Genomic DNA, 72,089 nt, shown 5'->3' on the forward strand with positions numbered 1-72,089 from the left:
ACTGAAAGGCATTAGCACCTGTAATGATAAAAAAAATTAAAAATAATATTTTGGTTTCATCTTAGCTCAGAAACACAATAATTAATACGAGCCGGCCCGCGGCATAACATACGCCGCTATTTAGTTGTTTCTAATTTTCAATAATTCATAATTTGTGAATTCGACAGTACCAACGCTGACACTGAAAATATTTCTTTAAAACACTATAAGTAGCTCGTTAAGGACCATATCCCCCCCCCCCCTCCTCCCCCCCCCCCCCCCCCAACGTTTAAAATCGTTGGCTCTGCTTGTAAACATTTAGAGTGAACACAGCTCACTAAAACCATGTAGGGGTGGGGAGGTAGGGAGAGCGTTTGCAGCTTGTTTTCTAACGGCTCGAAGAAGAGAATTATATATATAGATATTTTGTTATAAGTATATTTCTAAAATATAGATTTTAATTGAAAAAAAGATGCGCATAAACAATACTCTAAATTTTCAACACAATATAGAAAGCGCATATAAATTAAATTATTTGTCAATATATATTTTTACTAAAATATGTAGCAATTCCTAAAAAGTTAAATTTTAATTAGTAATGGAATGTAAAATATTACCAATAAAAATGTATTATTATTTAAATGTATTATTTTCACAAATACAAATTTCATATTTGAAATATTGTCTTGCCATAATTGTAATTGATACATAAAAAATTACTACTATTATACTTTTAAAAGTTAATACATTCACTAACTCTATTCTTAGATAAGTGTCATTTAAATAAAAGTTTGTTCATCACACTATATTATCATTATTTAAGTGCATACTAGACTTAATACATTGATAAATAAAAATATGTTCTAATATTTGCTAATACTTAGTCTTACTAAAAAGTACCAGAACAATAAAATGTATTTGCATACTTGAGCTAGTTACTAACGGCTCAGTAAAGTTGATAACAGAGTCTACTAAATGAATTTTACATTACAATAAACACTCGTTTTGACAACATATTATTATTTAGAGCAGCACATAGACCCATTGGGTAAATTTTAGAAGTGAATCAGTTTGTATTCTACTGAAAATTGTTTTGATCTCGACATGATCTACTAAGGTGCGTAATGTAATACAATGAACATCAAGTTGTCTTAACCTTTAGTTTAGACATATAATTATATAATAAGAAACAGTATAAATAAAACAATATTCAGTACTATAATAAAAAACACTGTATATAAAATGTTTTTGTTTTATAACATTGAATAAACATAATTTAAATTATGTAATAAAAAGCAAATATGTTTATTATCCGACATAAATGTAATCTAATGTGACACTTTTTGTGACCTGACGGACAATAGGTTGTAGGTAACAGATTTTACCTTCAATCCTTGCCTTATATTGAACATTATAGAGTCCAGCTACAAGACCAGGCCACCTTTGAGAGTATTGTATCTAAAAATGAAGAAAAAAAAGATGGAAAAAGCGTAACAATTCCTTTTAGTTTAAGGTATATAATGAGATTGTTAAATTAAGGCAAGGCAAGCATGGTAAGGTAAGGTAAGGTAAGGTAAGGTAAGGTAAGGTAAGGTAAGGTAAGGTAAGGTAAGGTAAGGCAAGGTAAGGTAAGGTAAGGTAAGGTAAGGTAAGGTAAGGTAAGGTAAGGTAAGGTAAGGTAAGGTAAGGTAAGGTAAGGTAAGGTAAGCTAAGGTAAGGTAAGGTAAGGTAAGGTAAGGTAAGGTAAGGTAAGGTAAGGTAAGGTAAGGTAAGGTAAGGTAAGGTAAGGTAAGGTAAGGTAAGGTAAGGTAAGGTAAGGTAAGGTAAGGTAAGGTAAGGTAAGGTAAGGTAAGGTAAGGTAAGGTAAGGTAAGGTAAGGTAAGGTAAGGTAAGGTAAGGTAAGGTAAGGTAAGGTAAGGTAAGGTAAGGTAAGGTAAGGTAAGGTAAGGTAAGGTAAGGTAAGGTAAGGTAAGCAAGGCCGGGTCAGGTCAGGTAGCTACAGGTCACGTAAGGCCAAGATAGTTCAGGTCAGGTTATGTTTAGTTAGGTAGGTGAGGTCATATCACATCAGGTAACTTCAGATAGAGTTATGTTCAGTAGGGTCAGGTCAGGACATATGCAGAGAGTTGTGGCTGGTCTCAATTCACTACATTTAATGCAGACGACAGTAGTGAGGGCCTTTGAACTGTTTTTTCAGACACAGCTAAGGACGTGTATAGAAATATTTTTTCCCTTGCCAGTTGCAAAAAAAAAAAAAAAGATCTACCCCCCCCCCCCCCTCCGGCTCACCATTTGAAAAGAAAAAGAGGATTAGAAAAAAATGCAGAATACTAAACATATCACATTAGCATATCAATAATAAGTAGCGGAGCTAGAAAATTAAACGCAAAAAACCCACAGAAAATAAAACTAATTTGCTTTCTTTCATAAAAGCTTTTTCCGCTAAAATTTGTTAAATAGCTTTTATTAAAGAAAGCAAATTCGTTTTATTTACTTATTTTCATTTTCATAGCATTTAAAAGCGTGTTACCATAAAGGTTTTTTATATTTATTTTATTTTCTACCTTTTAGTGATTTCTAATGTACCAATTCGACACGACTAAAAAATACTTGCTTTAAAACACCATCACTAGCTCGCGATATTTAAAGGATGATTACTGCGCCGTGAAAAGCAGCCATCAGTGACAACAATTTAGATAAGCTGAAGGATAGTTCTGAATCTTGCAACCTCCCCTCAGTTTTAAATCGTTTAAAAACTATACTATCTTCCCCTAATAGCCTTGTATTAGGCGTGAACCACAGCTCAATAGTCGGATGAAAGCGTCTGGCCAGTTATGTCCCCTTCTGTTATTAAATATAGTAATCTATCCTGTGATTTAATTTTGTTATCTCCCCTTAGTTTCTAAACCGTTTAATTAATTGTTATTGACTAATTGAACATCTAATTAAATTAAAACAAACAAACAAACAAACACACAAAACAAACAAACAACCAACGAACCAAACAAATAAATAAACAAAAAAACATTGCGAACTAAAAAAGATTGTTAAAAAAGCTCCCCCCCCCCCCCCGCATAAAAACTTTTCGGGTCCCCCCCCCCCCCACCCCATGAATATTATATGTTTGATTAGATCTTATTTTTGCTGGAAATTGAAAAGCTCTTCACTAGCCAGTAGGTCAAAAGTTACGCGTGACCATCTTTTCTAAAAGTGAGTTATTTAAATGTAAACAATGCCTGCGCTTGGATCATAAATATCAGGACACGGGTTTACCTACACTACCGCATGGAAACATTGAGTGTACATTAATCACTCACCGAAATAATATGGTAGAACACACTTCGGTGACAGCCCATGTGTCAGATTACACTACCGCATGGCGCGGCGTACGACCCCTGGCTCATTAAAACTAACAGGCGCCATCGAGCCAAATAGCATCCTGTTAATAATGATGCAGATTTCGTCATTTGCTAAAGTGACACAAATGAACAGGATTTTTTCTTTAACACGTAAAAAAATTATTTGACGTGTTTTAAATATCAGTGTGACTGATGCAATATGCTAGCGTTACTAATGGTCTATTATTAGATGCTCGATCTCAATTTCTGACTGGATTGTCTAATAATACATGCTTATTGCATCATTCGCAAAGTGACGAAACTCTACAGTAGGCTCCTCATATTCAAAAAGTTATTTTTTTCATCTTTCGCAAGGTGACGAAACTGTACAGAAGGATTTCCTCGCGTAACAAAGTTATTTTTAGAAGCCTGTTGTAGTTTTACCGCTGAATATAGTAGTACCCCTTACTCGCTATGCAGGACGCTCGATTAACGACTGCCAAGTGCTAACATAGTCGCTCTAAAACTCTGGGCGCGAAACCGTGTATTGACGAAAGTTGTACCCTATATGGCGCACCCATAAGAAACTCTAGTTTTCTTTTTCGCAGAATTATTCTCGGGAGTATTCTCATCTACTCCCTAAAGTTTCATGGCACTCGGATGAACCGCATCCGAGTTTTATTTTTTATATACCGTGTATAGAGAAAAAAATTGCTCCCCCGGGGGCGCCGCCCTTGCAATATTAAACAAATTTTTTTTCAGAACCCTGCCATTGAATGATCTAATCACCTCCCCAAAGTTTCATGGCATACGGATGAACGGTGTGAAACCGAAATTTTATAAATCGTATATAGAGAAAAATCGCAGCCTCCCGTGGCGCCGCCCTTGCGAAATTAAAAAAGGATTTTTTTTTTACAGAACCCTTCCCTGAGTTGTTCTAATCAACTCCCCCAAAGTCTCATGGCTATCGGATAACGGTGCCACACCAAAATCGACTTTTATTTTTATATGCCATATAAAGAGAAAAATCGCACCCTCCCGTGGCGCCGCCCTTGCGAAATAATTAAAAATGATTTTTTACAGAACCCTTCCATAGAGTTTTATAATGAACTCCCCAAAGTTGCATGCCTATCGGATGAACGGTGTCACTATAATTCACTTTTATTATTTTTATCTACCATATATAGAGAAAAATCACACCCTCCCGTGGCGCCGCCCTTGCTAAATTAATTTTTGTTTTGCAGAACCCTTCCTTAGAGTGTTATAATGAACTCCACAAAGTCTCATGACTATCGGATGAACGATGTCAAACCAAAATAGACTTTTATTTTTATATACCGTATATAGAGAAAAAAAAATTGCGCCCTGCCGGGGCGCCACCCTAGCGAATTTGAAATTTTCTTTTCGCAGAAACCTCCCCAGGAATATTATCAACAACTTCCCAAAGTTTCATGCCTATCGGATGAACGGTGTCACTGCAATTCACTTTTATTATTTGTATATACCATATATAGAGGTGAGAGGTGTAGTAATGCATAAAGGACAGACAAACACACACACATACATTGCTTTTTATATATATATAGATATATATATGTATATATATATAGGTATATATATATATATATATATGTATATATATATTTATATATTTATATACATATATATATATATATACATATATATATATATATATATATATATATATATATATATATATATATATATATATATATATATATATATATATATATATATATCGTTAGGGAGGGAGAAAGAGTAAGAAAGAGAGACAGATAATTTACTGTAAATTTTCAGTACCGCAAATAGAAGCTTCGTAATCTTTCTTTCTATAATCCTTTTTTATAGTAGATTCATGTTTTGCTAATTCCGGATTTTGCATGTTGGTTGGTGTTTCTTCTAAAACAGTGAGGGCTAATTTGATAAAAGACTATTATTTTGATATAATCATTATTTACAATTTGAAACATATTAAAAATAACTGAGAACTGATGTATTGAGCATAATTCGCATATTGAATGTTTTAAACTCCGAAACTCCTTTATTAAATATAAAATTAATAAATGGATTTTATTTTTAAAAAATCTTCATAAACATAAACGTTGAACAATTTTTCTAAATATATGCAAAAAATTTTTGTCAAAATTAAAACAGCCATTTAGCTATAATCCAACGTGGCTAAAGATATATTTTGTGGTGCTATAATACTAGATAATAAGTTGTATCGTTAAATAATAACTTACATAAGATCAAGTAGATATAAGTTGCAAGAGGTTTTCGTTCTTCATTTGCTAAAATCTTTCGTCTTCAGTGGTTTCAGCAACCGAAAGTATAACTTCACACTTGGTTTTCCCCTTTCTTATTATAGAAAACGGTAAACCGGCTCCATAAAATACTACCTGAGTGCATTGAATATTTTCAAATACCTTTCAGAGAAATACAAAAATTACGTATTATGACCTTCCTCAAAGGACAAGCTAATACATTTGTATGTATCACACATTTTTCTGATTGTTTCTGTCTCTATCTCTCTCTCTCTCTCTCTCTCTCTCTCTCTCTCTCTCTCTCTCTCTCTCTATATATATATATATATATATATATATATATATATATATATATATATATATATATATATATATATATATATATATATATATATATATATCTGTTTGTTTCTGTCTCTCTCTCTGTCTATATATACAGAGAGAGAGAGAGAGAGATAGAAAGATGGAGAACCAAAAAACTTTCAGATACAAAAGGACATTATATTTACGCATCGTATGAATATCCATAAAATTCCCACTTTTGAATTTATATTTGACCCCACGACACTGATTTTTTGATTGATCTATAAATAAGTGTGCCACGTAAATGGGACAAAGTACTACCTGGGAAAAACCTCAGTGTTAAAAATCCCGCCCAGCAACTGGCATTCTACTTTTTACTAGCTGTTGTTTGGTGTATGGTGATAAACTTTAGAATTGGTAAATTTGTGTTTTAATGTACACTTTATTGACTGCCTATACGCACACGTACACACATTTTCATACACACATATATACATACACATACATTCAAACATGTATGCATAGTCATATACAGAAAATACTATTGAACGTACTATTCAATTGTCAATAAACTACTTCATTAAACTGCTAAGTATTTAAATCACTGTCAAAAACTGCTAAGGACATGACACACAGTCAAAACCTTCTCAGTAAAAACTTTGTCCTTCATTATCAAAGTCTGAAATTTTCTTTAATTCTATTTTGTTTTTTTCCAAATGACATATTAAAATGTATTCTTTTAGCGTAGCTAAATCTCGACTATGTAGCTAAACATTTAGTAAAGTAAAAAAGTTTCCCTTTCAAACCTGACGGTCTATGGGGCAAGTGAAGTAGAGTTCACTTGTTTCTAAACATTTAGTGATCATTTTAAAAATGTGTATTTTCTCAGTATCAGTCTTCAGCTACTTAGCAGGTTTAGCAAGTGGACTCCTCAATACATTTACAAAAATTCCATTGCACTTTTCAAAGTCAACTTATGAAACTCTTTACAATGTCACCAGTAGCGTACGCAGGGGGGGAGCAGGGGGAGCGGCCGCTCCCCCTCTGGCCATTTTCAGCAAAGTGGCGCCTTTTTGGAAACTTTTTAAACTCAAAGTTTTAAACAATAATATCTGTTAAAAAATATTTTCGGTCGGCACATCTATGTAAATTGCAAGATTTCTTTTTGAGGTAGATTATGAATACAACGGAGACAGAAGCCATGAGTATGTAAACAGCTTTAATTGTTAACCGGCAAGGACGGAAGTACAATGCACAAGGGACATCACTCAAGATAACAATATTATAAATATAACTAATACAGAAGAGTGAGTTCCCTTGACCTCACAATTATTTCAATCTATTACATCCCTTTACCCTTAGAACACAATAACACATCTCTCAATAGAACAATTGATAGTATCCTAAAATCACCAATTATATTGTAACATGAACACTATGGTAGATTACATCCTTACAAACAATGCACAATATGCTACAACATAATCAAAATACAAACAATAATGTCAAAGTCCTTTTGACCTTTAGAATCATAGGTCTAACTTATTTGGGACTTTGATTGTCCTGTTTGACCTTCTCAGTGGCTTCTGATTTGGTGACTCAAGATTCTGACCATCTGGATTCTCTATCTCAGGAGGTCTAGTATTTAAATCATTAACTCCAGAATTTACATTTTCTGACTCCAGACAACTTGGTTCACTCATATCAACAGAACTTGGTTGTAGAACAAACTGAGTTGGTGTCAACTGATCAGACTTGGTGGGATTGACAGATTCACACTTATTATCTGCACAAGTTATTTTTAACTTTATAAGACACAGGTCCTGTACATTGAACAATTTGACCTGGTATCCATTTTTCCTTTCTCCCATAATTTCTTAGATACACATTCTCATTAATACCAAATTCTCTTTCAATGGGTGTTCTGTCATGATTTACTTTTTTAATTGGCATCTGAAAGTATTATGCTGTTATTCAGATCCTTGACTGACATAGATTTCTTTGATTGATCAATTTCCTCAGGTAATCTGATAGTGCTTTCCTGGTAACCAAAAATACTGTTTAAAAGTAATATCCTGGACAATATCACTTTGCAACTGTGATCCAGTATTTGAAGTGGGTGTATTAAATGGCAAAAATCTTTTTTTTTTTTTCTTTTGATGTTACCCTTTTAGTTTCTGTAAGTGCTAATGATGTTAGCAAAGTTGTTTGATGATCACATTCCTTCTTACTAATGTATTTTCTTTAAAACATTTGAAATTGCCATATCACCATAATCATTTATCAAGTTACAAGTACCTTGTTTAGGCAACTCTAACTGATAATGGACTGCATCTTCTCCATCTTTTATATTATCTTCACAAAGGGTTTTTATTTCTTATTTAATATGGCCTTAAGTCATCATTCACAGACTCTTCAGGCCAACCATTCTTACAGTGCTCATATACTTTTATTAAGCACTCATCTTTTTGTGTTTCTCTTTTAATATCATTCACATTTATATTGGAGTTATCCATGATAGTGAAGAGAACAAATACATCTTCTGGTACATAGCTCAGGCTTTGGTTTTTTAAAGGTAATCTACTAAGACTATCTGCACTATTCTCAGATCCAGGTTTGTATTTCAATTCATAATTGTATGCAGTTAGTGTGATAGCCCATCTTTGAATTCTTGGTGAGGCATGCTCAGGTAGGGTTTTGTTTTCTCCAAATAAACCTAGCAATGGTTTATGATCTGTAAAGATGGTGAACTTCCTACCAAACAGAAACTTATGAAATTTCTTAACACCAAAAATGATGCCTAAGCCTTCCCTATCTAACTGAGAATAATTTTTCTCAGCCTGGTTCAAAGATCTACTGGCAAAAGCAATGGGTCTGTCACCCTTCTCATCCATGTGGGACAAGACTGCTCCTACACCATCTGGTGAAGCATCACATGTTAATATAAGTCTTTTCCCTGGGTCATAGTGAGTTAGTAAGGTGTCAGCAGACAAAGCCTCTTTTGCTGTATTAAAAGCAGCTTCTTGTTGTTTACCCCAGTGCCAAGTTGCATTTTTCTGTAGCAGCTTGTACAGTGGTGATAATTTACCAGACAGATTCCCTATGAATTTTGCATAGTAATTTATCAAGCCCAAAAAAAGCTCTTAGTTGTTGGGTATTTTCAGGTTTGGGTGCTTCTTTAATGGCTTTTGTTTTCTCAGGTTGAGGTCTGATGCCTTGCTTGCTTAATATATAACCAAGAAAACTAATTTCTGTCAGCATGAATTGACATTTATCTTTGTTTATCTTTAAACCTTTTTCACCAACAATTTTTAATACTTTATCAAGTGTTTTAAGATGTTCAGTGTCATTCTTACCAGTTATGTACACATTGTCAAAGTAAACACAAACATTTGGAATGTCCTTAAAAATACTGTCCATGACAGCTTGGAAAATTCCAGGGCTGGATGATATGCCAAAACATAGTCTTTCATATTGGTAGAGTCCTTTATGTGTGTTTATTGTCGTATAGACTTTTGAATCTGGATGCAGTTCTAGTTGAGTGTAAGCATGACTAAAGTCTAATTCAGTGAATTTGTCTCCTCCTGCCAAATTCAAAGAAATTTCCTCAATGTTAGGTATAGGGTACCTATTTAGCTCTATTTGCTTATTCAGTGTAGTTTTATAATCTCCACAAATTCTTATAGAACCATCCTTCTTTAACACTGGCACAATGGGTGTCGCCCAATCGGAATAGTCTACCTTCTTTATAATGCCATTAGATTCCAATCTACTTAGCTCATTTTCAATTTTGTTCCTTATTGCATAAGGTGGAACTCTAGCTTTGCAGTATCTTGGATTTGTGTCTTTAATGCTTAACTTCACTGTTCTATCATTTAGTAAACCTGAGTTACCAAAAACACATTTATTTTCAGATATAACTTTATCTAGTGAAGTAAGACTAGATTCTTTTACATTCTTCAATGAACAAATACTCTCCCAATTTAACTTAAGATCACTTAACCAGTTCCTACCTAGTAATGGCGGTCCATTTCCTTCAACCACAAGAAGAGGAAGTTTAACACTTTGACCATTATAACTTACATGAACCATACACTCTCCTATTACCGGAACATTGTCACCAGTGTATGTTGTTAGACACTTGTGACATGGCTGTAGAGGCACTGATCCTCCTATGACAGCGTCAAAATCTTTCTTTGTTATGACTGTTAGAGATGCTCCAGTGTCAAGTTGGAAGCTTATGCTCTTACCGTTGATGTTAACTTGTACATTGATGGGAGCATGACTTATTGATTTAACAGAGAACAGGTTGAAATCCGGCTGCAAATCAATTTGAGCATTTTCACAGGTAGAGTGGTTCATTGGTTGGGTTAGGTAGTCTTGGTGAGAGTTAACATAGTGCTGCCTTTGGTTGCGGTACTGTCTTGACTGGCTAGATTTAGCAACAGACGAAGACTTTGCAAAGCAGGCCTTAGCAATGTGACCTTGCTCACTGCACTTATAACAAGTTGCAGACTTGAACTTGCACTGATGAGATGCATGGGGACCTTTGCATCGATGACATTTTTGATAATTATTACTAGATTTAGATCTAGGATTTGAACGTGCAGGCTGTTTAGCATAAGTTGGAATGCTCTGATGGGGTTGATGTTTATTGACTAACCTGCTGTTTACTGCATGGATCCCTGAAGGCGTAAGAGATTTCGCCGCATCTGATGACTGCTGGAATGAAGTTGCAAGTTGTATTGCTTTTTCCAATGTTAGATCTGACTCGAGCAGCAACTTTCTTTGAATATCAGGGCTGTTTACACCTGTCACAAACTTTTCACATAGTCTGTCAGACAGCGTTTCTCCGAATTCACAAAATTCACTTAAATGACGTAAAGCAGCAACATATTCTGATATTGACTCGTTTGGTTGACGAGTCCTACTGTCAAATCTAGCTCGACATAGAAACTTTGATGGGGTAGGCGCATGGTGGTCTGTTAGCAATTTGCTCAGCTCGTTAAAGCTCTTGGTATCTGGACTAGCTGGTGCGCATAAGTCCTTTAGTAGCCTAAATTGTTGAGGCCCTATGACTGTTAACAAAACAGCTCTCTTTTTGGCTTCTATCGTCACGTCGTTAGCTTCTAGGTAAAAGCTTAACCTCTCTAGGTAATCTTGAATGATTTCATCATTCGCATCAAATTCTTTTATTTGGCCATACAGCGCCATAATTCTAGAAATAATTAGCTAATAAGCTCTAGCAAACCTCTTTTTTGCGTAAGTAGGTGCTCTTTCTAGTAGATGTTTATCCTCGTCGCCAGTTGAGGTAGATTATGAATACAACGGAGACAGAAGCCATGAGTATGTAAACAGCTTTAATTGTTAACCGGCCAGGACGGAAGTACAATGCACAAGGGACATCACTCAAGATAACAATATTATAAATATAACTAATACAGAAGAGTGAGTTCCCTTGACCTCACAATTATTTCAATCTATTACACTTTTCATGCAGCAACTAAGCATTATTGTACTAGTCTAGTGGTGTCTACGTTTACAACACGTATCAACAGCTGCATCAGTTAGCCATTCTAAAAATAACCATTACTATGTATTGCAGTGTTTAAAAAACCTCTACGGGTAGATATCTAGTACCACTTGGCAAGAGGGGTGTTAAGTTTAAGGCAACTGTATAATGTATTTGCTTACGAATGATTGAATTAGAAAATGTTATACATAAAACTTCACACATAATTACTTTATATATACAGTTTGAATAGTGTGATTAATTTTTTAAAAATTACAATACAGAAACAAATACAACTGATGTGGCACCTCTATTTAAATTTACTTAACTGCGTAGTGGTGGGGAAATTTTGACAAGGCCATGAAGTACTACGATGAAGTAGTAGTATTCTTACAGTTTGGCCGATAGTGATTACGATTACAAATTATATGAAACAGTTACAACCCCCCTCCACCATTGACCCCTCTGTAAAAAAAAATATTGTCATAATACCACTGCTACTTATTTAAATCTATTTCTGTAATATATATTTGTGTAATATATATTTGTGTAATATATATTTGTGTAATATATATATATGTATGTTTAGAATAGTCATCTAAAAACTGACGCTATGTTCACTCTGAGTTGGTTATCTCCCCCCCCCCCCCACACACACACACACCTCACCACCACAATTGTGTAGAGCGACATTAATGTCACACCTAGGTATACACTGGGTTGGATAATTGACCTAAAGTGACCGGACAGTGGTGAATGAAGTTGAACCCACTCCCCCCCTCCCCAACCCACCCCGAACTGATCTGTTTAGTACATGTAGAAAAACGCGTAATGATGTACCAAAGTACCATGCCGCCAGAAAATTAGCTTTTTAAACGTAAAACTCTGTGAATATTGTTTTTGCAATTACCAGTAAAAAGGTGTGTGATCAATAAAGTGATCTAACCCATATCTATCACTATGTTAAAAATGATCTTTAAAGAACACAAAGAAGCAGTAGTTAAAAAAACATATATGATCTGAACTGTAAGACCAACATTTAAGTAAATGTAAGCTGTTATTCCGAGTGTTTTCTATGCAATCGAAAAGTGTGCTTTTATACCAACTCTGATTTTAAAAACTTTCATTATGCTGTATTACTTTAGCATTTATGATGCCGATATATTAAATAATGATTATAGACAAAAACATTTTATAAACACGAATAGGGCTAAACAACTTCATTATATTCTAAAGTAATTATTTATTTGTTTTACATATATAATTAAATATGTAGATATATACATATTTATACTAACAGAGTGATTATTTCCCCTATTTCACTTGTCTTAAATAATTTCCCAGGAATTATTATGTAAGAATTTTTTTTTACAAGAACTACAAAACAGATTGTGTTACGTTCATTGTTTTTGGTTGAAGTGTGTGTATATATTTTTTTTGTTTAGATTGATACAATTTTTGTTTTGTCGGCCTACATTGTGTGTTTTTTCTTATTTCTTCAGGGCGCTACTTTCAATTTATTTTACATTATAGCGAAGTAATGACATACAGCTAGTAATTATATATATATATATATATATATATATATATATATATATATATATATATATATATATATATATATATATATAATTACTAGCTGTATGTCATTACTTCGCTATAATGTATATATATATATATATATATATATATATATATATATATATATATATATATATATATATATATATATATATATATATATATATATATATAATACACGTATATAGAATATGTTAAAAATTCGGCGCCTTTTTTTGCTCTTTTCGCTCCCCCTACAATGAAAACCTGGATACGCCTCTGAATGTCACAAACGCCATGCTAGTTACCAAGTAGCAAAGTTTGACAGTGTTTCCTTCGACATTTGTTTAAATTGTTCAACCTTTTTTTGTTAACATTTCAAACCTAAAAAACGATACACACGGTAAATCATATGAAAGTGATCTGATGTGTGAAGTAAAGTTCCCTTTCAAACCGGACGGTCTACGGGGCATGTGAAGTAAAGTTTACTTGTTTCTGTGACCTTTACTTTCCCTAACGTGTGTTAGGTACACATCAAGGTTGGGTGGACTCAGGAACGTCTACTGTCTTGAACCCGGATCAAATTTGAGATTTACGAGTTAGCAGTCCAGCGAGGCCACACCTTATGTGTATATGTGTTTATAGGTAAAAAATTACGCAATTTTTTTTAGTTTGTAATAGGTACACCTCCACTATATATCAATATATATTCACAACATTAATTTTTTTTATCAAAAATCAAAATTACTCTCGCGGATTCTATATGACTCTAGTACGTAAAGTAGCAAGACGTCATGAACTCTAACCTGGTTGTTACTCTTTTTCTCTCAACACGACGGATGTGGGAGCCTTTCTTTTCTAGTTCAGCAACTGATAATTATGTACACATATATATGTATGCAGTGGCGTAGCGAGGTCGGGTGTCACCCGGTGCGGCACTTAATGGTGTCAACCCTCTAGAGGCGTAGCGACCCTTCCCGGGGACAAATTTTCAATTTGCACCCCCCCCCCCTCAAACTTTTGATTTGCACCCTCCCCCCTCAAGTTTTCGATTTGCACCCCCCCCTCAAGTTTTTCTCTATTTATTTTGCTATTTTTTGCCTTGGTGTCACCCCCCTAAATGTTGTCACCCGGTGCGATCCGCACCCCCCGCCCCCCCCCCCCCACTCGCTACGCCCCTGTATGTATGTATGTATGTAGGTATATATATATATATATATATATATATATATATATATATATATATATATATATATATATATATATATATATATATATATATATATATATTTAGACAGAGAGAGAGAGAGAGGAGAGAGAGAGAGAGAGAGAGAGAGAGAGAGAGAGGAGGGAGAGAGAGAGAGAAGCAAACACATAATAATCAAATGTGTATGCAAGTTATACGTGGGACTAAATGTCTTCTATCTGTGTGAGAGTGTATTTAAATATTTGCTAAGCATCTTTACACTAGCGATGATTCACCTTCTATACCTTGAGAAGAGTTTTTTTTTTTATTTAGGCTAGATTTTTCGGCCAGTGCTAACGTATTAAACGGAATACAACCGACGCATTGGTACGTAAAACAATACATGCTTTTTTCAGATAAACTTTATTTGTTATTCGCTAATTTAATTAACTGCGATGATTGTATTATAAAACACGTACGTATATAGTACGTGTATTTTAGATTAAATATGTAAGTTCTTTTCAGATAGACGTCTAATGATGTATGTTACATTAAATTATCTTCGTTAAATATACGATATATATAACGATTAGACTATTCAATAAATATTACCCACATTACCTCTAATAATGTTTAATAGTATTTCAAGAAAACTCCAATCTTACAATTTTCATACTAAGACAAACGTTAAAAATATACGTTTTATAAAGATTAAAACAGACATTTCTGCGAAACTCACATTATAACATTTTTACTTCATTAAAACCTGTGTAGATAATTTTTTTAGTTTAAAAAGTATTTTAATGCATTCAAGTAGTGTCAACATATATATAAAGCCTAACAGTTTAGAAAATAATTGACCTTTGCGCTATACCACAGCCAGCTGGATGTAACAATACTTAACGTTTAACCTCGCCTGGTTAATTTTCGTGCTGTAAGCCAAGCAAGTACTCAGTCACTTACTCAGATTCTTGTCCTTCAGTTTTTTTCGAATGTCTGCAGCCATCTATTAATATAAGCAAAATTTTCTACGGATCTTAATCCGGATATGCCAAAAAAAAATAATAATTCTGAAATACCTTTACGGGCACTTCAAACTGACAGATTAGTTTCAAAGTTGACACGTGGGCCAATACAGGAAGACAATGCGATCTGACATTAAATTTGACTCAGTTAGATGCCTATTTAGTTTTTTATTAATTAAATAATACTGTGTCCAAATTAGAGAGCACACAAATCCAACCATACCGCACTATTTTACGCATATTTGTTATACGCATGTTCATTAGTTGTGCAATAAGTTTTAGTTAAGCAACTCTATTGTAAATAAATAAACCGGGAGTGATCTCCCCTAAACTTTCGGAATATAGACATGATTTTTAATTACTTAAACTTTTGAAAATAGAATAGAATCTTGTAGAAAAAAAATAATTGCGCACCAAGCAAACGCCTAATAAAATGTGCATAATAGTGCGGAATATTATTAGTACTTTATAAATTTATATGCGTTTTTTGAGAAATCAGAAATGGCGTAAATTACTACTTCCGGTCAAAGGAAATTACTCAAAATGTGATAGAAGGTAGAGAAATAGATCTTTTTTTACATGTGAAATTTCCTTTATCTATCTTAAATAGTACTCGTTATAGGCTTTTGAAAAATTCAAAGTAAAAAAGTAACACTTCCGGTTATCAAAAATCGCTCAAAAGGTGATACTGATCTACGATTTTGATAAAATACTTATATATGAAATTTCATCAACCGAGCTGTATCGGTACTCAAGTTATCGTGTTTACACACGGACACACACACACACAAATACACATACACACACACACACACATACGGACAATATTGCAAAACTACGTTTTTTCGACTCAAGGAGCCCTAATACGTCGAGAGAAGCAAAAATGTCGATTTTTTTTTGCACGATTATAAGACTTTCTCTATACTTCGTATATACGAGAAGGTAAAAATCTAAAGTAGAGCTTACTGAAAACAAATTCATAAAAACGTTTTAATAAAAAAGTGTTTATGTAATGATGTACTAATAAAGAAGAAAATAAATGATTTTCTTTAATTATCAAAAAATACCTATATCAAAATAACAAAAACTATATACATTTAGCTTGGTAGTTCTCCATGCGGTACCGGATTATGAAGTCTGCATTACTCGCCACCCACGTGTCATATTCGTCGATGCAGCCGTTTCTCGCCTCGTAACAATCGACCAGATATTTACAAAACTGATTTTATGATAACAGCATATTTTGGTCACATTTCGTTTTTTTTTGTGACAACTAGTATATTACAAAAAAAGGTCTTCATTCTTTAAAGACAAACGATAAACCGCTGGTACATTTCACAACTTTTTTTACAACAGTTAATAAACAAAGAATGCAGTTAATTCAGTAAATAAACATCCACCATTTGATATAGCACTTATACTTAAAGTGCGTGAATACACAAGATAAAATCACCGGAATAATACTGGATGCATTTCATTTTCTAACCTTTGCATACATATAGATGGTCACTCGAATATCCCATTTACCCCGATTTTACAGCCCTACATTCTACCACTCCAGTCAGTGAGCGATCTCCAAAAAGCATGCAAAATACAGTGATTGATCGCTCACGCATTCACTTCCAATGGCCAGGTATTCAACTATCACAAACGTTTCACTACAAATACAATTCCATATAAACAGTTTGGCACAGCATTTAACAAGTTTAAACAGTAGGGGTTTAAAAAAGATAATTCTGTAAACATACTTTCCGATACACAAATATAAAGAAGAAAACATAATTCAAGTTGTAATATAACTAATTTGGTTACATTATAAACGTATAATTATGTGTGCTAGATTACAAACCATCTTTAGTTTTTATTTTAAAAATAAATTACCCTTTCGAACCTAAAGGACAAGTGAAGTAGAGTCCACTTGCATCTGTGATCTCGACATATAAAAGGATAAAGTGATCAGCTCTTTGTCAAGCCAATATTACCTTCTTTATCGCGAGACAGGTACCCATAAGGCCAGGGCGGACTCGGAGGCGTGAATTGGACTCGAGACTAAAGCGCTAGCAACAGTTTGCTCTAGGAATTTTTTAAAAAGTTGTTATAAATCAGCATACTCCTTCATAGTTTTTCTATTTGTTTATGTGTGTATGTACGTGTGTAATATATATATATATATATATATATATATATATATATATATATATATATATATATATATATATGTGTGTGTGTGTGTTTTCGTATACATAATGCTTTAACCGTCTGCCATAAAAAAATGTCTAACACTCTTAAGTCTACATTCCGTGTAGGTCTTATCGTCTGGGTTTCTGTGTTTATACCAGCAGGTGGTCTAGATTCAGATCACGTGACACAACTATTTATGGATGGAGCGTCATACACAGTGTCATACACACGAGTGTAGTGAATCATTCGGTTGTTGAAGTTGATGAAGACGAAAGCCTTAATAGGGTTTAGGGGAATTCATTTTAAAGCGTCTAATCTAAGTTGTTTTTTTTAATCCCGTATAAAATAAATTGCTGCATGTCCATGGTGAACATAATAGAAATCGATATTGAGACAAATTTAATTTAATAAAACAAATCTTTTGAAATGGCATATAATAATTAGATTGTAAACGCATTTTAAAAAATAAATAAAAATTTTCTACTTAAAAGCATTCATTTGGTCGCCAAATGCAAAAGAGATTTCACCGATGATCCCCTAAGCCGCTTGGTGAAGTAGTAGACCAAAAACTCCCGGTCAATAACCCCCGGTCACTAAGATCCGGACATACCTTTCGATGTAAGTCACATGGTGTGCCGCAATTAGAAAAAGACAAATCAAAGAAATCTAGAAAACCTTTATAGCAACAAGCTTTTAAATGCACTATAAATAAAAGAAAAAAAAATTTCCTTGTGTATAATGTATATTATTTATATGTTTAATAAATCTTTAGTTTGTATAGCCCTAGAACTCGTTTGTCTTTGTTTATACTGAACTTTGTTAGTTTATTGCCGCTTATCAACTACTGAAATTTTAACCGTTATACACACCATGTTCCCGCATGGCAATATACCTATAAAAGCAATATCCCATAACTTTTTTTTTACAAATTATCCATATAGAAGTGATCTATGATCTATACAAAACATAAAAACAGCATATGAACATGTTTGCATGTTCAAATAAACCGGGAGTGATCTCCCCTAAACTTTCTCGAATATTTTTATACAAAATAACAGGGGATGGGAACTCGGGCTATAGACATGATTTTTAATGCATTTTAAATACTTTTTTTAAAAAAATAGAATAAAATCTCTTAGACAAATTAATTGCACACCAAGTGAACGCGAAATAAAAAAGCGCATAATAGTGCGCAATATTATTAGTACTTTTAAAATTTACATTAGTTTTTTGAGAAATCGGAAGTAGCGTAAATTACTACTTCCGGTCAACGGAAATTACTCAAAATTTAACAGAAGGTAGAGAATTAGATCTTTTACTTACATGTGAAATTTCATTTATCTATCTGAAATAGTACTCAAGTTATAGGCTTTTGAAAAATTCAAAGTAGAAAAAGTACCACTTCCGGTTATCGGAAATCGCTCAAAAGTTTATACGGATCTACGATTTTGATATAATACTTATATATGAAATTTCATCAACCTAGCTGTAACGGTACTCAAGTTATCGTGTATATACACAGACAGACACACAGACATACGGACAGAATTGCAAAGTCCAGTTTTTCCGACACGATATCGCATAAAACGCCAACATGTTTATATATTTGCATTTATAATTTTTGCCTGATTAAAATAAGTCCTCTATACTCCGGATGTGATGAAGGACTGAGGTGTAAAACGGTGAAAACTGTCAACATTTCATGCAATTTTTTCTATATTTCGTATATACGAGAAAGAAAAAACAGGGGATGAGAACTCGGGATATAGACATGAATTTTAATCCATTTTAAATACTTAAACTTTTTAAAATAGAATAAAATCTCGTAGAAAAAAGAATTGCACACCCGTGAACGCCAAATAAAATGTGCATAATAGTGCGGAATATTATTAGTACTTTATAAATTTACATGCGGTTTTTGAGAAATCGGAAATAGCGTAAATTACTACTTCCGATCAACGGAAATTACTCAAAATTTTTGTAGAAGGTAGATAATTAGATCTGTTACTTACATGTGGAATTTCATTAATCTATCTGAAATAGTACTCAAGTTATAGGCTTTTGAAAAATTTAAAGGAAAAAAGTACCACTTCCGGTTATTGGAAATCGCTCAAAAGTTGATACGGATCTACGATTTTGATATTATACTTATATATGAAATTTTATCAACCTAGCTTGAACGGTACTCAAGTTATCGTGTTTACACACACACACACACACACACAGACACACACCGTTTTTAATATAAAACTGATTAGCCTATACCTTAATTCATATGTTTATCAAATCTGTTTACTTATGTTAGATTGAAGAAATAAGCAAGCAGTTTTTTTCAAGATCGGTGTTTTTAGTATAATTTTTCTTTCACGTCAATAATTGGCCTAGTGGGCTATAAGACTGATGAAGTAGAGTGAATCTCTTTATACTGTGACATTAGCACATGCCGGTACAAAGTATAAGATGTATGCCTTTACTTACTAAGCAATAAGCACTGGTTCAGTGTTTCTTCCAGATTTTTTTTTCCGGAAGAGGGGGTACTTGAAACTTTCGGGTAGGGCCTGACTTAATTTTTCTTTGTTGGGGGGGTATATTATATATAAATATATATATATATATATATATATATATATATATATATATATATATATATATATATATATATATATATATATATATATATATATATATATATAATTCATATTTTTATAATCATTTGTGTTTTCGCACATTTATATGAGTAAGCAAATAGTTTATAATACAATATCACTTGAAATTATATTAAGAACTTTGCCAATTACATCCTTGGGAGAAATATTTAGATGGAATCTCGAGAAGCTCCACAAGAAACATCTGCCGATTGTATCGCAAAACCTTCTACATCAAGTGAACAAAGTTTACATAAAGATAAAGATTCTATGAATTCGGGTAACAATTTATACACAAAATATGTAATGTTCAAGAAATATATGTAAATATATATTAATATCTGTATTGATATATGCATAGATGTATATTTGTTTATATATATATATATATATATATATATATATATATATATATATATATATATATATATATATATATATATATATATATATATATGCAAATATATAAGGCTCTTAGTTTAGAATGTATAAGTTGCTTTAATATATTTACCAAAGGAACCAGATATATATTTTTATCATAATATGGACTTACTGTTTGAAATTGCTGTTCTAATTAAACATAATTGCGGCGACTTTAAGTTAATAATGCGCCTGTTCTCAATAATAAAATCATAGCTATTAATTTCTCCGTTAAAGTAAAGAAAAAATGCGTTTTAATACTTTTTAAATCGAAATATACTTGATCGTGTTTAATTAATCGATAGCTCATTGAAATAATTTTAACAGCAGACAGACTTTTATATATGCATCGAGCTTCGTCATGTGGAATGGCCTACACTACCTTAGACTGTTGTTCCGCGTGAAAATACTCAGGTTTTGTGTATTATTTGATGTAAAATTAAACATTAATGAAGACCACAATTTTTGACTTATTAGAATTTGAATCACTATGTTAAAATAATACATACCGTTTTTCCCACCAATACCTGTTTACGAGAGTTAACTAATTGAATCGAATCGCAATTCTTGACCGTTTGTTCATTCGACATCGAATGCTTGCATTTTTTAAAATCAAACTACACTCGCGCTTACACACACAAAAACACACATATATCTTTATACATAATTGTATAAATACACACACACACACACACACACACACACATATATATATATATATATATATATATATATATATATAATTCAATTCTGTATTTGACATCTAACAGCAGACTGTGGACCCATGACTACAAAGAAATATAATAAAAAAGACTTGATCGCCGAAGTGTTATATATCTAAAGTACTTATCGTCTTAATCAATTGTTACAAAACCTGAAAATTGAATGAGTTGTAAAACAAATTTCATTTTCAACTTTGCAGTATCAATTGACGGCTTGTGCGTTAAACAAAATTAAAGAAAATGTATCACCCTTCTCAAAAATTCTAATTTTGTTTGAAAATTAATTACATTTAGGCCTTTAGCACTCATTACGTCCCTTGATAAAATAGGAAAACACAACTACTTCCCTTTTAAAAAAACATTACATCGGAGGGGGGGAATTTACTTTTTCTACTTTGTGTTATGTAAAACAGGGATTTTAAATACTGCCTTTTATTTATTTTATACACTGAACATACTGTTTACTTAGTATTATTTTTATTTTTTATCATCTAAACATTCATTAATATTCAAGATTGTTAAGGAAAATTATTTTCAATTGAGATCTAATTGATTCAACCATATAACATTTGAAAATGTTTGACTTTTCACCCCAAGCATGTAACTTTTTGACCCCGCACAAGTCTTTCATGTGCATACCGTGACCAGCTTTTTTAAACGGCTCTGCATACTGTTATCTGTAGTGTAGAATTAGTATCTGCTGCATTTGTAGTGTTAAAGGTTTACAATTCTTGACTCTAGATAATGCACAATGAAATGTGTGACTTTTCTCCCCTCTTCCTCTATAACATTATTATTGTATTTTCTTTCAGCACATCGTTATGAACGTGGTAAGTAGAAAATATTTCCAAAAAAATATAATTCGCCTTTTTATAACTATTTTATATTTTTTTTATAAAACATTGGTCGCTAAATATGTAATAGATCTAATTGGTAACCAAGTCTATTATTTTAAAATTTAATGTTAAATAACCAAAATAAAAATATAAACATCTTTATTTTTAAAAACCCTAGTATTTATTACTCAATTTAACTGCTATAAAGGTACGATTTTATTCAGATCAAATACATGATTTTCGGATAAGATATAAACACCCTACTTTGCTGTCGTTGTCGTTTATAGTACAATTCGCGAAAAATTGGGAAAAAATAAGATATTCCAATAAATTATAACTTTTTTGTAAGAGGCTATTCTGTTTGTTTTTTTTTCTTGTTTTTTTAAATGTTCATACATAGCTTAGTGTTGTTTTTACATTTTTGGCCTCGATAATTTCAACTGTAGTGTTTTAGTAGCTTCCACCTTCTATTAAAAAATATATTTCGGGTTAACTTATACTGTGCAATTGGGTGGTAAGCCTCAATGTAGAAAATAAATCTGTGGCAAAGTGGTTAAAGTGAAATGCAATTTTAAAATCAATGTTATAGGTAAAACACTTAAATTAAAATCCAAATGAATATCTAAAGATATTAAATATTACTAACATCGATTTTGAAATATTTCTTTTATTTACGCTACCTATGAAAACCAAATCATCCTGGAAAAGTCATGTAGAAAAATTGTGATAAATAGAGAATGGGGAGGCTGTATTATAAGTGCTCGATTTTACTAAAAACAAATTAGTTCAATTGGTTTACACCATCTGAATCTTTCGTATCTAGAGGCAATTTATTAAACATAAATTACAAATTTAGTTTAGTACTAACGCATAGGCCTACATTTCGGAAATATAAAAACTTTTAATACAAGTTTAAGAAGAAGATTAACTATGTTTGTGTTTGAATTTTCTCTTAGATCCAGTATGTTTGGTATTTATTTCCTTGAATTGCAGAGAGCTGTTCTTTTGAATGCTATAAGTCGTAAAGTGTTAATATTATTTACATTTTTAACAACGTTAATACTGTTGCTTTTTTGTTTTAGCAGCAAGTAAAACTGGTAAGTAGAAAACTAATTTCCAAAAATATAATTGTCTTAAAATTGTATTGATATAATTTATCAATTTATCTTTAAAACAAAGTGGTTGGTTAACAGATCGGGCACTTCCCGGCGCCACAAACGTTTAAAATTTGGCAGGTCCCTGCCTCGGGCCGAGAAATTACGACGGCCGAAACCTATCGGCCACAAAGTCCACGAAGATGTGGTCAAAACTAACATCGAATGAGCGGCGCCTTAAAAGAGCTTTTTATCGAAAAAAAAATTCCCAAGTAGGAACCTCGTCATAACCATGAAGTCGTAGACCGACCCTCGGGGGAATCAAAAATCTATGATACCTTTGGCAAATATTCCGAAGGTATTAAGGACTGATAGATACACATTTCCTAATAAAATATTGTTAATTTGGTGAAAAAGATGATTTTTTTCAATACATTTTTGAGGTTACTTTCGCTCTGTACATCTGGCATATGTTTCTTTTGACCTAGGTACATGAATTGACCTTAATGATAAACAATCGGTCAGTATATTCTCTCACGGCAAGGGCTAAAGTGTGACCGAGAGTGAAATTTTTATTATATGAGCTTTATATTGAAAAGAAATTCCCACGTATGGGTGTCAGAAAAAACGCGCCATTTTTTTTTTAATATGTAAATCGGTCAAAAATGATCAGTTGTAATTCTCCATATATTAGCTTTATGATCTATGTGAAAAACAGAGGGTATTTTCAACAAAGAATTTCTGCCGTTAGGAAAAACTTTCGATTGAGACTGTAAGCCTACTATGCACTCGTCGTTTCCTTTGTAGGGTCAGCCTTGCTGCGGGTCCTTAGTCATCCGAGCAACAGATTGTGTTTAATAAATAAAATGTGTACAACAAGCCAACCAGTTTTTAACAGATAGTAAATAAGAACTACCGTATTTCTCTAAATGGCACTTAATTTTTGGAAATTCAGAATCCATGTATCTCCAAATGTTCTTACTGTATTGTACAATTAATAAAGTAATTGTTAATTTGATGAAACAAATGGTTACAATCCGTTCTATGTGTATTTCCACATAAAAATGAAATATGCATTGCAAGTTTTATTAATTGTTTTTATTAATTGTAACCGTGCAAAAAATTAAAATCTAAATTTACTGCTTAAATCATGCGATATTTTAACATCAAATTTTCATCAAATTTTAATATCATTAAACTATCACTTACTTTTAAACAGACATTAAAGTTTTAAATAGTTTAGCAAAAATAAGTCTCAAGTCTTGATTAAAACATTATTAGAGAATATACGTGTATTGTTATTGTGTGTAACGATAAAGTTATTCGGGTTAATTAAAGCATATGATAATATGACAATATTATAATGACCAGCCATTTATACTATCGCTTGTTTAAACAAGTAAAACATAGTTAAATAGTCATCTATAAAAAAAAATAACAAAATACAATGTGTATTTTAATATAGTGTGAAATACGTTTAAAAACATATGTAGGTCTAATAGTATTTTCAACCATGGTGAAATGCTTTGTACTTTTCTTTTAAAACGTTCTTTGATTATGAAAAATGTTTTAACATAAAATTACTAGTGATTATTTAGTTTTTCCGTAGGACACACTAACGTGTATTAAGAAAACTAGTCTTAATACTATTTAAATATTAAAATATATTGTATTTGTGTATTAACTATCAGCAGTTAATTTGGTGGTTACTCAGTCTAATTTATATCAATTTGCATTTATTAAATATTTATCACGCATAAATACTAATCGGTCTCTCAGCATTTTATTTGTTTAATTCATAACCAGCGTAATGTAAATAATTGCTAAATCATGTTTATCTTGTATTTAAAGCGCTGTTTCTTTTTTTTTTTACAGAATATAAAGTTGATTATAGTATTGTTATTACAGAATATTCCGTGTCCGATAGTTCTGGTATGTATTTATGTTTTTATATTTTTTGGACACCTAAATTTCGTATAATTTTTATTATCTTCACGAATGTTCTTTTAATAAAAATATTATAAGTCTACAATATATAAATGAAAATCAGTGTTAAGCAATGTATAATCTTTTTATTTTTAATTTTAACTTGTACCCATTATTGAATATTTTTGTGTTGTGCTTTTAAAGATGACGACTTCGATGAAAGTTACGGTATTTATTTATGATAATGTCGATCTAAACATTAAACATAATTTTAATGCCATATGCAAAAACCTCTATAATAAGTTAAGATCACGTTTATGCTCTATATATCACTGAAAATTATTACTCAAGAAGACATATAATAATAAACTTTATTTGTAATCATAGCTTTATTTTAAAGGTCCATCTGCAAATTAAATTTCTAATTGTGTTCTATAATTTTGGTATTGTAATTACTAAAATTTCATAACGTTTCAACAGTACAATATCTCTGGGTTGGTCTAAAATAAAATTATACAAAGGCATTCAATTGAAAGTTTAAATTGGTACTTTCGAATTTCTAATAATTAGTATTTATCTAGCACAGTTAGTGTAATATTAAATGTACACGTAATAATTGCTTCGATTATATTTTCTTAAACAGATCACGAGGTGTTGGAATGTGAACCAGGAGAAAGTGAAGCAGATTTGCCACGACATTGGAGAATTTGTAGTAAAAATCCCAGACACACAGGGTTTATACCTGTTAAGGAGTTGAGTCTCGTACATGCCACTGTTACAAATAAGGTTAATGAGCTAGTCTCCGTGATAAACATTGTTGCTGATCTCACTGTCAGAATAGCTGTCTACTTCACAAGTTCTGTAAGGCCAAGTGTTATTGAAGGGACAGATGTCCCCTACCCTTGCGCCAGTTTACGAGGTAAAAAATCTCTGAGAATTGGGACAGGGATGATAGTTGGGGTCTCGAAATACCAGGAAAAAGACAAAATCACCTGTCAGTGTAAGGTGTGTAAAGTTTCAGACACTCCTCAAACCACCTGGTGGAGTGTGGGCGTAATGACAGCCACCCACGTGGTGTTTGACGACAGCGAGGCTGAGAGTGCCACATGCAGGCTGTTCTTTGACCAGGCGGACAGTCCAGTTGTGACGTTACATGGCTGGAGAATGTGGGACATGAGCATCAAGGGAGACACCTGCAGATTTTCTTGTGCCTCACATGACATGGAGTTGTACGAGAAAGTCCAGAAAATGTACAACAGTTACCTGTATTGTCCACACAAGTTTGAAGAAGGCGTGTCTTTTATTGTATCACATCCACACGGCTGCTCTAAGCAAGTCTCCGTAGGAAAATACAAACAAAAACATATAAAGCACTTACAACTATGGTACAACGCAACAAAATACAGCTATGATTTAAGTACATGTCCAGGAAGTAGCGGGGCTTATGTGTTCACTAGTGAACACTTGCTTGTGCCTCACGTACACAGTGGATGTAAAAATGGCGTTAATCGTAGTGGGGAAGGATTTCAGGAGAAATAGTGTCATTAATATACTTAAATGGCCAATAATTTATCATTTTCCTAATTAACTAATAAGTAATTCCTAGTCTCAGTCATAGCTCAGACATGACAATTACGTTTTAAAAATTAAAACACTGTTACATATTTCGAGGAAAAAAACAAACTGTATTAGTTATCAAATTATTTATCTAAGTTACTAATATTGATTATTACTAAGTCATCAAGGAATTAAGACATCGAGTATCCAAATTAATTTTTATTTAACAAATAATATGTGATTGTTTTTTAAAGTATTATTATAATTGTTTTATTATACATTTTTTATGTTAAAACTATTTGGATCGCTTTTATGCAATAAAATAAAATTCTTTCTTCAGATTGTTTTAAATTAAAAAATCCATAAATACAAATTATTAGTCTAAATCATGCTGCGTGCTTTATTATCAATAATGAATTACTTACATAGTTTTACCGAATAAGTTCTGATATTTTTTTAATTAACTCCATTTTTTAAAATCATTTTTAAATTTTTAAATTACATTTAAAACTAATACTTAGGTGAGGCATTTTGATACTATTCACAATGACAAACATACTGATTTGCCCAAGCTTTTGTTGTTTTTTCAATAAACATTTGTTATTTAATTTTTAATAATGTTTATTTTTTTAAAGGCGTAAATTCTTTAAAAAAAACGAGTTGCCTTATAAGGAAATAATTATATTTGAATAAGTTATTTTGCACCTTGCTTATATAAGCATATCACAACATCAAATCTACAATACCAATGTATTGAATAAAATAGCTTAAATGTATAGATAGAAGATCTCAAAGACAAAATATTCCAGATAAAATATCAATGAGCTATTCACAAATAATTAGCATATTAAACTTACAATGTAAATCCTCTTATGAGTAAAAAAAACCGCACTTCATAGTTGTAACGGAAGTGCGTGTTTACATTGGATTGAAGCAATATTTGTTATTAACCTTGATTTAATTAAAAAGCTATTTCATAATGATCAGTAAAATGTATTGAGTCATTTGTATTCAATTGTTTTGTGTGTAAAAGAAAAAAAGTGAGAAATTATAATATATGACATTTAGGTAAAATAACATTATTTTAATAGGATTTAAACTGTTTACTGTTAAATTGGCCTACGTTGCAACACATTACAATATAAGCGACACATGATTTGAAAAAAAGTCCAAGGCACACAGTGCTTTCAATCAAATAGAAATTTCAGTTTGGCAAATGTATCTTAGTCATTTAATTGTGTCAATATATGTTCTATAAGAGCGTGATGCGATTAATTATGTGAGACGTCATAGCAAATATTGATTGTAATAAAAACAATAATTGTTGGTTCACTTATTGATAAGTTGGATGACGCAAAATTAGGCTAGTTAAGAAATAGGTTAAAGGGAAATAAGAAAATGTAGAAGCTAAGAACTAGCTTACTCCAGCTAGATATTGGTCAATCAGAACCAATAGAATTGCATTGGAAGTAACTGACTAGTCACCTGTTATAGTCAGCTGACGAAACGTCAGGAGTTAGCAAATAGTATACGTTTAGCAGCAGTTGGTCAGTAATGGAGAGTATAAGAAAGATTTAAATGTTGTTAGTACTAGGAAATAATTTTGTGAGAAGAAGTAATATATACATATATATATATATATACATATATATATATATATATATATATATATATATAGAGAGAGAGAGAGAGAGAGAGAGAGAGAGAGAGAGAGAGAGAGCGAGAGATAAATTGGGAGAGAAAGCGTGTGTCTGTGTGTGAGCATATGTATTTAAATATGTGTCTGAATTTCTATACTAGTGCTGACTAAACTTCTGTAATATTAGTGTAGCTTAGTGTACTTGGTCTAGAATGTTTGTTCTTTGCTTACGGTTGTCTAAAAAAGTATTCATGCCTCGACGTAGGACAAGGAATATAACCCACGAAGTCGTAAGAAAAACAAAAATTATTTGGGTTATTATGTAGTAATTAAATTAACTGATATAATATGATTATAAAACAGCATTGAATTATTTGCGTATCTTTTGAGCTTGAATCTAGGTCAGCCGTGTTGCGTTCTCTTCAGATGCGGGTAATCGAGTGTAATGTCATGCTCCAGTTTTTGGAAGAAGGCCAACTGATTGTGTGGGGGTGATGTGGGAAGTGTTAGGTGTAATGTCATGCTTCAGTTTTTGGAAGAAGGCCAACTGATTGTGTGGGGGTGATGTGGGAAGTGTTAGGTGTAATGTCATGCTCCAGTTTTTGGAAGAAGGCCAACTGATTGTGTGGGGGTGATGTGGGAAGTGTTAGGTGTAATGTCATGCTCCAGTTTTTGGAAGAAGGCCAACTGATTGTGTGGGGGTGATGTGGGAAGTGTTAGGTGTAATGTCATGCTCCAGTTTTTGGAAGAAGGCCAACTGATTGTGTGGGGGTGATGTGGGAAGTGTTAGGTGTAATGTCATGCTCCAGTTTTCGGAAGAAGGCCAACTGATTGTGTGGGGGTGATGTGGGAAGTGTTAGGTGTAATGTCATGCTCCAGTTTTTGGAAGAAGGCCAACTGATTGTGTGGGGGTGATGTGGGAAGTGTTAGGTGTAATGTCATGCTCCAGTTTTTGGAAGAAGGCCAACTGATTGTGTGGGGGTGATGTGGGAAGTGTTAGGTGTAATGTCATGCTCCAGTTTTTGGAAGAAGGCCAACTGATTGTGTGGGGGTGATGTGGGAAGTGTTAGGTGTAATGTCATGCTCCAGTTTTTGGAAGAAGGCCAGCTGATTGTGTGGGGGTGATGTGGGAAGTGTTAGGTGTAATGTCATGCTTCAGTTTTTGGAAGAAGGCCAACTGATTGTGTGGGGGTGATGTGGGAAGTGTTAGGTGTAATGTCATGCTCCAGTTTTTGGAAGAAGGCCAGCTGATTGTGTGGGGGTGATGTGGGAAGTGTTAGGTGTAATGTCATGCTTCAGTTTTTGGAAGAAGGCCAGCTGATTGTGTGGGGGTGATGTGGGAAGTGTTAGGTGTAATGTCATGCTTCAGTTTTTGGAAGAAGGCCAACTGATTGTGTGGGGGTGATGTGGGAAGTGTTAGGTGTAATGTCATGCTCCAGTTTTTGGAAGAAGGCCAGCTGATTGTGTGGGGGTGATGTGGGAAGTGTTAGGTGTAATGTCATGCTTCAGTTTTTGGAAGAAGGCCAACTGATTGTGTGGGGGTGATGTGGGAAGTGTTAGGTGTAATGTCATGCTCCAGTTTTTGGAAGAAGGCCAACTGATTGTGTGGGGGTGATGTGGGAAGTGTTAGGTGTAATGTCATGCTCCAGTTTTTGGAAGAAGGCCAACTGATTGTGTGGGGGTGATGTGGGAAGTGTTAGGTGTAATGTCATGCTCCAGTTTTTGGAAGAAGGCCAACTGATTGTGTGGGGGTGATGTGGGAAGTGTTAGGTGTAATGTCATGCTCCAGTTTTTGGAAGAAGGCCAACTGATTGTGTGGGGGTGATGTGGGAAGTGTTAGGTGTAATGTCATGCTTCAGTTTTTGGAAGAAGGCCAACTGATTGTGTGGGGGTGATGTGGGAAGTGTTAGGTGTAATGTCATGCTCCAGTTTTTGGAAGAAGGCCAACTGATTGTGTGGGGGTGATGTGGGAAGTGTTAGGTGTAATGTCATGCTCCAGTTTTTGGAAGAAGGCCAACTGATTGTGTGGGGGTGATGTGGGAAGTGTTAGGTGTAATGTCATGCTTCAGTTTTTGGAAGAAGGCCAACTGATTGTGTGGGGGTGATGTGGGAAGTGTTAGGTGTAATGTCATGCTCCAGTTTTTGGAAGAAGGCCAGCTGATTGTGTGGGGGTGATGTGGGAAGTGTTAGGTGTAATGTCATGCTCCAGTTTTTGGAAGAAGGCCAACTGATTGTGTGGGGGTGATGTGGGAAGTGTTAGGTGTAATGTCATGCTCCAGTTTTTGGAAGAAGGCCAGCTGATTGTGTGGGGGTGATGTGGGAAGTGTTAGGTGTAATGTCATGCTTCAGTTTTTGGAAGAAGGCCAACTGATTGTGTGGGGGTGATGTGGGAAGTGTTAGGTGTAATGTCATGCTCCAGTTTTTGGAAGAAGGCCAGCTGATTGTGTGGGGGTGATGTGGGAAGTGTTAGGTGTAATGTCATGCTTCAGTTTTTGGAAGAAGGCCAACTGATTGTGTGGGGGTGATGTGGGAAGTGTTAGGTGTAATGTCATGCTCCAGTTTTTGGAAGAAGGCCAGCTGATTGTGTGGGGGTGATGTGGGAAGTGTTAGGTGTAATGTCATGCTTCAGTTTTTGGAAGAAGGCCAACTGATTGTGTGGGGGTGATGTGGGAAGTGTTAGGTGTAATGTCATGCTTCAGTTTTTGGAAGAAGGCCAACTGATTGTGTGGGGGTGATGTGGGAAGTGTTAGGTGTAATGTCATGCTTCAGTTTTTGGAAGAAGGCCAGCTGATTGTGTGGGGGTGATGTGGGAAGTGTTAGGTGTAATGTCATGCTCCAGTTTTTGGAAGAAGGCCAGCTGATTGTGTGGGGGTGATGTGGTAAGTGTTAGGTGTAATGTCATGCTTCAGTTTTTGGAAGAAGGCCAGCTGATTGTGTGGGGGTGATGTGGGAAGTGTTAGGTGTAATGTCATGCTCCAGTTTTTGGAAGAAGGCCAGCTGATTGTGTGGGGGTGATGTGGGAAGTGTTAGGTGTAATGTCATGCTCTACTCTTTTAGAAGTTTAAATTTAACACAAGGGATGAGGGAGTGGTTTTAGACATGTGGGGAAGGCGGGTGAGGGAGCTTGTAATAATATGGTTGTTTAGACCGAATTGTGTTTTTGGCAATTATTTACTTCACGCTTCCCTCAAGTTCTATAGCCACACGTGTTAATAAGTTAAATGTTACACAGTTTAGTGTTTTATGCGAAAGGACTAATGTAGTCTGATTAGTATTTTGTATAATTAACGTTTCACTAACTTTGATCTTTTTTATCTTGGCATATTTAATGATAGCAACACATTCAACCTGTTTTAAGAGAAGTTCAAAAAACATAGTGTAAACATAGTTTCTCACACACAAAAATAAAGTAGGAAACATTTGAAGTTGCAACAAAACTAATTTGGTTACATTATAAACGTATTATGGCATTTGTTAGGCTTTTTAAATAAAATTACCCTTTCGAACCCAACGGTCCGTAAAGCGGGTGAAGTAGAGTCCACTTGTTTCAGTGATCTCGGCATATGAATGGATGTAATGATCAGCACTTTATGCAGTCGGTTTTTACTTTCCCTAACGCGAGTCAGGTACCCATAAGCTCTGGGTAGACTCAGGGGCGTCATACAGAATTGGGTACGTGATCCAAACTTGAGACTTTAGAGTTATCAGACATATAACCTACATTATTTTAAAAAAATATGTATACTTCTGCATACCCTTTTGTATTTCATTTCTGTGTTTATATGTATAATGTCTGTGTATGTGTGTGTTATATGTGTATGTATGTATACACAAACCTTTAAAAGCCTGCCATATATAAAATATTGTCTGACATTCTGTTTAGGTCTTATTTTCTGGGTTTTTACCTAGAGGTACTATATATCCGAATTACGTGGCGCAACTATTTATAGATGGAGCTAAAAATGTTTGAAGGATGTAAATTGGAAATTCCATCATGAGGAATTTCGCTGACGTGTATATCTGTTACGTTATTGTGGGTCTGTGTGTGTGTGTGTGAGAGAGAGAGAGAGAGAGAGAGAGAGAGAGAGAGAGAAAGAGAGAGAGAATGTAACTGTTTGTATGTGTATGTAGATGGTTTGTTGATAATATTAAATGACTGTATGTTTTCTTCTTTTTGATTGCTCTTAACAATTAACCTTTCTGTATATGTTTGTCGCACGTAATGTAATGACTTGGAGTAGAGACAGAAGAATGCCATACATTCATATCCCGCCAACACTTATTCATCCACATACACTCAGATATTATAAATGTAGGTCACCTGGTTTTTTTTTTTAAATGTAAAGGTGATGCCAAGCGGAAACAGGTCTAAAGTTTCTACACACCAGTGTCGTGAATCATTCGGCTGTTGAAGTCGCTGAAGACGGAAGCTTTAGCAGGGATAGGGGGAATCTTTCGATAAAGTACCTTTACTAGTAAGTTATTTTTTCATTCACTAATTTAAAACATTAGCTATGTTGAACATGATAGAAATCGATTTTGTTACTTTTAATAACAAATTAAAAATGTAAAAAATGGTTTGGATTCAAATATAAATTTTACAGTTATAATTGTGATGTTAAATTAGCTATATTGTAAAGCTCTGTATTGTTTAGTATTAGCAGGGGGTTAAGAAAAGGAAAGATTTTATAATTATTATATTATTATCTGTGTATTGATACGTTTTAGTATATAATCTAACTTAACTTACATCCCTGAAAGAAATACCAAAAATGGAAGATCTGGAACATACTAAAGACGAGTCATGCGATATTATCGAAGAGTCTTCGACATCAAGAGGAAAATGTATAAATGAAGATAACAACGCTACACAATCGGGTAAAGTAAACTATACACAGATATATTTTTAATAACAGTATGTTAATATGTTTAGGCATATATATATATATATATATATATATATATATATATATATATATATATATATATATATATATATATATATATTATATATATATATATATATATGTATATATATATATATATATATATATATATATATATATATATATATATATATATATATTTCGAATGCTATTTGACATTGAACTGTTTGTTCTGCCAACTTCCTTTATATCCAATGTCCATTTCATCGACAGATAAATTTAGACCGGGGTAAAATGCATTTTGGATTGATGCCACCAGGTTGTTTAGAAAAGGCTAAATTTTATCTTGCGGTTCTTGCCCATACAAACGTGTGGAATGTTGACCTTCTTTTAGAGACCAGTAGCTTTTTATTGAAGGCCTAGGGTTTAGGCACATAGCTATCAAAGTAGCAAAAAAATGTCAACAACGCTGTTCTTGTTACTGGTTGAAATTTATAGTAGACTAAATGCCGCAATAATAACTAAATAGTAGCAGGACCACTGTCAATTATATGCTCATCTAGTCCTGTTACATTAGTATTAGCACTATTAGAGCTAGCAGTGTTAATACCAGCTGTCGTTTCTCTAGTCATAGGCCCCTTACCCTTCCCTACATAGGGTTAGCCACGCCCACTTGTGGAATCACTATCGCTATAACCACTATTACTAACACTCGCACTGTAATTGCTTGGGGGTCATCCATAAATGACGTCACGCATTTTTTTACCTCCCCCCTCCCACCGTCACACATCGTCACAAAAAACCAGACCCCCCCAAATGACGTCACACCTCAGCCGATAACCCCCCCCCCCCCCTCCCCCTCTCAAGATAGTGGCTGTATTATTGTATAAATGTTCGTATACATTTAAAAAACTGTTTTATGCTTCATTATAAAATTATGTAATAATTCTTTTTATTCAAGCTCATTGGACTAGCAGGAGTATTAAGTTAACATTTTAGACTTTACCATAAACGTTTGTTCTTATTTATTAATAGATAAGGAAATAGTAATAATTGGTGCCTATATTTTTATACAATCCTACGCTCTTCGGAAACATTTTACATTTAATCATCATTGAATCTATGTCCCCTCTTCATTGTTCAACAACACTTAATAGTGTGAACTCAATATCTGAAACAAATTTCTAAACATCTACCTTAGAATTTTATTTTTATTTCATATAGAATTAGCTAAAATTCGAAATAAACATATGGAACCTAGCTCGAAAATATTCTAATGATCTTTAAGAATGTCTAGTATAAATGGAAAGTCATATATCATAATCGTTATTTTTTTCTTTTTAGGAACAAAATATCACGTTATAAAATCGGATACTAGTGGCTATTTTGGTCCATATGGGGTTGTGTTCGGTAAACTTATTATTATTTCTACCTTAATAATTGTCTTATGTGTATTACATATCAATGTGCATTCTTATTCTTATGCTTGTTCGTGTTTGTTTGCGTTTAAAAGCGATTGTCCAACAATGTGTGTTTTTAATGTTGCTAAAAATATTACTAAAACCGACACCATCAGTGCAATATCGCCCATCTAAGCCTTAATAAACTTAATATGTAAATTCTTAAATTAATTAGCAAAACTAAATTGTAGAGCCTCTTACTATCTCAAACTTATACAATATACTATCGCTTAAGAACCGTTTTTGCGCAGTGCTTATGTATTAATTTGAAACAAAAAAATAAGTTCTAAGTGTGTATCCTTTATATTGTAGGTGCTCCATCTATTCGTAAGTATTATTATATTTACTTATAAATACACATTTAACTTTAAAGTAGATCAGTATTCATTATTGCGTTCGAAACTATTTTTTCCATCTCTTTTAAAATTATATCCAAAGTAGTTTAAAACAAAATTATTTAATCACCGTGTACACTGTCCATTATCTGCGAGCCTAAAATGTTTGTACAAACGTAGGCTTAAAATAATTGCTTATTAATTAATTAATTAATTAATTACTTTGTTTTAGCATCTCGTAAGTATTACATTTTTATTAGCATTTCTTTTCAAACTTTCCATTATGATGGTTATAATGCATTGTGTGTAACTACAATTTTAACTATAAAGGGAAAATTACATTTAAAACTTATAAACCACAAAGTCTATGCATAAAATGGAGAAAAAAGCGAATGGATTTAATTTTTTAGATTCAGCTAAATCAAACGAACACAAGCACATAATTGATTTAGACAAATAAGTTCTAAGTGTATTTCCTTTATATTGTAGGTGCTCAATCTATTCGTAAGTATTATTATATTTACTTATAAATACACATTTAACTTTAAAGTAGATCAGTATTCAGTATTGCGTACAAGCGTATTTTTTCCATCTTTTTAAAAATTATGTCCAAAGTAATTTAAAGCAAAATTATTTCATCACTGTGCACAGTGTCCATCATCTGCTAGCCTAAAATGTTTTTACAAACCGATGTTATAAGTCAATGTTGCATTATTAATTATATACACATTTGAAGATTTTAAATGTAAATTCCCATTACGACATTGTTATTATCATAATAAACTTTTTTTTAATATAAACATTTTGAGTAGTGGTAAGTTTGGTTCAAAATGCACAGGAAAGTAATATTGTTTACAGCACACTCGGGTTCTTTCTGAATTCATAGGTCATAATTTATGATTGATTAATATGAGAGAACACCATGATAAAGGTTTATCCTTGTTTCATTACAGGTCCTCTGCCTGTCCGTCGTGAGTATTATCATCTCTTTTTTTAAAAACACATAAACACCTGTATGGTCGAGATTCGGTATTAAAATAAAAGTTAACATTTCTTTTTAGATCTAATTATTCTTTTGGGCAAATGAAGTAGAGTTTAATGTTTCCTGACCTCGGCGTGTGAGGTCACGATGTGCTAAAAATATTATTTTCCAAACGTAAATCAGGTACCCATCAGAGCTGGGTAGACTGAGTGACGTCCTACAATCGAGATCCGGACTCGCGTTCTTTGGGCAAGCAGTCAAAGGCGCTACACATCAACCACGCCCTCCCACATTTTCTTCATTTAGACTTTAGAGTAAAGAGGAGAGGGGTTGAAAGAGATGAATGTTTTGATATGTGAAAAAAAAATTTAATAAATAAAACGTGATGTTGGCGGCGGTGTCTTAACATTCTATTAATGAATGTTTTGAACACCCTATTTAGCCGACGTGTTGCGGTAGTTATACAGAGCTTATGACACGGTGTAAGCGGCGCGACGTCTCGCAACATTGAACAGAGACATGTTTGTTTGATTATCTTGTTATGTTTAACTTGTGTGGTGATAATTTCACAAAAGAACGAGCCGCGGTCTAGGTTGCGAATTTAAAAACTGAACTTTCTCAAATATGTTTCATCCTCTATTAATGCACCTTGTTTGAAAAAATGAGGTGAAGCGATTACTTTATAAAGAAAGTAAAGTTCATTTTGAAATCCTTAGATAAACAAAAATGGTATTTTTGTCTTATTTTATATATGGAAGAGAAAGTATGTTTCTACATTTTTCATATAGCAAATGCATATAAATTAAGATTATATGATATTTGTATTCCTTCATTTTTGCGTGCATATGATTTGTTTATCAACAATTTAGATTTAAAATGATTATGAATGATTATTTGGAAAAATATAATGGTAATATTTTTCGTGCAAACGGACAACGGGCGAATGGCACTCGGGCATTTGTCCCATTCGTTCAAGTGTCCATTCGGGAAATCGGCCTTCGGGCAAACAGCATTTGTGCGTCTTACAAGAATTTGTTGTAGACCTGTTTGTGAGTGTGTGTGTGTGTGACAATGTGAGTGTGCGCGTGCGTTTAATTTGCATAAATAAGTTTAAATAAATTTAAATAACTATATATTTTACTATATACGACGGATTTATGTATTTGTATTTATCGTACGTGTTTGGCGTGGCTGTAAGTTTAACATAACGCTTTATAAATATTTTTTTTCTTATTCTTTACTAGAAAATTTTTTTTAGTGACTTTCTTCTTTTTACAACGCTACACTTATCAGGAAAATCTAAACTCTTTATTCAAATTTAAAATATTCCAACCCTCGGCCAAATGTCAAATTAATTTAATTCATATTAATTATCTCAAGCTTTGGTAAATTTTTTGCAGAATGTAAATTGTTTTCAATAAAAGGGCATTTTACTAAACATGTGAGGCTTTAGCAATTGGTGATGGTGCAGCTTATCGCGTTTTGAATGCAGGGTATCTTGTTTGTTATGAAAGCAAAAGTTTTTTTTTTTAAATTGCCAAGTGTCAAATAATGATTAATTGTTTATAGAATATTAAATTCAAACAGCTATATTAACCTAAGCCTTACTTCCTCTTTTTGTTTTACAAACAGGCCTAAATACACATTTAAGGTATTCAGATTTCAACACTGGAGAATGGAAAAGCATAATTGGTAAATATTTAGGTTTACTTTTAAAATAGGTTAAAATAGATGTTAAACTAAAACAAAAAAATTAATACAAAAATGACAAGTTACTGAACTATCGATAAAAATAACTGCATTTCCCTAATAACCATACGAAAGAAAACCTAAAATACATTGCTTAATAAGCACTGTGGATTGTATACCACAATAAATATATATAGCATCCATTATTCTAGGAACCAAACAAGTGTCAGTAAGTAATAAAGTTCTACATTAATCATTTTACAAATACGTTAATCCTATTCTTAATGGGTTTTCTCCACAGACACACTTCAACACGAAGTTCAAGTGTGTCATCCTTTTGAAACAGAAGAAAATTTATTCACACATTTCAAAACGTGTCAGAAAAATCCAGACCATGCGGGATTTATTCCAATCCATGATTTTAATGTTCGACATATAAACATAACAAAAAAAGTGGAGGAGTTGTACACCATCATTAAGATAGCCGCGGATCTTACAGTAAGGATAGCTGTAACCTACACAAGCACAGCTAGACCTAAGTATGTTGAAGGATCAGTTCAAGAATATCCGTGTTCTAATCTAAGAGGGACAAATTGTCTCAGAACAGGGACAGGAACTATAGTTGGTGTGTCAAAATTTCAAGATGAGGATAAGAAAACGTGTCATTGTAAGGGGTGTAAAGTTTCAGACACTCCTCAAACCACCTGGTGGAGTGTGGGTGTGATGACAGCCACCCACATGGTGTTTGACGACAGCGAGGCTGAGAGTGCCACATGCAGGCTGTTCTTTGACCAGGCGGACAGTCCAGTTGTGACGTTAGATGGCTGGAGAATGTGGGACATGAGCATCAAGGGAGACACCTGCAGATTTTCTTGTGCCTCACATGACATGGAATTGTACGAGAAAGTCCAACGCATCTTCAAAAGTTTTCTTTTCTACCCCAACACGTTTGAAGAAGGCGTGTCTTTTATAGTGGCGCATCCACATGGCTGTTCAAAACACGTCTCTTTAGGAAAATACAAACAAAAACATATCAAGCATTTGCATCTGCATTACAACGCAACAAAATACTCTTATGAAATGAGTACATGTCCAGGAAGTAGCGGGGCTTATGTATTCACTAGTGAACACTTGCTTGTACCTCACGTACACAGTGGATGTAAAAATGGCATCAATTACAGTGGGGAAGGATTTCAAGAAAAGTACTCAGACTTACACCGGTTAAAATTTCATAGCACTCCCCCTCCCCCCTTCCCCCCGCCCCCGCCTTCCCCCAAGATTTATAAAATAAATAATATCTCGCAGCTTTAGAAATATTAGTAGCCTACAAAGGTAATTGCATACTAGAGAAACTGAATTAAATTTTTAAAATGTAATTTGCAATCAATACATGTGTGCATATATATAAATAAAATACAGTTCCTAATAATTTATCTCATAATTTTCTTTCACTAACATATATTTTATTACCCGCTAAATTGGACATTCGTCATACACATCAAATAATTGTACATCATGCATGAGTGCTGGTTTTTATTAGGAATTTAACTAAATGAACCGCACTGAGCTTACATCACCACCCCTTACTATACAATACAACAATTATTTTTAAAATTGTATTCCCCTATCGTTTTCGTGTATCTTGACAGGTACACAAAAACTGAGGTATTGTTTTTTTACGAAACAAATTTAAAAAATAAAAAATAAGACATAACATTTGCCAATTAATTATTCACCATTTCATTTTCTTGTGATTTCTCTTTATTTTAAGATTTGCAATGTACAGTTTTTTAACAGTTTATTCATTAAGATGGCTTTGAATTAAGCTTGCATAATATATTTACTAATTTCCACCTTGTGTATTAAATATTAATTTTAAGCCTTCTCTATATATTAAAAAACCTATTGTGGAAATACAGATAAGTAACATGTATTCACGTCCGCAATAAATGTAAATACATCAATTTTGAAAGGGATGAAAATACAGAACATTTAAAACATTGGGTAAGGTAAGTTGTAAATTAGAGGAGGGGGGGGGAGATGGAGTGTGACGTCATTTTAGGGGAGGGTCTGACTTTTCGTGACCATGTGTGACGTAGGGGGAAAAGGGGGGAAAAAATTACCAAATAAACGTGACGTCATTTATGGTCGACCCCGATGTTGTTGTACGCAGTGAACGATAATACAAGGGAAGCCATTGGTCGAGTGACAGCGGGTATGTTGTGAGCGGGAGAAAGGGGGTGTTTAGGTATAACTTCGGTAGGACAGTTGCAGGTTGGAGCAAGAAGGCGAAGATCGATGTGAAGCGAAATAGATGGGATTAAACTTGATTGGTATACCTAACCCTTACGAGTTTGTTGGTGTATACGTATACTTAGTGTGCAAGACCCCTCACTCCCTCACACTCGCTATTAGTTTATGATCATTGTACATTTAACATGTTTAAGGAGTAGAGATTATTTAAAACCAAACATCATTTTATCAACTTAATTTTATAAACACTCAACGACTAGGAAAGGAAACATTATTTAATTCGTAATATAATTAACTTTCATGATAATTATTTACACTATTGTTTATTAGATTTCAAATTGTCGTTAGTTTTTTTCTAAATTATCTTTCCGAACCTGACGATCAGTTGGGTAGGTGAAATAGGGTTAATCTTCTGCAGTCGCCTTTATTTACCCTAATCAGATTGGGTAGGCTTTCCTGGATCTGAACTCGAGACTTTCGCGTTAGCAGTGGTATATTGTATGCTATTCTTTAATAACTTCTTCAACGTTTAGTATGTAGTTTGTGTTTTTGCATGTATAGTGTCTGTTTATATCTATCTGTATTTCACTTATGCTTATTGTTACAATCGGCTTCTTATATATACACAAGACGACACTTGTGCTGAAGCCTATACCGTATGTAAAACAGTGTTGTTTGTCACTTATAAGCCCACAGGGTATTTAGGTCTTTTTATATGTGTTAATACCAGGCGCTCTTGATCCTTATTAATGTCACAACTATTTATAGCTTGAGCTAACATCCTTGTCAGGTTGTAAAATGGAAATTCCATCTATAAAAATTTCGATGACGTGTGTCTCTTAAGTAATTATGTGGATGATTGTGTGTAAAAGTGTTTGTTTGTGAATATGTTTGACGTGCATTTTTCGAGAATGTATATCACGGTTGGAGTGCTTTAGTGTTTGTATATGTTAATAATGTTTAATGGCTGTATACATATTTACTTAATTTAATTTCTATTAACCAATGTCTTTCTGTATATGTGTGTTAATAATTGTGATTGCAAGTATGTAAGTCTATGTGTGCAAAGAGTTGGGGTAGATATAAAAGAAGACAAATCGTTTGTGTTTCTCAAATACATATTTATTTACATACACCGATATTTTTTAAAAGCGGTTTACCATTTTGTTAAAATGTACAGGTGATGCCAAGCGGAACTGCTGCTTAAAGTATACTATCTGAAAAATCTTGACGTTTCTACGAGAGTAAACATTTAGCGTGAACAACAGCTCACCAGACCATGTGGGGGTGGGGGTGGTAGGGATATGCCTAGAGAGGAAGAGAGGGGGCTGCTAGGCGCGCTTACAGCCTAATGTTTTCTATTGTATCGAAGAAGAGAATTATATATATAGAAGATTACGCTGTTATGAAATATATTTCGAAACAATTAACTAAGTTGTATACATTTGCCAGATTACAATTTATATTTTATTAATAAGTGCGAGTGCCGTGAGCCTATTTCAAATAATGTATCGCTTTTATTTCAATGTGTTGCGTTCTAAAGAAAGTAGGCCACTTTAAAAGTAAACAGTTTAAATCCTGTTAAAGGGACGTTATAACTGTGGAGTGGGCTTTTTTTTTACTCATAAGAGGATTTGTGAATAGCTCATTGATATTTTGTCTGGAAAAAAAGTGTCTTTAAGATCTTCTATCCATACATTTAAAGTATTTTTTCCCAATCATTGATATTGTTGTTTTGATGTTTTAAACATTTTAAAAATAAAATTTAATGTCTTGATCTAATGTGCCTTTAATACAACGTTTAAATATAAAAATCTAAAAAAAATGTTTTTAATTACATTTTCTTTCCAACTGCCAGATACATAAAAATAGAAGAACTAAGATAATTTATTAAAAATGAAAAATAGCTTTATGGAAATAATAACAAAAGAGTGTGCTATTCAGATGTTTGTCATTGTGAATAACTCAAAACGTATTCAAAATGTATTCTTTAAAAATGTAAACATTTAAAATTGAATTTAAAAAAGTTAAATAGTGAATTAAACAAATCATATATCAGAATTAATATTATTTTGTAAAAAAAAAATGTAAGTAAATAATTTTGATAATAATTCATGAAGTATATTTTCAGATTAATAATTTGTATTTATGGAGTTTTAAAAGCTAAAAAAGAAGAAAAAGCATAATTGTATAGGAAAAACTATCCCCATATTTTAAACATTAAAATGTGTAAAACATTTATAATATTACTAAAAAATTAAATGTTTAATAGAAATTTAGATAGCATACCTGATGACTAGGTAATAATAATAATAATAATAATAATATTAATAATGAATGATACAGTATATGTTTTTCTTCTCGAAATATGTAACAGTATATTTCAATTTTAAAACGTAATTGTCCTCTATGCGCCATGGTTAAGACTAAGAACTGCTTTTTAGTTAATAAGAATAGACAATTATTGGCTATTAAGGTATATTAATGACACTATTTCTCTTGAAATCTTTCTCCACTACGATTAACGCCATTTTTACATCCACTGTGTACGTGAGGCACAAGCAAGTGTTCACTAGTGAACACATAAGCCGCGCTACTTCCTGGACATGTACTTAAATCATAGCTGTATTTTGTTGCGTTGAACCACAGTAGTAAGTGCTTTATATGTTTTTGTTTGTATTTTTTTACGGAGACTTGCCGTGTGGATGGGAAACTATAAAAACCACGCCTTCTTCAAACTTGTGTGGACAATACAGGTAACTGTTGTACATTTTCTGGACTTTCTCGTACAAATCCATGTCATGTGAGACACAGGAAAATCTGCAGGTGTCTCTTATTATGCTCATGTCCCACATTCTCCAGCCATCTAACGTCACAACTGGACTGTCCGCCTGGTCAAAGAACAGCCTGCATGTGGCACTCTCAGCCTCGCTGTCGTCAAACACCACGTGGGTGGCTGTCATCACACCCACACTCCACCAGGTGGTTTGTGGAGTGTCTGATTTCTTACACCCTTTACACTGACATGTGTTGCCTTCTTCATCTTGATATTTAGAAACACCAACTATCATCCCTGTCCCAGTTCTCAAGATATTTTTGTGACGCAAACCGGCGCACGGGTAGGAAATATTTGTATTTCTAATAACGTCTGGTCTCTCGGGACTAGTGTACTTTACAGCTACCTTCACTGTGAGATCGGCAACAAGTTTTATCATCGTGTACATCTCTTTGATGTTGTCTGTTACGGTAACGTGGTGGGGGTAAAAATCTTCAATAGGGATAAATCCTGTGTGGTTGGGGTTTTCGCCAACGATTTCCAGAATGTGGGCGAATTTGCCTCAGTCTCACCAGGTCCACATTCCACCACCTCGTGCTGCACTTGCAATATTAATAAATATTCTCTTTACAGAACCCTACCATTAAGTGATCGAATCATCTCCCCAAAGTTTCATGGTACACGGATGAACGGTGTGAAACCGAAATAGACATTTATTTTTATAAGCCGCATATAGAGAAATATCGCACCCTCCCGTGGTGCCGCCCTTGCAAAATTAAAAAAGTATTACCTTTTTTACAGAACCCTTCCCTGAATTGTTCTAATCAACTCCCCAAAGTTTGATGGCGATCAGATAAATGGTGTCAAACCAAAATTGACTTTTATTTTTATATACCGTATATTGAGAAAAATCCCACTATTCCGTGGCGCCGCCCTTGCGAAATTAAAAAAAAAATATTTTTTTTACAGAAACCTTCCCTGGAGTGTTCTAATCAACTCCCCAAAGTTTGATGGCGATCGGATGAACGCCGTGAAACCGCAATCGACGTTTATTTTTATATAACGTATATAGATAAAATCGCAACTTCCTGTGGCGCCGCCCTTGCAAGGCTAAAAATATTTTTTTATGGAACCCTTCCCTAGAGTGTTCAAATTAAGTCCCTGAAGTTTGATGGCTATCGGATGAACGTTGTGAGACCGTAAACGACTTTTATTTTTATACAACCTATAGAGAGTGAAAACAAATCGTGCCCTGCCAGGGCGCCACCCCTGAGAATTTTAAAAAGGATTTTAGCGCAGAAACCTCCCCAGGAATATTCTGAAAATCTTCCCAAAGTTTAATGGCGATCGCGTGAACGGTGTCACGGTAATTCACTCATATTATTTTTATATACCGTATATTGAGAAACTCACCCTCACGTGGCGTCGCCCTTGCGAAATTAAAAATGATTTTTTACAAAACCCTTCCCTATGAAATGCCCAAAGTTTCATGGCTATCGGATAACGGTGTCACGCCAAAATCGACTTTTATTGTTATATACCGTAAATATAGAAAAATTTCACCCTCCCGTGGTGCCGCCTTTGCGAAATTAAAACTGATTTTTTACAGAACTCTTCCCTAGAGTTTTATTGTGAAATCCCCAAAGTTTCATGCCTATCGTATGAACGGTGTTCCTGCAATTCACTTATATTATTTTTATACACCGCATATAGAGAAAATCGCACTCTCCCGTGTCGCCGTCTTTGCGAAATTAAAAATGATTTTTTACAGAACCCTTTCCTAGAGTTTTATTATGAACTCCCCAAAGTCTCATGGCTATTAGATGAACGATGTCATACCAAAATCGACTTTTGTTTTTTTATATACCGTATTTAGAGAAAAACAAATTGCGCCCTGTCGGGGCGCCACCCCTGCGAATTTGAACTTTTTTTCCGCAGAAACCTCCCAAGGAATATTAACAACAACTTCCCAAAGTTTCACGGCGATGTGATGAGAGGTGTAGTAATGCATAAAAGACAGACAGACAGACACACAAACATACATTGCTTTATATATATATATATATATATATATATATATATATATATATATATATATATATATATATATATTTAAACATAAAAATAAATGAGAGAGAGAGAGAGAGAAAGATGGAGAAGCAAAAGCTTATACACTGCATTTTTGTTTGATCTATAAATAAGTGTGTCACGTAAATGGGACCTAGTACTACCTGGGAAAAACCTCAGTGTTAAAAATCCCGCCCAGCAAATAGCATTCCACTTTTGCACTAGCTGTTGTTTGGTGTATGGTGATGAACTTTAGAATTGGTAAATTTGTGTTTTAATGTACACGTTATTGACTGCCCATACGCACACATACACACATTTTCATACGCACATATATACATACACAAACATTCAAACATGTATGCACAGTCATATACAGAAAATACTATTGAATATACTATTCAATTGTCAATAAACTATTTGATAGTGTTTCCTTCAACATTTGTTTAAATTGTTCAACCTCTTTACTTTATACGTAGTATACAGAAAGTCTTGTAATCGTGCAAAAAAAAATCGAGATTTTTACAAATCTCGACGTTTTACACCCCACTGATACGGAAAAACATAATTTTGCAATCTTGTCCGTATGTCTGTGTGTCTGTCTGTCTGTGTGTGTCTGTCTGTGTGTAAACACGATAACTTGCGTACCGTTACAGCTAGGTTGATGAAATTTCATATATACGTATTTTATCAAAATCGTAGATCCGTATCAACTTTTGAGTGATTTCCAAAAATCGGAAGTGGTACTTTTTCTACTTTGAATTTTTAAAAAGCCTATAACTTGAGTACTATTTTAGATAGATAAATGAAATTTCACATGTAAGTAAAAGATCTAATTCTCTACCTTCTATCGAATTTTGAGTAATTTCTGTTTACCGGAAGTACTAATTTACGCTATTTCCGATTTCTCAAAAAACGCTGGTAAATTAAAAAAGTACTAATAATATTGAGCACTATTACGCATATTTTGTTTTGGCGTTCGCTTGGTGCGCAATTCTTTTTTCTACGAGATTCTATTCTATTTTTACAAGTTTAAGTAATTAAAAATCATATCTATATTCCGCGTTATATAAGAATATTCGAGAAAGTTTAGGGGAGATCACTCCCGGTTTATTTTGTTAACATTTCAAACCTAAAAAAGATACACACATTAGATCATATGACAGTGACCTGATGGGTAAAGTTCCCTTTCAAACCTGACGGTCTACGGGGCATGTGAAGTAAAGTTCACTTGTTTCTGTGACCTTTACTTTCCCTAACGGGAGTTAGGTACACATCAAGGTTGGGTGGACTCAGGAACGTCTACTGTCTTGAACCCGGATCAAACTTGAGATTTACGAGTTAGCAGTTCAGCGAGGCCACACCTTATGTGTATATGTGTTTATAGGTAAAAATTTCGCAATTTTTAGTTTTGTAATAGGTACACCTCCACTGTATATCAATATATATTCACAACATTAATTATTTTATCAAAAATCAAAATTACTCTCGCGGATTCTATATGACTCTAGTACGTAAAGTAGCAAGACGTCATGAACTCTAACCTGGTTGTTACTCTTTTTATCTCAACACGACGGATGTGGGAGCCTTTCTTTTCTAGTTCAGCAACTGATTATTATGTACATATATGTATATATATATATATATATATATATATATATATATATATATATTTAGAAAGAGAGAGAGAGGGAGAGAGAGAGAGAGAGAAGCAAAGACATATTAATCAAATATGCATGCGAGTTATACGTGGGACTAAATGTCTTCTATCTGTGTGAGAGTGTATTTAAATATTTGCTAAGCATCTTTACACTAGCGATGATTCACCTTCTAGATCTGGAGAAGAGTTTTTTTTATTTAGGCTCGATTTTTCTGCCAGGGCTAACGTATTAAACGGAATATTACCGACGCATGGGTACGTAAAACAATACATGCTTCTTTTCAGATAAACTTTATTTGTTATTCGCTAATTTAATTAACTGCGATGATTGTATTATAAAACACGTACGTATATAGTATGTGTATTTTAGATTGAATATGTGAGTTCTTTTAGATTGTCGTCTAATGATGTATGTTACATTAAATTATCTTCGTTAAATTAACAATCAGACTATTCAATAAATATTATCCATATTACCTCTAATAATGTTCAATAATACTTCAAGAAAACCCCAATCTTACAATGTTCATATTAAGACAATCGTTAAAAATATACGTTTTTTTATGATTTAAACAGACTTTTTTGCGAAACTCACATTATAAAAATTTTACTTCATTAAAACCTGTGTACATAATTTTTTTAGTTTAAAAAGTAATTTAATGCATTCAAGTAGTGTCAACATATATATAAAGCCTAACAGTTTAGAAAATGATTGACCTTTGCGCTATACCACAGCCAGCTGGATGTAGTAATACTTAACGTTAAACCTCGCCCGGTTAATTTTCGTGCTGTAAGCCAAGCAAGTACACAGTCACTTACTCAGATTCTTGTCCTTCAGTTTTTTTTTCGAATGTCTGCAACCATCTATTAATATAAGCAAAATTCTCTACGGATCTTATTCCGGATATGCCAAAAAAAAAGGAATTCTGAAATATCATTACGGGCAATTCTAACTGACAGATTAGTTTCAAAGTTGACACGTGGGCCAATACAGGAAGACAATGCGATCTGACATTAAATTTGACTCCATTAGATGCCTATATAATTTGTTATTAATTAAATAATACTGTGCCCAAATTAGAGGGCACACTAATCCAACCATTCTGCACTATTTTACACATATTTGTTATACGCATGTTCATTAGTTGTGCAATAAGTTTTAGTTAAGCAACTCTATTGTAAATAAATAAACCGGGAGTGATCTCCCCTAAACTTTCGGAATATAGACATGATTTTTAATTACTTAAACTTTTGAAAATAGAATAGAATCTTGTAGAAAAAAAAATAATTGCGCACCAAGCAAACGCCTAATAAAATGTGCATAATAGTGAGGAATATTAGTAGTACTTTATAAATTTATATGCGTTTTTGGAGAAATCAGAAATGGCGTAAATTACTTCTTCCGGTCAAAGGAAATTACTCAAAATGTGATAGAAGGTAGAGAAATAGATCTTTTCTTACATGTGAAATTTCCTTTATCTATCTTAAATAGTACTCGTTATAGGCTTTTGAAAAATTCAAAGTAAAAAAGTAACACTTCCGGTTATCGGAAATCGCTCAAAAGTTGATACTGATCTACGATTTTTATAAAATACTTATATATGAAATTTCATCAACCGAGCTGTAACGGTACTCAAGTTATCGTGTTTACACACAAACACACACATACAAATACACATACACACACACACATACGGACAATATTGCAAAACTACGTTTTTTCGACTCAAGGAGCCCTAATACGTCGAGATAAGCAAAAATCTCGATATTTTTTTGCACGATTATAAGACTTTCTCTATACTTCGTATATACGAGAAGGTAAAAATCTAAAGTAGAGCTTACTGAAAACAAATTCATAAAAACGTTTTAATAAAAAAGTGTTTATGTAATGATGTACTAATAAAGAAGAAAATAAATGATTTTCTTTAATTATCAAAAAATACCTATATCAAAATAACAAAAACTATATACATTTAGCTTGGTAGTTCGCCCTGCGGTACCGGATTATGAAGTCTGCATTACTCGCCACCCACGTGTCATATTCGTCGATGCAACAATCGACCTCTCGCCTCGTAACAATCGACCAGATATTTACAAAACTGATTTTATGATAACAGCATATTTTGGTCACATTTCGTTGTTTTTTGTGACAACTAGTATATTACAAAAAAAGGTCTTCATTCTTTAAAGACAAACGATAAACCGCTGGTACATTTCACAACTTTTTTTACAACAGTTAATAAACAAAGAATGCAGTTAATTCAGTAAATAAACATCCACCATTTGATATAGCACTTATACTTAAAGTGCGTGAATACACAAGATAAAATCACCGGAATAATACTGGATGCATTTCATTTTCTAACCTTTGCATACATATAGATGGTCACTCGAATATCCCATTTACCCCGATTTTACAGCCCTACATTCTACCACTCCAGTCAGTGAGCGATCTCCAAAAAGCATGCAAAATACAGTGATTGATCGCTCACGCATTCACTTCCAATGGCCAGGTATTCAACTATCACAAACGTTTCACTACAAATACAATTCCATATAAACAGTTTGGCACAGCATTTAACAAGTTTAAACAGTAGGGGTTTAAAAAAGATAATTCTGTAAACATACTTTCCGATACACAAATATAAAGAAGAAAACATAATTCAAGTTGTAATATAACTAATTTGGTTACATTATAAACGTATAATTATGTGTGCTAGATTACAAATCATCTTTAGTTTTTATTTTAAAAATAAATTACCCTTTCGAACCTAAAGGACAAGTGAAGTAGAGTCCACTTGCATCTGTGATCTCGACATATAAAAGGATAAAGTGATCAGCTCTTTGTCAAGCCAATATTACCTTCTTTATCGCGAGACAGGTACCCATAAGGCCAGGGCGGACTTGGAGGCGTGAATTGGACTCGAGACTAAAGCGCTAGCAACAGTTTGCTCTAGGAATTTTTTAAAAAGTTGTTATAAATCAGCATACTCCTTCATAGTTTTTCTATTTGTTTATGTGTGTATGTACGTGTGTAATATATATATATATATATATATATATATATATATATATATATATATATATATATATATATATATATATATATATATATATATATGTGTGTGTGTGTGTGTTTTCGTATACATAATGCTTTAACCGTCTGCCATAAAAAAATGTCTAACACTCTTAAGTCTACATTCCGTGTAGGTCTTATCGTCTGGGTTTCTGTGTTTATACCAGCAGGTGGTCTAGATTCAGATCACGTGACACAACTATTTATGGATGGAGCGTCATACACAGTGTCATACACACGAGTGTAGTGAATCATTCGGTTGTTGAAGTTGATGAAGACGAAAGCCTTAATAGGGTTTAGGGGAATTTATTTTAAAGCGTCTAATCTAAGTTGTTTTTTTTAATCCCATATAAAATAAATTGCTGCATGTCCATGGTGAACATAATAGAAATCGATATTGAGACAAATTTAATTTAATAAAAAAAATGTTTTGAAATGGCATATAATAATTAGATTGTAAACGCATTTTAAAAAATAAATAAAAATTTTCTACTTAAAAGCATTCATTTGGTCGCCAAATGCAAAAGAGATTTCACCGATGATCCCCTAAGCCGCTTGGTGAAGTAGTAGACCAAAAACTCCCGGTCAATAACCCCCGGTCACTAAGATCCGGACATACCTTTCGATGTAAGTCACATGGTGTGCCGCAATTAGAAAAAGACAAATCAAAGAAATCTAGAAAACCTTTATAGCAACAAGCTTTTAAATGCACTATAAATAAAAGAAAAAAAAATTTCCTTGTGTATAATGTATATTATTTATATGTTTAATAAATCTTTAGTTTGTATAGCCCTAGAACTCGTTTGTCTTTGTTTATACTGAACTTTGTTAGTTTATTGCCGCTTATCAACTACTGAAATTTTAACCGTTATACACACCATGTTCCCGCATGGCAATATACCTATAAAAGCAATATCCCATAACTTTTTTTTCACAAATTATCCATATAGAAGTGATCTATGATCTATACAAAACATAAAAACAGCATATGAACATGTTTGCATGTTCAAATAAACCGGGAGTGATCTCCCCTAAACTTTCTCGAATATTTTTATACAAAATAACAGGGGATGGGAACTCGGGCTATAGACATGATTTTTAATGCATTTTAAATACTTTTTTTAAAAAAATAGAATAAAATCTCTTAGACAAATTAATTGCACACCAAGTGAACGCGAAATAAAAAAGCGCATAATAGTGCGCAATATTATTAGTACTTTTAAAATTTACATTAGTTTTTTGAGAAATCGGAAGTAGCGTAAATTACTACTTCCGGTCAACGGAAATTACTCAAAATTTAACAGAAGGTAGAGAATTAGATCTTTTACTTACATGTGAAATTTCATTTATCTATCTGAAATAGTACTCAAGTTATAGGCTTTTGAAAAATTCAAAGTAGAAAAAGTACCACTTCCGGTTATCGGAAATCGCTCAAAAGTTTATACGGATCTACGATTTTGATATAATACTTATATATGAAATTTCATCAACCTAGCTTGAACGGTACTCAAGTTATCGTGTTTACACACACACACACACACAGACACACACCGTTTTTAATATAAAACTGATTAGCCTATACCTTAATTCATATGTTTATCAAATCTGTTTACTTATGTTAGATTGAAGAAATAAGCAAGCAGTTTTTTTCAAGATCGGTGTTTTTAGTATAATTTTTCTTTCACGTCAATAATTGGCCTAGTGGGCTATAAGACTGATGAAGTAGAGTGAATCTCTTTATACTGTGACATTAGCACATGCCGGTACAAAGTATAAGATGTATGCCTTTACTTACTAAGCAATAAGCACTGGTTCAGTGTTTCTTCCAGATTTTTTTTTCCGGAAGAGGGGGTACTTGAAACTTTCGGGTAGGGCCTGACTTAATTTTTCTTTGTTGGGGGGGTATATTATATATAAATATATAAATATATATATATATATATATATATATATATATATATATATATATATATATATATATATATATATATATATATATATAATTCATATTTTTATAATCATTTGTGTTTTCGCACATTTATATGAGTAAGCAAATAGTTTATAATACAATATCACTTGAAATTATATTAAGAACTTTGCCAATTACATCCTTGGGAGAAATATTTAGATGGAATCTCGAGAAGCTCCACAAGAAACATCTGCCGATTGTATCGCAAAACCTTCTACATCAAGTGAACAAAGTTTACATGAAGATAAAGATTCTATGAATTCGGGTAACAATTTATACACAAAATATGTAATGTTCAAGAAATATATGTAAATATATATTAATATCTGTATTGATATATGCATAGATGTATATTTGTTTATATATATATATATATATATATATATATATATATATATATATATATATATATATATATATATATATATATATATATGCAAATATATAAGGCTCTTAGTTTAGAATGTATAAGTTGCTTTAATATATTTACCAAAGGAACCAGATATATATTTTTATCATAATATGGACGTACTGTTTGAAATTGCTGTTCTAATTAAACATAATTGCGGCGACTTTAAGTTAATAATGCGCCTGTTCTCAATAATAAAATCATAGCTGTTAATTTCTCCGTTAAAGTAAAGAAAAAATGCGTTTTAATACTTTTTAAATCGAAATATACTTGATCGTGTTTAATTAATCGATAGCTCATTGAAATAATTTTAACAGCAGACAGACTTTTATATATGCATCGAGCTTCGTCATGTGGAATGGCCTACACTACCTTAGACTGTTGTTCCGCGTGAAAATACTCAGGTTTTGTGTATTATTTGATGTAAAATTAAACATTAATGAAGACCACATTTTTTGACTTATCAGAATTTGAATCACTATGTTAAAATAATACATACCGTTTTTCCCACCAATACCTGTTTACGAGAGTTAACTAATTGAATCGAATCGCAATTCTTGACCGTTTGTTCATTCGACATCGAATGCTTGCATTTTTTAAAATCAAACTACACTCGCGCTTACACACACAAAAACACACATATATCTTTATACATAATTGTATAAATACACACACACACACACACACACACACACATATATATATATATATATATATATATATATATATATATATATATATATATATATATATATATATATATATATATATATAATTCAATTCTGTATTTGACATCTAACAGCAGACTGTGGACCCATGACTACAAAGAAATATAATAAAAAAGACTTGATCGCCGAAGTGTTATATATCTAAAGTACTTATCGTCTTAATCAATTGTTACAAAACCTGAAAATTGAATGAGTTGTAAAACAAATTTCATTTTCAACTTTGCAGTATCAATTGACGGCTTGTGCGTTAAACAAAATTAAAGAAAATGTATCACCCTTCTCAAAAATTCTAATTTTGTTTGAAAATTAATTACATTTAGGCCTTTAGCACTCATTACGTCCCTTGATAAAATAGGAAAACACAACTACTTCCCTTTTAAAAAAACATTACATCGGAGGGGGGAATTTACTTTTTCTACTTTGTGTTATGTAAAACAGGGATTTTAAATACTGCCTTTTATTTATTTTATACACTGAACATACTGTTTACTTAGTATTATTTTTATTTTTTATCATCTAAACATTCATTAATATTCAAGATTGTTAAGGAAAATTATTTTCAATTGAGATCTAATTGATTCAACCATATAACATTTGAAAATGTTTGACTTTTCACCCCAAGCATGTAACTTTTTGACCCCGCACAAGTCTTTCATGTGCATACCGTGACCAGCTTTTTTAAACGGCTCTGCATACTGTTATCTGTAGTGTAGAATTAGTATCTGCTGCATTTGTAGTGTTAAAGGTTTACAATTCTTGACTCTAGATAATGCACAATGAAATGTGTGACTTTTCTCCCCTCTTCCTCTATAACATTATTATTGTATTTTCTTTCAGCACATCGTTATGAACGTGGTAAGTAGAAAATATTTCCAAAAAAATATAATTCGCCTTTTTATAACTATTTTATATTTTTTTTATAAAACATTGGTCGCTAAATATGTAATAGATCTAATTGGTAACCAAGTCTATTATTTTAAAATTTAATGTTAAATAACCAAAATAAAAATATAAACATCTTTATTTTTAAAAACCCTAGTATTTATTACTCAATTTAACTGCTATAAAGGTACGATTTTATTCAGATCAAATACATGATTTTCGGATAAGATATAAACACCCTACTTTGCTGTCGTTGTCGTTTATAGTACAATTCGCGAAAAATTGGGAAAAAATAAGATATTCCAATAAATTATAACTTTTTTGTAAGAGGCTATTCTGTTTGTTTTTTTTTCTTGTTTTTTTAAATGTTCATACATAGCTTAGTGTTGTTTTTACATTTTTGGCCTCGATAATTTCAACTGTAGTGTTTTAGTAGCTTCCACCTTCTATTAAAAAATATATTTCGGGTTAACTTATACTGTGCAATTGGGTGGTAAGCCTCAATGTAGAAAATAAATCTGTGGCAAAGTGGTTAAAGTGAAATGCAATTTTAAAATCAATGTTATAGGTAAAACACTTAAATTAAAATCCAAATTAAAATGAATATCTAAAGATATTAAATATTACTAACATCGATTTTGAAATATTTCTTTTATTTACGCTACCTATGAAAACCAAATCATCCTGGAAAAGTCATGTAGAAAAATTGTGATAAATAGAGAATGGGGAGGCTGTATTATAAGTGCTCGATTTTACTAAAAACAAATTAGTTCAATTGGTTTACACCATCTGAATCTTTCGTATCTAGAGGCAATTTATTAAACATAAATTACAAATTTAGTTTAGTACTAACGCATAGGCCTACATTTCGGAAATATAAAAACTTTTAATACAAGTTTAAGAAGAAGATTAACTATGTTTGTGTTTGAATTTTCTCTTAGATCCAGTATGTTTGGTATTTATTTCCTTGAATTGCAGAGAGCTGTTCTTTTGAATGCTATAAGTCGTAAAGTGTTAATATTATTTACATTTTTAACAACGTTAATACTGTTGCTTTTTTGTTTTAGCAGCAAGTAAAACTGGTAAGTAGAAAACTAATTTCCAAAAATATAATTGTCTTAAAATTGTATTGATATAATTTATCAATTTATCTTTAAAACAAAGTGGTTGGTTAACAGATCGGGCACTTCCCGGCGCCACAAACGTTTAAAATTTGGCAGGTCCCTGCCTCGGGCCGAGAAATTACGACGGCCGAAACCTATCGGCCACAAAGTCCACGAAGATGTGGTCAAAACTAACATCGAATGAGCGGCGCCTTATAAGAGCTTTTTATCGAAAAAAAAATTCCCAAGTAGGAACCTCGTCATAACCATGAAGTCGTAGACCGACCCTCGGGGGAATCAAAAATCTATGATACCTTTGGCAAATATTCCGAAGGTATTAAGGACTGATAGATACACATTTCCTAATAAAATATTGTTAATTTGGTGAAAAAGATGATTTTTTTCAATACATTTTTGAGGTTACTTTCGCTCTGTACATCTGGCATATGTTTCTTTTGACCTAGGTACATGAATTGACCTTAATGATAAACAATCGGTCAGTATATTCTCTCATGGCAAGGGCTAAAGTGTGACCGAGAGTGAAATTTTTATTATATGAGCTTTATATTGAAAAGAAATTCCCACGTATGGGTGTCAGAAAAAACGCGCCATTTTTTTTTTAATATGTAAATCGGTCAAAAATGACCAGTTGTAATTCTCCATATATTAGCTTTATGATCTATGTGAAAAACAGAGGGTATTTTCAACAAAGAATTTCTGCCGTTAGGAAAAACTTTCGATTGAGACTGTAAGCCTACTATGCACTCGTCGTTTCCTTTGTAGGGTCAGCCTTGCTGCGGGTCCTTAGTCATCCGAGCAACAGATTGTGTTTAATAAATAAAATGTGTACAACAAGCCAACCAGTTTTTAACAGATAGTAAATAAGAACTACCGTATTTCTCTAAATGGCACTTAATTTTTGGAAATTCAGAATCCATGTATCTCCAAATGTTCTTACTGTATTGTACAATTAATAAAGTAATTGTTAATTTGATGAAACAAATGGTTACAATCCGTTCTATGTGTATTTCCACATAAAAATGAAATATGCATTGCAAGTTTTATTAATTGTTTTTATTAATTGTAACCGTGCAAAAAATTAAAATCTAAATTTACTGCTTAAATCATGCGATATTTTAACATCAAATTTTCATCAAATTTTAATATCATTAAACTATCACTTACTTTTAAACAGACATTAAAGTTTTAAATAGTTTAGCAAAAATAAGTCTCAAGTCTTGATTAAAACATTATTAGAGAATATACGTGTATTGTTATTGTGTGTAACGATAAAGTTATTCGGGTTAATTAAAGCATATGATAATATGACAATATTATAATGACCAGCCATTTATACTATCGCTTGTTTAAACAAGTAAAACATAGTTAAATAGTCATCTATAAAAAAAATAACAAAATACAATGTGTATTTTAATATAGTGTGAAATACGTTTAAAAACATATGTAGGTCTAATAGTATTTTCAACCATGGTGAAATGCTTTGTACTTTTCTTTTAAAACGTTCTTTGATTATGAAAAATGTTTTAACATAAAATTACTAGTGATTATTTAGTTTTTCCGTAGGACACACTAACGTGTATTAAGAAAACTAGTCTTAATACTATTTAAATATTAAAATATATTGTATTTGTGTATTAACTATCAGCAGTTAATTTGGTGGTTACTCAGTCTAATTTATATCAATTTGCATTTATTAAATATTTATCACGCATAAATACTAATCGGTCTCTCAGCATTTTATTTGTTTAATTCATAACCAGCGTAATGTAAATAATTGCTAAATCATGTTTATCTTGTATTTAAAGCGCTGTTTCTTTTTTTTTTACAGAATATAAAGTTGATTATAGTATTGTTATTACAGAATATTCCGTGTCCGATAGTTCTGGTATGTATTTATGTTTTTATATTTTTTGGACACCTAAATTTCGTATAATTTTTATTATCTTCACGAATGTTCTTTTAATAAAAATATTATAAGTCTACAATATATAAATGAAAATCAGTGTTAAGCAATGTATAATCTTTTTATTTTTAATTTTAACTTGTACCCATTATTGAATATTTTTGTGTTGTGCTTTTAAAGATGACGACTTCGATGAAAGTTACGGTATTTATTTATGATAATGTCGATCTAAACATTAAACATAATTTTAATGCCATATGCAAAAACCTTTTATAATAAGTTAAGATCACGTTTATGCTCTATATATCACTGAAAATTATTACTCAAGAAGACATATAATAATAAACTTTATTTGTAATCATAGCTTTATTTTAAAGGTCCATCTGCAAATTAAATTTCTAATTGTGTTCTATAATTTTGGTATTGTAATTACTAAAAATTTCATAACGTTTCAACAGTACAATAATTCTGGGTTGGTCTAAAATAAAATTATACAAAGGCATTCAATTGAAAGTTTAAATTGGTACTTTCGAATTTCTAATAATTAGTATTTATCTAGCACAGTTAGTGTAATATTAAATGTACACGTAATAATTGCTTCGATTATATTTTCTTAAACAGATCACGAGGTGTTGGAATGTGAACCAGGAGAAAGTGAAGCAGATTTGCCACGACATTGGAGAATTTGTAGTAAAAATCCCAGACACACAGGGTTTATACCTGTTAAGGAGTTGAGTCTCGTACATGCCACTGTTACAAATAAGGTTAATGAGCTAGTCTCCGTGATAAACATTGTTGCTGATCTCACTGTCAGAATAGCTGTCTACTTCACAAGTTCTGCAAGGCCAAGTGTTATTGAAGGGACAGATGTCCCCTACCCTTGCGCCAGTTTACGAGGTAAAAAATCTCTGAGAATTGGGACAGGGATGATAGTTGGGGTCTCGAAATACCAGGAAGAAGACAAAATCACCTGTCAGTGTAAGGTGTGTAAAGTTTCAGACACTCCTCAAACCACCTGGTGGAGTGTGGGCGTAATGACAGCCACCCACGTGGTGTTTGACGACAGCGAGGCTGAGAGTGCCACATGCAGGCTGTTCTTTGACCAGGCGGACAGTCCAGTTGTGACGTTACATGGCTGGAGAATGTGGGACATGAGCATCAAGGGAGACACCTGCAGATTTTCTTGTGCCTCACATGACATGGAGTTGTACGAGAAAGTCCAGAAAATGTACAACAGTTACCTGTATTGTCCACACAAGTTTGAAGAAGGCGTGTCTTTTATTGTATCACATCCACACGGCTGCTCTAAGCAAGTCTCCGTAGGAAAATACAAACAAAAACATATAAAGCACTTACAACTATGGTACAACGCAACAAAATACAGCTATGATTTAAGTACATGTCCAGGAAGTAGCGGGGCTTATGTGTTCACTAGTGAACACTTGCTTGTGCCTCACGTACACAGTGGATGTAAAAATGGCGTTAATCGTAGTGGGGAAGGATTTCAGGAGAAATAGTGTCATTAATATACTTAAATGGCCAATAATTTATCATTTTCCTAATTAACTAATAAGTAATTCCTAGTCTCAGTCATAGCTCAGACATGACAATTACGTTTTAAAAATTAAAACACTGTTACATATTTCGAGGAAAAAAACAAACTGTATTAGTTATCAAATTATTTATCTAAGTTACTAATATTGATTATTACTAAGTCATCAAGGAATTAAGACATCGAGTATCCAAATTAATTTTTATTTAACAAATAATATGTGATTGTTTTTTAAAGTATTATTATAATTGTTTTATTATACATTTTTTATGTTAAAACTATTTGGATCGCTTTTATGCAATAAAATAAAATTCTTTCTTCAGATTGTTTTAAATTAAAAAATCCATAAATACAAATTATTAGTCTAAATCATGCTGCGTGCTTTATTATCAATAATGAATTACTTACATAGTTTTACCGAATAAGTTCTGATATTTTTTTAATTAACTCCATTTTTTAAAATCATTTTTAAATTTTTAAATTACATTTAAAACTAATACTTAGGTGAGGCATTTTGATACTATTCACAATGACAAACATACTGATTTGCCCAAGCTTTTGTTGTTTTTTCAATAAACATTTGTTATTTAATTTTTAATAATGTTTATTTTTTTAAAGGCGTAAATTCTTTAAAAAAAACGAGTTGCCTTATAAGGAAATAATTATATTTGAATAAGTTATTTTGCACCTTGCTTCTATAAGCATATCACAACATCAAATCTACAATACCAATGTATTGAATAAAATAGCTTAAATGTATAGATAGAAGATCTCAAAGACAAAATATTCCAGATAAAATATCAATGAGCTATTCACAAATAATTAGCATATTAAACTTACAATGTAAATCCTCTTATGAGTAAAAAAAACCGCACTTCACAGTTGTAACGGAAGTGCGTGTTTACATTGGATTGAAGCAATATTTGTTATTAACCTTAATTTAATTAAAAAGCTATTTCATAATGATCAGTAAAATGTATTGTCATTTGTATTCAATTGTTTTGTGTGTAAAAGAAAAAAAGTGAGAAATTATAATATATGACATTTAGGTAAAATAACATTATTTTAATAGGATTTAAACTGTTTACTGTTAAATTGGCCTACGTTGCAACACATTACAATATAAGCGACACATGATTTGAAAAAAAGTCCAAGGCACACGGTGCTTTCAATCAAATAGAAATTTCAGTTTGGCAAATGTATCTTAGTCATTTAATTGTGTCAATATATGTTCTATAAGAGCGTGATGCGATTAATTATGTGAGACGTCATAGCAAATATTGATTGTAATAAAAACAATAATTGTTGGTTCACTTATTGATAAGTTGGATGACGCAAAATTAGGCTAGTTAAGAAATAGGTTAAAGGGAAATAAGAAAATGTAGAAGCTAAGAACTAGCTTACTCCAGCTAGATATTGGTCAATCAGAACCAATAGAATTGCATTGGAAGTAACTGACTAGTCACCTGTTATAGTCAGCTGACGAAACGTCAGGAGTTAGCAAATAGTATACGTTTAGCAGCAGTTGGTCAGTAATGGAGAGTATAAGAAAGATTTAAATGTTGTTAGTACTAGGAAATAATTTTGTGAGAAGAAGTAATATATACATATATATATATATATATACATATATATATATATATATATATATATATATATATATATATATATATATATATAGAGAGAGAGAGAGAGAGAGAGAGAGAGAGAGAGAGAGAGCGAGAGATAAATTGGGAGAGAAAGCGTGTGTCTGTGTGTGAGCATATGTATTTAAATATGTGTCTGAATTTCTATACTAGTGCTGACTAAACTTCTGTAATATTAGTGTAGCTTAGTGTACTTGGTCTAGAATGTTTGTTCTTTGCTTACGGTTGTCTAAAAAAGTATTCATGCCTCGACGTAGGACAAGGAATATAACCCACGAAGTCGTAAGAAAAACAAAAATTATTTGGGTTATTATGTAGTAATTAAATTAACTGATATAATATGATTATAAAACAGCATTGAATTATTTGCGTATCTTTTGAGCTTGAATCGTTGTGTGTCTAGGTCAGCCGTGTTGCGTTCTCTTCAGATGCGGGTAATCGAGTGTAATGTCATGCTCCAGTTTTTGGAAGAAGGCCAGCTGATTGTGTGGGGGTGATGTGGGAAGTGTTAGGTGTAATGTCATGCTCCAGTTTTTGGAAGAAGGCCAGCTGATTGTGTGGGGGTGATGTGGGAAGTGTTAGGTGTAATGTCATGCTTCAGTTTTTGGAAGAAGGCCAGCTGATTGTGTGGGGGTGATGTGGGAATTGTTAGGTGTAATGTCATGCTCCAGTTTTTGGAAGAATGCCAGCTGATTGTGTGGGGGTGATGTGGGAAGTGTTAGGTGTAATGTCATGCTCCAGTTTTTTGAAGAAGGCCAGCTGATTGTGTGGGGGTGATGTGGGATGTGTTAGGTGTAATGTCGTGCTCTACTTTTTTAGAAGGTGAAATTTAACTCAAGGGATGAGGGAGTGGTTTTAGACTTGAGGGGTAGGCGGGCGAGGGAGCTTGCAATAATATGATTATGGCTGTTTAAACCGTAGTTTCTTATTGGCAATTATTTACTTCACGCTTCCCTCAAGTTCTATAGCCACACGTGTTAATAAGTTAAATTTAGCACAATTTAGTATTTCATACCAAAGGACTAATGTAGTCTGATTAGTATTTTGTAGAATTAACGTTTCACTAACTTTTATTTTTTATCTTGGCATATTTAATGATAGCAACACATTCAACATGTTTTAAGAGAAGATGTTTAAAAAACATTGTGTAAACATAGTTTCTCACACACAAAAATAAAGTAGGAAACATTTGAAGTTGCAACAAAACTAATTTGGTTACATTATAAACGTATTATGGCATTTGTTAGGCTTCAAATTAACTTTAGTTTTTTAAATAAAATTACCCTTTCGAACCCAACGGTCCGTAAAGCGGGTGAAGTAGAGTCCCCTTGTTTCAGTGATCTCGGCATATGAATGGATGTAATGATCAACACTTTATGCAGTCGGTTTTTACTTTCTCTAACGTGAGTCAGGTACTCATAAGCTCTGGGTAGACTCAGGATACAGAGTTGGGTACGTAATCCGAACTTGAGACTTTAGAGTTATCAGACATATAACCTACATTATTTTTTTTTAAATATGTATACTTCTGCATACCCTTTTGTATTTAATTTCTGTGTTTATATGTATAATGTCTGTGTATGTGTGTGTTATATGTGTATGTAAGTATACCCAAACCTTTAAAAGCCTGCCATTTATAAAATATTGTCTGACATTCTGTTTAGGTCTTTTTTCCTGGGTTTTTACCTAGAGGTACTATATATCCGAATTACGTGGCGCAACTATTTATAGATGGAGCTAAAAATGTTTGCAGGATGTAAATTGGAAATTCCATCATGAGGAATTTCGCTGTTACGTTATTGTGGGTCTGTGTGTGTGTGTGAGAGAGAGAGAGAGAGAGAGAGAGAGAGAGAGAGAGAGAGAGAGAGAGAGAAAGAGAGAGAGAGAATGTAACTGTTTGTATGTGTATGTAGATGGTTTGTTGATAATATTAAATGACTGTTGTTTTCTTCTTTTTGATTGCTCTTAACAATTAACCTTTCTGTATAAGTTTGTCGCACGTAATGTAATGACATGGAGTATAGACAGAAGAATGCCATACATTCATGTCCCGCCAACACTTATTCATCCACATACACTCAGAGATTATAATTGTAGGTCACCTAGTTTTTACAAATGTAAAGGTGATGCCAAGCGGAACCAGGTCTAAAGTTTCTACACACCAGTGTCGTGAATCATTCGGCTGTTGAAGTCGCTGAAGACGGAAGCTTTAGTAGGAATAGGGGGAACCTTTCGATAAAGTACCTTTACTAGTAAGTTATTTGTTTATTCACTAATTTAAATCATTAAACATGATAGAAATTGATTTTGTTACTTTTAATAACAAATTAAAAATGTAAAAAATGGTTTTGATTCAAATATAAATTTTACAGTTATAATTGTGATGTTAAATTAGCTATATTGTAAAGCTCTGTATTGTTTAGTATTAGCAGGGGGTTAAGAAAAGGAAAGATTTTATAATTATTATATTATTATCTGTGTAATGATACGTTTTAGTATATAATCTAACTTAACTTACATCCCTGAAAGAAATACCAAAAATGGAAGATCTGGAACATACTAAAGACGAGTCATGCGATATTATCGAAGAGTCTTCGACATCAAGAGGAAAATGTTTAAATGAAGATAACAACGCTACACAATCGGGTAAAGTAAACTATACACAGATATATTTTTAATAACAGTATGTTAATATGTTTAGGCATATATATATATATATATATATATATATATATATATATATATATATATATATATATATATATTTCGAATGCTTTTTGACATTGGACTGTTTGTTCTGCCAACTTCCTTTATATCCAATGACCATTTCATCAACAGATACATTTAGACCGGGGTAAAATGCATTTTGGATTGATGCCACCAGGTTGTTTAGAAAAGGCTAAATCTTATCTTGCGGTTCTTGCCCATACAAACGTGTGGAATGTTGGGCTTCTTTTAGAGACCAGTAGCTTTTTATTGAAGGCCTAGGGTTTAGGCACATAGCTATCAAAGTAGCAAAAAATGTCAACAACGCTGTTCTTGTTATTGGTTGAAATTTGAAGTAGACTAAATGCCTCAATAATAACTAAATAGTAGCAGGACCACTGTCAATTACATGCTCATCTAGTCCTGTTACATTAGTATTAGCACTATTAGAGCTAGCAGTGTTAATACCAGCTGTCGTTTCTCTAGTCATAGGCCCCTTACCCTTCCCTACATAGGGTTTGCCACGCCCACTTGTGGAATCACAATCGCTATAACCACTATTACTAACACTCTTACTGTAATTGCTTGGGGGTCATCCATAAATGACGTCACGCATTTTTTTACCTCCCCCCTCCCACCGTCACACATCGTCACAAAAAACCAGACCCCCCCCCCCAAATGACGTCACACCTCAGCCGATAACCCCCCCCCCCCCTCCCCCTCTCAAGATAGTGGCTGTATTATTGTATAAATGTTCGTATACATTTAAAAAACTGTTTTATGCTTCATTATAAAATTATGTAATAATTCTTTTTATTCAAGCAGGAGTATTAAGTTAACATTTTAGAATTTACCATAAACGTTTGTTCTTATTTATTAATAGATAAGGAAATAGTAATAATTGGTGCCTATATTTTTATACAATCCTACGCTCTTCGGAAACATTTTACATTTAATCATCATTGAATCTATGTCCCCTCTTCATTGTTCAACAACACTTAATAGTGTGAACTCAATATCTGAAATATATTTCTAAACAGCTACCTTCGAATTTTATTTTAATTTCATATAGAATTTGCTAAAATTCGAAATAAACATATGGAACCTAGCTCGAAAATATTCTAATGATCTTTAAGAATGTCTAGTATAAATGGAAAATCATATATCATTAATCGTAATTTTTTTCTTTTTAGGTACAAAATATCACGTTATAAAATCGGATACTAGTGGCTATTTTGGTCCATATGGGGTTGTGTCCGGTAAACTTATTATTATTTCTGCCTTAATAATTGTCTTATGTGTATTACATATCAATGTGCATTCTTATTCTTATGCTTGTTCGTGTTTGTTTGCGTTTAAAAGCGATTGTCCAACAATGTGTGTTTTTAATGTTGCTAATAATATTACTAAAACCGACACCATCAGTGCAATATCGCCCATCTAAGCCTTAATAAACTTAATATGTAAATTCTTAAATTAATTAGCAAAACTAAATTGTAGAGCCTCTTACTATCTCAAACTTATACAATATACTATCGCTTAAGAACCGTTTTTGCGCAGTGCTTATGTATTAATTTGAAACAAGAAAATAAGTTCTAAGTGTGTATCCTTTATATTGTAGGTGCTCCATCTATTCGTAAGTATTATTATATTTACTTATAAATACACATTTAACTTTAAAGTAGATCAGTATTCAGAATTGCGTACGAAACTATTTTTTTCCATCTCTTTTAAAATTATATCCAAAGTAGTTTAAAACAAAATTATTTAATCACCGTGTACACTGCCCATTATCTGCGAGCCTAAAATGTTTGTACAAACTTAGGCTTAAAATAATTGCTTATTAATTAATTAATTAATTACTTTGTTTCAGCATCTCGTAAGTATTACATTTTTATCAGCATTTCTTTTCAAACTTTCAATTATGAATTGTTATAATGCATTATATGTAACTACAATTTTAACCATCAAGGGAAAATTACATTTAAAACTTATAAACCACAAAGTCTATGCATAAAATGGAGAAAAAAAAAAGCGAATGGATTTAAGTTTTTAGATTCAGCTAAATCAAACAAACACAAGCATATAATTGATTTAGACAAATTAGTTCAAAGTGTATTTCCTTTATATTGTAGGTGCTCAATCTATTCGTAAGTACTATTATATTTACTTATAAATGCACATTTAACTTTAAAGTAGATCAGTATTCAGTATTACGTACAAACATATTTTTTTCCATCTTTTTTAACATTATATCCAAAGTAATTTAAAACTAAAATTTTTAATCATTGTGTACAGTGTCCATTATCTGCTAGCCTAAAAAAATTTACAAACCGATTTTATAAGTCAATGTTGCATTATTAATTATATATAAATTTTAAGATTTTTTATTTAAATTCCCATTACCAAGTTGTAAATATCATAATAAACTTTCTTTTAATATAAAAAATTTGAGTAGTGGTAAGTTTGGTTTAAAATCGTTTACATGTTATACGTGGTACTCAGAGCTTCTGTTCAAAATACACAGGAAAATAGTACTGTTTACAGCACACTCAGGTTCTTTCTGAATTCATAGGTCATGATTTATGATTGATTATTATGAGAGAATAGCATGCTAAAGGTACATCCTTGTTTCATTACAGGTCCTCTGCCTTTTCGTCGTGAGTATTATCATCTTTTTTTAAAAACACACATACACCATAATGGTCGAGATTCAGTATTAAAATAAAAGTTAAAATTTCTTTTTAGATCGAATTATTCTTTTGGGCAGATGAAGTAGAGTTCAAATGTTTCTTTACCTCAGCATATGAGGTCACGATGTGGTCAAAAATATTGTTTTCCCTAACGTAAATAAGGTACACATCAGAACTGGGTAGACTCAGTGACGTCCTACAGTCACAAGTCCAATCGATATCCGGACTCAAGTTCTTTGTGCTAGCAGTCAAACGCTCTACACATCAACCACGCCCTCCCACATTTTCTTCATTTAGAGTAAAGAGGAGAGGAGTGGAAAGAGATGAATGTTTTGATATTTTTAAAAAAAATATTTCATTTTTAATAAATAAAAGGTGATGTTGGCGGCGGTGTCTTAACATTCTTTTGATGAATGTTTTGAACACTCTATTTAGCCGACGTGTTGCGGTAGTTATATAGAGCTTATGACGCGGTGTAGGCGGTGCGGCGTCTCGCAACATTGAACAGAGGGCTTGTGTTTGATCTATCTTGTTATGCTTAACTTGTGTAGTGATAATTTCACAAAAGAACGAGCCGCAGTCTAGGTTGCGAATTTAAAAACTGAACTTTCTCAAATATGTTTGATCTTCGTTTTATGCACCTTGTTTAGAAAAATTAATTAAAGCATTACTTAATAAAGAAAGTAAAATGCATTTTGAAATCCTTAGATAAGCGAAAATGGTAGTTTTGTCTTATTTCATATATGAAACGGCCTTCGGGCAAGTGTCCATTCGGGGATTTGTCGCATTCAGGCAAGTGTCTATTCGGGAAATCGGCCTTCGAGCAAACAGCATTTGGGCAAGTGTCCATTCGGCATTTGCCCCATTCGGGCATTTGTCGCATTCGGGCAAGTGTCCATTCGGGTAATCGGCCTTCGGGCAAACAGCATTTGGGCAAGTGTCCATTCGGCATTTGCCCCATTCGGGCATTTGTCGCATTCGGGCAAGTGTCCATTCGAGTAATCGGCCTTCGTGCAATAGTCTTACGGTAATTTGTCGTAGACCCGTTTGTGAGTGTGTGTAATTACAACGTGAGTGTGCGGTGGCGTGTGTGCGCGTGCGTATGATTTAAATAATTTTAAATAACTATATATTTTATTATATACAACGGATGTATGTGTTTGTATTTATCGTACGTGTTTGGCGTGGCTGTTAGTTTAACATAACGTTTTACAATTCTTTTTTCTTTTCCTTATTCTTTACTAGAAAATAATTTTTAGTGACTTTCTTCTTTTTACAACGCTACACTTATCAGGACAATCTAAACACTTTATTGAAATTTAAAATATTCATACCCTCGGTCAAATGTCAAGTTAGTTTAATTCATATTAATTATATTAATCTTTGGTATTCTGTTTTGCGGAAAATATATTTTTTTCAATAAAAGTGCATTTTACTAAACATGTGAGGCTTTAGCAATTGGTGATTGTGCAGCTTATCGCGTTTTGAATGCAGGGTGTTGTGTTTGCCGTAGCGTAGCGAGGGGGGCTGCGGCGGGGACATATGTTCCCAAGCGCCGACCTTGGGGGGGGGGGGGCAAAATGGGTTGGAAAAACAAATTGAAAGTTAGAGAGGGGGGTGCGAGGGGTGGGGGGGTGTGCAAATCGAAAGTTTGTCCCCGGGCGCCGAGAAGGGTCGCTACGCCTCTGCGTGTTTGTTATGAAAGCAAAAGTTTTTTTTTTTGAAAAAATTGCTGAGTGTCAATTAATGATTAATGGTTTCTAGAATATTAAATTCAAACAGCTATATTAACCTAAGTCTTACTTCCTCTTTTTGTTTTACAAACAGGCCTAAATACACATTTAATGTATTCAGATTTCAACACTGGAGAATGGAAAAGCATAATTGGTAAATATTTAGGTTTACTTTTAAAATAGGTTAAAATAGATGTTAAACTAAAACAAAAAAATTAATACAAAAATGACAAGTTACTGAACTATCGATAAAAATAACTGCATTTCCCTAATAACCATACGAAAGAAAACCTAAAATACATTGCTTAATAAGCACTGTGGATTGTATACCACAATAAATATATATAGCATCCATTATTCTAGGAACCAAACAAGTGTCAGTAAGTAATAAAGTTCTACATTAATCATTTCACAATTACGTTAATCCTATTCTTAATGGGTTTTTCTCCACAGACTCACTTCAACACGAAGTTCAAGTGTGTCGTCCTTTTGAAACAGAAGAAAATTTATTCACACATTTCAAAACGTGTCAGAAAAATCCAGACCATGCGGGATTTATTCCAATCCATGATTTTAATGTTCGACATATAAAAATAACAAAAAAAGTGGAGGAGTTGTACAACATCATTCAGATAGCCGCTGATCTTACAGTAAGGATAGCTGTAACGTACACAAGCACAGCAAGACCTAAGTGTGTAGAAGGATCAGTTCATGAATATCCGTGTTCTAATCTAAGAGGGACAAATTGTCTGAGAACAGGGACAGGAACTATAGTTGGTGTGTCGAAATTTCAAGATGAGGACAAGAAAACTTGTCAGTGTAAGGGGTGTAAGGATTCAGATAATCCTCAAACCACCTGGTGGAGTGTGGGTGTGATGACAGCCACCCACGTGGTGTTTGACGACAGCGAGGCTGAGAGTGCCACATGCAGGCTGTTCTTTGACCAGGCGGACAGTCCAGTTGTGACGTTAGATGGCTGGAGAATGTGGGACATGAGCATCAAGGGAGACACCTGCAGATTTTTGTGTGCCTCACATGACATGGAATTGTACGAGAAAGTCCAACGCATCTTCAAAAGTTTTTTGTTCTATCCCAATAAGTTTGAAGAAGGCGTGTCGTTTATAGTGTCACATCCACATGGCTGCTCAAAACACGTCTCTGTAGGAAAATACAAACGAAAACATATCAAGCATTTGCGTCTGAATTACAACGCAACAAAATACAGCTATGATTTAAGTACATGTCCAGGAAGTAGCGGGGCTTATGTATTCACTAGTGAAAACCTGCTGGTACCTCACGTACACAGTGGATGTAGAAATGGCATCAATTACAGTGGGGAAGGATTTCAAGAAAAGTACTCAGACTTACACCAGTTAAAATTTCATAGCACTCCCCCCCTCCCCCTTCCCCCCCCTTCCCCCCGCCCCCGCCTTCACCTAAGATATCTAGATATTAATAATATCTCGCAGCTTTAGAAATATTAGTAGCCTACATAGGTAATTGCATACTACATAAACTGAATTAAATTAAAAAAAATGTAATTTGCAATCAATAGATGTGTGCACATATAAAAAAAAATACAGTTCCTAATAATTTATCTCATAATTTTCTTTCACTAACATATGTGTTATTACCCGCTAAATTGGACATTCGTCATACACATCAAATAATTGTACATCATGCATGAGTGCAGGTTTTATTAGGAATTTTACTAAATGAACCGCTCTGAGCTTACATCACCACCCCATACTATACAATACAACAATTATTTTTAAAATCGGTTTCGTGTATCTTGACAGGTACACAAAACTGAGGTATTGTTTTTTACGGAACAAATATAAAAAATAAAAAATAAGACATAAAATTTGCCAATTAATTATTCACCATTTAATTTTCTTGTGATTTCTCTTTATTTTAAGATTTGCAATGTACAATTTTTTAAACAGTTTATTCATTAAGATGGCTTTGAATTAAGCTTGCATAATATATTTACTAATTTCCACCTTGTGTATTAAATATTAATTTTAAGCCTTCTATATATATTAAAAAACCTATTGTGGAAATACAGATAAGTAACATGTATTCACGTCCGCAATAAATGTAAATACATCAATTTTGAAAGGGATGAAAATACAGAACATTTAAAACATTGGGTAAGTTGTAAATTAGGGGAGGGGGAGATGGAGTGTGACGTCATTTTAGGGGAGGGTCTGACGTTTTGTGACCATGTGTGACGTAGGGGGAAAAGGGGGTAAAAAAAATGACCAAATAAACGTGACGTCATTTATGGTCGACCCCTATGTTATTGTAAGGAATGAACGAGGGTGCAAGGGAAGCGACTGGTCGAGTGGCAGCGGGTATGTTGTGAGCGGGAGAAAGGAGTAGTGTAGGTATAATTTAGGGAGGACAGTTACAGGTTGGAGCAAGAAGGCTAAGATCGATGTGAAGCGAAATAGATGAGATTAAACTTGATTGGTATACCTGACCCTTACGAGTTTGTTGGTGTATCGTATACCTGAGTGTGCAAGACCCCTCACTCCCTCACACTCGCTATTATTTTATGATCATTGTACATTTAACATGTTTAAGGAGTAGAGATTATTTCAAACCAAACATCATTTTATCAACTTAATTTTATAAACACTCAACGACTAGGAAAGGAAACATTATTTAATTCGTAATACAATTAACTTTTATAATAATTATTTACACTATTGTTTGTTTCAAATTATCGTTAGTTTTTTTCTAAATTATCCTTTCAGACCTTACTATCAGTTGGGTAGGTGAAATAGAGTTAATCTTCTGCAGATGGAGAAACAGTATATATAGAACAATGTCCAATCGCCTTTATTTACCTGAGTCACGAACACATCAGAGTGGTAAGACTTAGGGACTCCCCTGGAATTGAACTCGAGACTTTCGCGTTAGCAGTCTTATATTGTATGCTATTCTTTAAAAACTTTTTCAACGTTTAGTATGTAGTTTGTGTTTTTGCATGTATAATGTCTGTTTATATCTATCTGTATTTCACTTATGCTTATTGTTACAATCGGCTTCGTAAGTATACACAAAACCGCACCTGCGCTGAAGCCTATGCCGTATGTAAAACAGTGTTGCTTGTCATTTATAAACCCACATGGTATTTAGGTCTTTTTATCTGTGTTAATACCAGGCGCTCTTGATCCTTATTAATGTCACAACTATTTATAGCTTGAGCTAACATCCTTGTCAGGTTGTAAAATGGAAATTCCATCGATAAAAAATTTCGATGACGTGTGTCTCTTAAGTAATTATGTGTGTGATTGTGTGTAAAAGTGTTTGTTTGTGTATGTTTGACGTGCATTTTTTGAGAATGTATGTCACGGTGGGAGTGCTTTAGTGTTTGTATATGTTAATAATGTTTAATAGCTGTATACATATTTACTTAATTTAATTTCCTTCAACAAATGTCTTTCTGTATATGTGTGTTAATAATTGTGATTGCAAGTATGTCAGTCTATGTGTGCAAAGAGTTGGGGTAGATATAAAAGAAGACAAATCGTTCGTGTTTCTCAAATACATATTTATTTACATACACCGATATTTTCTAAAAGCGGTTTACCATTTTGTTAAAATGTACAGGTGATGCCAAGCGGAACTGCTGCTTAAAGTATACTATCTGAAAAATCTTGACGTTTCTACGAGAGTAAACATTTAGCGTGAACCACAGCTCACCAGACCATGTGGGGATGGGGGTGGTAGGGATATGCCTAGAGAGAAAGACAGGGGGCTGCTAGGCACGCTTACAGCCTGGTGTTTTCTATGGTATCGAAGAAGAGAATTATATATATGTATAGAAGATTACGCTGTTATGAAATATATTTCGAAACAATTAACTAAGTTGTATACATTTGCATGATTACAATTTATATTTTACTAGCGTACCCGTCTGTCGAAATATATTAGAAGGATATCACCAATGCATTACCAATCATATGTTCTTAGACGCGTTACCTTGTTTTCTAAAACTGTTATTTAAATGTTAACAATGCCTGCGCTTGGATAAAAATTATCGGGACACGAGTTTTCCTACACTACCGCATGAAAACCTTGAGTGTATATTAATCACTCACCGAAATAATGAGGTAGAACACACTTCGGTGACCACCCATATGTCAGGGACGTAGAGGGGCGCTCTCAGGAGCCCCCACCCCCCGATTACACTACCGCAGAGGCGCAGCGTACGGCCCCTGGCTCCTTAAAACTAACAGGCGCCATCGTGCTCATAGGATAACCCAGCGTGCCAAAATAGCATCCTGTAAACAATGATGCAGATTTTGTCATTCACTAAAGTGACACAAATGAACAAGATTTTTATTTGACGTGTTTTAAACATCAGTTTGACTGATGCAATATGCTAGCGTTACTAATGGTCTATTATTAGATGCTCGATCTCAATTTCGGACTGGATCGTCTATTAATAGATGCTTATTGCAGTAGGCTCCTCATATTCAAAAAGTTATTTTTTCATCTTTCGCAAGGTTACGAAACTGTACAGGATTTCCTCGCGTTACAAAGTTATTTTTAGAAGCCTGTTTTAGTTTTACTGCTGAATATAGTAGTATCCCTTACTCGCTATGCCGGACGCTCGATTAACGGATGCCAAGTGCCAACATAGTCGCTCTAAAACTCTGGGCGCCAAACCGTTTATTGACGAAAGTTGTACCCTACATGGCGCCGCCCATAAGAAACTTTAGTTTTCTTTTTCGCAGAAATATTCTCGGGAGTATTCTCATCTACTCCTTAAAGTTTCAACGCACTCGGATGAACCGCATCCGAGTTTTATTTTTTATATACGGTGTATAGAGAAACAAATCGCTCCCCCGGGGGCACCGCCCTTGCAATATTAAAACATAATTTTTTTGCAGAACCCTACCATTGAGTGATCTAAACATCTCCCCAAAGTTTCATGGTACACGGATGACAGTGTGAAACCGAAATAGACATTTATTTTTATAAACCGTATATAGAGACAAAACAAATCGCGCCCTGCCGGGGCGCTACCCCTGCGAATTTGAAAATGATTTTAGCGCAGAAACTTTTCCATAAATATTTTCAACATATTTCCAAAGTTTCATGGCGATCGTGTAAACGGTGTCACGGCAATTCACTTTTATTATTTTTATATACGGTATATAAAGAAAAATCGCACCCTCCCGTGGCGCCGCCCTTGTGAAATTAAAAATGATTTTTTTACAGAACCCGTCCTTAAAGTGTTCTAATGAACTCACCAAAGTTTATTAGCGATTACATGAATGGTGTCAAACCAAAATCGACTTTTATTTTTATATAACGTATATAGAGAAAAACAAA

General features: G+C 33.1%; 4 protein-coding genes across 4 annotated transcripts; all 4 read left to right on the forward strand.

Moving 5' to 3' along the window:
* Positions 1-22,922: 22,922 nt before the first annotated feature.
* Positions 22,923-26,774, forward strand: LOC131950706 (uncharacterized). Its single transcript, XM_059312936.1, has 4 exons — positions 22,923-22,962; positions 23,075-23,089; positions 24,962-25,018; positions 25,656-26,774. The coding sequence occupies exons 1-4, from the start codon at positions 22,923-22,925 to the stop codon at positions 26,549-26,551; spliced, it is 1,008 nt and encodes a 335-aa protein (XP_059168919.1). The 3' UTR covers positions 26,552-26,774.
* Positions 26,775-32,575: 5,801 nt separating this feature from the next.
* Positions 32,576-38,871, forward strand: LOC131950716 (uncharacterized). The gene is made up of 8 exons (XM_059312944.1): positions 32,576-32,683; positions 32,937-33,086; positions 34,439-34,504; positions 34,867-34,881; positions 35,379-35,393; positions 35,843-35,860; positions 37,504-37,563; positions 37,862-38,871. The coding sequence occupies exons 2-8, from the start codon at positions 32,981-32,983 to the stop codon at positions 38,869-38,871; spliced, it is 1,290 nt and encodes a 429-aa protein (XP_059168927.1). The 5' UTR covers positions 32,576-32,683; positions 32,937-32,980.
* A 12,621-nt stretch (positions 38,872-51,492) lies between these two features.
* Positions 51,493-58,143, forward strand: LOC131950071 (uncharacterized). Its single transcript, XM_059312112.1, has 5 exons — positions 51,493-51,626; positions 53,336-53,353; positions 54,448-54,462; positions 56,333-56,389; positions 57,029-58,143. The coding sequence occupies exons 1-5, from the start codon at positions 51,521-51,523 to the stop codon at positions 57,922-57,924; spliced, it is 1,092 nt and encodes a 363-aa protein (XP_059168095.1). The 5' UTR covers positions 51,493-51,520; the 3' UTR covers positions 57,925-58,143.
* Positions 58,144-61,717: 3,574 nt separating this feature from the next.
* Positions 61,718-68,308, forward strand: LOC131950731 (uncharacterized). The gene is made up of 7 exons (XM_059312946.1): positions 61,718-61,857; positions 62,135-62,251; positions 63,933-63,947; positions 64,447-64,461; positions 66,832-66,891; positions 67,191-68,091; positions 68,293-68,308. Exons 2-7 carry the CDS (start codon positions 62,146-62,148, stop codon positions 68,306-68,308), a joined length of 1,113 nt encoding a protein of 370 aa, XP_059168929.1. The 5' UTR covers positions 61,718-61,857; positions 62,135-62,145.
* The last annotated feature ends 3,781 nt before the right edge of the window (positions 68,309-72,089 follow it).

This window comes from Physella acuta, unplaced genomic scaffold, assembly GCF_028476545.2.
Source record: "Physella acuta isolate Inbredline_101_S28 unplaced genomic scaffold, ASM2847654v3 ptg000063l, whole genome shotgun sequence".
In the NCBI taxonomy this organism is placed as follows: domain Eukaryota; kingdom Metazoa; phylum Mollusca; class Gastropoda; family Physidae; genus Physella; species Physella acuta.

Bases quoted from the DNA above. Each gene is read 5' to 3' on its own strand.
- LOC131950706 (XM_059312936.1), top strand. From the start codon at position 22,923: ATGTTTGTGTTTGAATTTTCTCTTAGATCCAGTATGTTTG. The intron at 25,019-25,655 runs GTATGTATTTAT...TTTCTTAAACAG, and splicing joins TTCCGTGTCCGATAGTTCTG to ATCACGAGGTGTTGGAATGT.
- LOC131950716 (XM_059312944.1), top strand. From the start codon at position 32,981: ATGGAAGATCTGGAACATACTAAAGACGAGTCATGCGATATTATCGAA. The intron at 33,087-34,438 runs GTAAAGTAAACT...TTTTCTTTTTAG, and splicing joins TAACAACGCTACACAATCGG to GAACAAAATATCACGTTATA. The intron at 37,564-37,861 runs GTAAATATTTAG...TTTTCTCCACAG, and splicing joins AGAATGGAAAAGCATAATTG to ACACACTTCAACACGAAGTT.
- LOC131950071 (XM_059312112.1), top strand. From the start codon at position 51,521: ATGGAATCTCGAGAAGCTCCACAAGAAACATCTGCCGATTGTATCGCA. The intron at 56,390-57,028 runs GTATGTATTTAT...TTTCTTAAACAG, and splicing joins TTCCGTGTCCGATAGTTCTG to ATCACGAGGTGTTGGAATGT.
- LOC131950731 (XM_059312946.1), top strand. From the start codon at position 62,146: ATGGAAGATCTGGAACATACTAAAGACGAGTCATGCGATATTATCGAA. The intron at 66,892-67,190 runs GTAAATATTTAG...TTTTCTCCACAG, and splicing joins AGAATGGAAAAGCATAATTG to ACTCACTTCAACACGAAGTT.